Raw genomic sequence first — 72,089 nt, forward strand, 5'->3', positions numbered from 1 at the left:
TGTGTTTCCAACTGATCTTCCGGGCATGCCGCCTGATAGAGATATTGATTTTGGCATTGATCTATTGTCAGGCACTCAGCCCATTTCTATTCCTCTGTATTGTATGGCTCCTCCTAAGTTGAAGGAGTTGAAGGAGTTGAAGGATCAGTTACAGGAATTACTTGATAATGGTTTTATTCGGCCCAGTGTATCACCTTGGGGTGCTCCTGTCTTGTTTGTGAGGAAAAAGGATGGTTCTATGAGTATGTGTATTGATTATCGCCAGTTGAACAAGGTTACAGTGAAGAACCGTTATCCTTTGCCTCGTATTGATGATATATTTGACCAGCTTCAAGGCGCACAAGAGTTTTCTAAGATTGACTTGCGCTCAGGTTACCATCAGTTGAAGATTTGGGAGCCATATATCCCGAAGATTGCTTTCAGGACTCGATATGGTCATTACGAGTTCCTTGTTATGTCATTTGGGCTGACCAATGCCCCAGCAGCCTTTATGCATTTGATGCACAGTGTGTTCCGGCTCTATCTTGACTCATTCGTCATTGTCTTTATTGATGATATTCTGGTGTATTCCCGGAGTCGGGAAGATCATGAGCAACACTTGAGGAATGTGCTTCAGACTCTGATAGAGAAGAAGTTATATGCTAAGTTCTCGAAATGTGAGTTTTGGTTGGATTCAGTGGCATTCCTAGCCCACGTGGTATCGAGTGAGGGTATTCAGGCAGATTTGAAGAAAATAGAGGTTGTGCAGAGTTGGCCCAGACCATCCTCACCTACCGAGATCCGTAGTTTCCTTGGCTTGGCGGGTTACTACCATCATTTTGTGGAGGGGTTTTCATCGATTACAGGCCCTATGACTAGACTGACCTAGAAGGATGTTCCATTCTAGTGGAAGGGAGAGTGTGAGGCAAGCTTTTAGAAGCTCAAGACAGCTTTGACTACAACCCAAATTTTTATACTGTCTACAGGTTCAGGGTCTTATACGGTTTATTATGATGCCTCGAGGATTGGCCTCGGAGCAGTCTTGATGCAGGACGGTAGGGTGATTGCCTACGCGTCCAGATAGTTGAAGGTATATGAGAAGAATTATCCGGTCCATGACCTTGAGTTAGCTGGCATTGTCCATGTCCTAAAGATTTCGCGCCATTATTTGTACGGGGTTCCCTGTAAGATTTATACTAACCATCGGAGCTTGCAGCACCTGTTCAAGTAAAAGGATCAAAATTTGTGCCAGAGGAGGTAGTTAGAGTTGCTGGAGGACTATGATATCACTATTTTGTATCACCCGGGCAAGGCCAATGTGGTGGCCGAAGCTTTGAGTCACCGGGCAGAGAGTTCGGGGAGTTTGTCTTATTTACCAGCATCAGAGAGGCCTATGGCGATAGATGTTCAGGCCTTAGCCAGCCAGTTTGTGAGATTGGATCTTTCGGAGCCCAGTCGGGTTCTAACTTGCGTGGTTTCTCGGTCTTCCTTATTTGATCGTATCAGGAAGCGGTAGTATGATTACCCCTACTTGCTCGTCTTTAAGGACAAGGTTCAACATGGTGATGCTAGAGATGTGACTATTGGTGATGAAGGGGTATTGAGGATGTAGGGTCGTATTTGTGTACCCAATGCTGATGGGCTTTAGGAGTTGATTCTAGAGGAGGCCTATAGTTTGCGGTATTCCATTCATCCGAGTGTCGCGAAGATGTATCAGGATTTGAGACAGCACTATTGGTGGAGGCGGATGAAGGAAGATATAGTTGGGTTTGTAGCTAGGTACCTCAACTGTCAGCAAGCGAAGTATGGGCACCAGAGACCGGGTGGGTTGCTTCAGCAGATAGAGATTCCATAGTGGATGTGGGAGCAAATCACCATGGACTTTGTAGTTGGGCTCCTATGGATTTTTAGAAGGTTTGATGCTATTTGGGTGATTGTGGATCGGCTGACAAAGTCCGCTCACTTCATTCTTGTGTATACTACCTATTCTTCCGAGCGGTTGGCGGAGATTTATACCCGGGAGGTTGTTCATCTGCATGGTATTCAAGTTTCCATCATTTCAGATAGAGGTACTCAGTTCACTTCACGATTCTGGAGAGTTTTTCAGCATGAGTTGGGTACTCGGGTGGAGTTGAATACAACATTCCACCCTCAGACGAATGGATAATCCGAGTGCACTATTCAGATTCTTGAGGATATGCTCTGTACGTGTGTGATTGAGTTTGGAGGGTCTTGGGATCAGTTCTTGCCATTGGCGAAGTTCATATACAACAACAATTATCAGTCCAACATTTAGATGGCGCCGTATGAGGCTCTATATGGCAGGCTGTGTAGATCTCCAATGGGTTTGTTTAAGCCAGGTGAGGCTAGATTATTGGGTACATACTTGGTTCAACATGCTTTGGAGAAGGTTAATGTGATTCAGGATATACTCTGTACAGCCTAGTCCAAACCAAAGAGTTACCCGGACCAGAAGGTTTGTGATATTTCCTATATGGTTGGCGAGCGGATTCTACTTCGGGATTCGCCTATGAAGGGCGTTATGAGATTTGGGAAGAAAGGAAAGTTGAGTCAGAGGTTTATTGGCCCTTTTAAGATATTGAGGCGTATTGGGAGGTTGCTTATGAGCTGGCCTTACCTCCCAGCTTGGCAGGAGTTCATCTGGTATTTCATGTTTCGATGATTCAGAGGTATCACGATGATCCGTCGCACATGTTGGATTTCATTCAGTCCAGTTGGACAAACATCTATCCTAAGTCGAGGAGCCAGTGGCAATATTGGACAGGAAGGTTAGAAAGGTGAGGTCAAAGAACATTGTTGCAATAAAGGTTCAGTGGTGGGGTCAACCCATCGAGGAGGCGACCTGGGAGACCGAGCAGGATATGTGCAGTCGTTACCCTCATCTTTTCACTACTTCAGGTATGTCTCTATGCTCGTTTGAGGACAAACGAATGTTTAAGTGTAGGAGGATGTGACGACTCGGCTGATCGTCTTAAGAAGTAACGCCCCTATCCCCTATTAACTGCTTTACCCAAGTTTATTTCTGCTATTTTAATTTGCCGGGACGTTTGGTTTTGAGTTTCAGGGAGTTTTGGGACACTTAGTCCCTAAATGAGAGCTTAAGTGTTGGAAAGTTGATCGTAGTCGGAACAGTGTGAAGACAACCTTGGAATGGAAATTTGATGGTTCCATTAGCTTCGTTAGGTGATTTTGGGATTAGAGGCATGTTCGGATTGTGTTTTGGAGGTCCGTAGCTAATTTAGGCTCGAAGTGCCGAAAGTTAAATTTTTTGAGTTTCTGGTCCGATAGTGAGATTTTGATCCAAGAGTCGGAATGGAATTCCGGAAGTTAGAGTAGCTCCATAGTGTTGAATGTGACATGAGTGCAAAATTTCAGGTCATTCGTATGAGGTTTGATAGACTTTTTGATCGAAAGCGTGGTTTTAGAGTTTTGGAATTCTTAGGCTTGAATCTGATAAAAAATAGGTGTTTTGATGTTGTTTTGAGCATTCTGAAGGTTGGAGCAGTTTGAATTAAGTTATGGGATATGTTGGTAGGTTTGGTTGAGATCCCGGGGGCCTCAGGTGTGTTTCAGATGCTCAACGGACCATTTTTGGACATGGAAAGATTGCAGATTTTCTACTGTTGTGTTGCAGAGAAAACATTCATCGCGTTCGCGAGAGGGTCTCGCGTTCGCATAGAGCATATGGGTGAATCATCTGAATCGTGCTTCGCATTCGCGATGATGTCACGCGTTCGCGAAGGTATGGACCCGTTGGTCTTCGCGTTCGCGACATGGTCCTCGCATTCGCGTAGGGTCTTCCAGTGTAAGCTACGTGTTCGTGAGTGGACCTCGCGTTCGCGAAAGAGGAAATTGGCCATTAGGATTTTGTGCATCGCATTCGCGATAGTAGTCTCGCGTTCACGAAGAAGAACCTCGACAGATATAAAATTTCAACGTAGAGGGTTTGACCATTTTTATCAAAACTTAAGCTTGGGAGCTCGGATTTGCGCGAGGTTTTGAGGGATTCAGAGATATCGATTGGGTAACAATTCTTAACTCCTTTTTGCTTTAACCCATTAATCTAAACATGAATTCATCATTTAATTTCGGAATTTGTAGGAAAATTGGAGGAAAGTTCTTAGACCAAGAATTTGATTTTTGATTAGGGATTTGACATTAGATTAGGATAATTTTGGTATGGTTAGACTCGTGGGAGTGTGATGATTATGGAAATGTAAATTTTACCGGATTCCGAGACGTGGGTTCGAGGGGCGTTTTGGTCATTTTATCTAATTTTGCGTATTAGCTTAGAATTTCTTTGTAGAATCAGTTATTTGAAGTGTTATTTACATTAATAAATTTAATTGAATAGATTTGGGCCATTTAGAGTCGAGTACTCGTGGCAAGAGCGTGGTTTCAGATTGATTTTGAGCCGGTTCGAGGTAAGTGGCTTGTCTAACCTTATGTGGGGGACCTTTCCCTTATGATTGGTATATTTGATAATTAAAATGCCTTGTACGTGAGGTGACGTGTGCGTACTTGTGCTAATTGTTGGAAATCCGATTTTCTTTAAGTAATTACTAGTATGTTTCCTTTCTTGTTTCGATTACTTGCACTATTAAGCCTATTGTTAGCTTAGGAAAGCATTTCCAAGTGACTTAATTGCTTTATTTGCTCAACCTGGCTTACCTGAATTCTATGCAGCATGCTAGGCTAGAATCACTTGTTGCCCTAATATGAAATTTTACCATTTCTGTATATTCTCCTGTTGCTGCTGTGTATTTATTTTGGGACTACGGATGTGGGATTCCAGCAGATCCCCCTGCACAGTTATATGGAACTATGGGAATGCACCCGGTAGATTCACCCAGTACTTGGTATTTACATTAGGGACTACGGAATGGGATTCTGGTAGATCCCCGCGCACTATGAGTTGGACTACGGGACGGGATCTGGGGAGATCCATTGGATATGTACATATGGGACTACAGGACGGTATCCTGGGAGATCCCCGATGGTTATTATTGGTGCTGAGCTGTATTTCTTTTCCGTGTTTACCTTGCTTCTATATAGCTGTTGTTGTCCTATACATCTTGTGTTATTTTACTGCTATATTTATTCATATTGTTCTGTTCTATACTGTTGATCTTTATATTTTATTTAATCTCAGTAGGGCCCTGACCTTCCTCATCACTACCCAACCGAGGATAGGCTTGGCACTTACTGAGTACCGTTGTGGTGTACTCATGCCCCTTCTACGCATGTTTTCATGTGCAGATCCAGGTACCGCTACCCAGGCCTACCATCCTTGAGGGAGGCGACTGCTCTATAGACTTTGAGGTACATTTGCCGCGTCCGCAGACCGAGAAGTCCCTTTCTGTTCTAGCTATTAAATATTGCCCTTGTGTATTTGTATTTCTTGTTAGATATTTTGGATTTAGATTGTTAGATATACCAAAGGCTTGTGTTTTCGTGAGTTTCCGGGTTTTGGGATAGTGTACTTGGTTTTGAGAATGTTGTGTTGTATATGATGAGCGGCATTATAACTATTGTTTCCATTCAATTATTTTGGTTTTTGATTATTTCTTCCACAAGTTTCGTTTATGTTCTGCATTTGTTAGGCTTACCTAGTCGTAGAGACTAGGTGCCGTCACGATAGTTCACGGAGGGCGAACTGGGGTCGTGACACGCGGCAAGGCAGTGCAGTAGGGCCATAATCCCATGATCACCGTACTAGCTACTGTACACACCGTCCAGCCTGCCAGATGCGGAGGACAGGTGAGTAGGGGTCACCCTAGAGGTGGAGGCTAGTCGGGCGGCACTCCAGCTAGGTTCTATGCTTTTCCAGCCAGACCATATGCAGTAGCCTCATCTGCCGTGATCATAGGTATTATTTTTGTCTGCGGTAGAGATGCTTCAATACTATTTTATCCAAGGTCCACATATTCATGTGTTTCTTCTCTATTTTCTCATTATCTGGATTTGTCTTGCGAGTCCTTGGTTTCTCCTGTATATGTGTCCATGCCAGTAGGTGATTCTATAATTGTGGATCGAGTTTACTGGTTCCGTATTGTAGCTTTTTGTAGCTTTGAGACCAGAGAGTATCTTCTGTTGCTCAACATGACCAACTTTAAGGTCATCCTGGGCATGGACTGGTTGTCTCCGTATCATGCCGTCCTCCATTACCATGCCAAGCATGTTACCTTGGTGATGCCAGAGTTTCCTAGATTGGAGTGGAGGGGTTCATCTACTAGTGTATATAGTCGGGTTATCACTTTCTTGAAGGCTTGACATATGGTTGAGAAGGGTTGTTTGGCTTATCTGGCTTATGTTTGGGATACTGCTGTAGAGACGCTCGCGATTGATTCACTGCCCGTGGTGCAGGAATTCTCTGATGTGTTTGTTGATACCCAATTTTTCACTATAATATTTTTAAAGTGCATACCTTCAAAACTATGCATTAACATCAATTGATATTTTTTCATAATTTTTGTATTTTAAATTAATTTATTCTAGTATTTTATAATTACAAAATTGCATCACAAATGTATCTATAACATCTCATTGATTTAATTTTGCTATTCATAGTTATATTAAGTTCAAATTATTTCACAAACGGCCAGATTTATACCTTTTGGCTACAATTGCAATAATTTTGCAATTATAGCCCATGTATACATTATCACATTATTTTACCAGAAAATAGCTCATTGTATTTTCTAAATATGTAGTAATTGTTTTAAAACATTTCTATGCATGAAAATTATTTTTATAATCTGTTAATTATTTTATAAAATATTTTTTTATAAATATTTGGGGTATTTAACAAATAGCCTATTTGATCCTTAATATTTTTCGGACCTAACTCCTCAAACCAACCCAAATAACCCTCCAAAATTGGCCCAATCCCCTTAAGCCCAATACATATCCGCCCAACCCAATACCCCTATCTAATCTTGACCGTTGATCGTTTTGATCAACGGTCCACAATCCCCTTACCATAATTAAACCTAAAGACCCCTCCCCCAAACCCTCTCATTTCTCTCCATCACTCATCGTCTTCATCTCCCTTTCTCTCTCAACTCTCTCCACTAAACCCTAGCTCTCAAGCGCCATCACCGGCGTACATCTCAGTCTATTGATGTTTCCTTGTCTTCTCCAGCTAGCCTTGACCTTCCACACGCCACGACTCCTTGCTTTTGTGGATCTTGAGAAGATCTCAAAGAATCTAGTTGGTTCTGGCTCGAAATATCTCAGGCCATTTGTTTGACTGTGAGTGAGAACTTCTCTTTATTTTGTTACGGATCTTTGGGTTATAGACCTATTCTCTTATCTCTGCTATATTCTTCTAAAAACCCTAGTTCATTGCTATCAACTCTTCTCCAATCTTCATAGATCTGAGATGATTTGGGTATTATCAAATGTTTTTCTCCAAAAACCCCTTACTTTACTTGAATATCTTGCTTCTTAATCGCTTTTCTCAAACTAGGGTTCATCCAAAATTGCTTTTTTTTTTTAAAAAAAAAATCTAAGTTATTAATGTTTAGTGAGTCATTTCTCCTTCACATTGACTGATTTTTTCGCATGAGTGTTCAAACCCTAACTGATTCTATGTGTATACTGGTTTGTCCAATTTTTGCTTCAATTTTGAGTCTTTCAGTATTATCAGTCGTATTAACTCATCCTGTATTTTTGACTTACACGATTTTCCTTTGTCAAATCCAGTGTTCTGTAATTTTACCCTAACTGAACCACATTAGGGTTCTAACCTAATTTTTTCCGACTAAGTTCTATGTTTCTGTAAAATTTTACTCAGTTTATTTTCTATTTATAGGAATTGATATATTCTTTCCAAAAATTTGTATTACTTTGAAATTTTGGCGATTGATTACTCCGTTAGAGATTTGTATGCATACACTTTATTTCTTTCCTTGTTTATAACTTTAATTGGTCATCTCTGCCTTAATTGCTTGCCCGTAGAGCTTTGGGATTCTTACTGATTCTTTATTTGGTATGGTTTGGTCTTTTTTGCCTTAATTAAACCCCTATTGTTACCGTTTGGTTAAATTACCCTAATTAAAGGAGTCTATTCTTATGTGATTGGATTCTGATTGTCCTTAATAGCCGATTTCTGATTCTTTTAGCTTATTGGCTCTACTCTCGAACTGCTATATAAGCACTCTCATTCTGCTACTTCAACACACGAACACACAGTTCAGAATACACACACATACATTCAAACTCTCTCTTTGCAACTTGTGCTAACTGTTGGTCTAGCCGGCCGAAAGCCAAGGCTAGATAGTGGAATTGCACCTATTTTTTACATTCTGCATTGTCTTCTTTAACTGGTATGTCTCTAGTTAAATTTTGAAACTCAACCTTATGTCTTCAATGTCTATATATCCATGCTTGTTCGTGTACTAGTTACTCAATTTGTTTCCATGTTTACTGCTTTAGTCAGCATGTTTAAATTCTGCCTTCTCTTGTTAAATGTGCAGTCAACATGCCTAAGTCTCACTTGATTGTTTGATATTTTACCAGCATATTTATTCAGCCCCTGTTTACTCTCTTTAATTGGTGTAATCATGTTGATAATTTAGTTGTCTAGTGTACTTGGTTGATCCTAATGAACATACACTTTGTCTTCAACATGACTATGTGCTTAATTGCTTCTTATCATGACTAGTTTTTTAAGTCTCTGAACTATTAGACTCCTGTTCGTTTTGTACAGTTGTTGCTCCATATGCTTCCCTAGGCCCTGTTGTCTATTTGAACTCTCTATGTCCCAACCCCCCTTGACCCCTATTTGCAAAGCTGATTGCTGAATGATTGTGATTCTAAGCATTCTAAGTCTGTGTGATTGCTCTTCTCAGAATTGATCTCAAACTATTTTTCACTCTTAGTATTTTCTCTAAACTGTGTCTATTCCTAAAACCCTTTTTTCACTCCTGAATTTTATCTCAACACTGTTTTTATGTCAAGCACTCTCACTTCTATTTTAGATTATTTATGTTCTTCCCATCTAGTGTGTGTACTGCTTAGGGATCCTTGAGATCCCTCTGAACTGTGGCATACCAGGGCTGGCCCTTCCACACTGCACATAATCAATCCTCTACTTGAGATAGGTCTTAGTGTGAGCATTGCCCAGGATCCCTGAGGTCCCTAGGGAACTCTAACATACCCAGATACACTATTGGCTGTGAGATCTTTGGCTTCTGAGACTGTATTGAAGGCCTGGCACCCCCAGGTTTACTTTGGGACTTATTTAGGCTCGCTATAGTATAGTTTCATTTACTTATGTAATTCATTTTATTCTGGTCTGTAATAATATTATTTGTAAACAGATATTGGGGCAATTAGTAAAAAGGGTGGGGTTCATACATGATTTTTGTGGGAACTAGGTAGAAATCATGCTTTTAGGTTCATATATGTGATCTGCAGTAGAAATCATGCTCTTAGGTTTATATATATGAATCTCCTACTTTGAGTTGATATTGTGATTGAAATCATGCTTTAGGTCTATATGCTATGAAACATGTCATAGGTCTATGTTCTTTGCATTAGAAATCCTGCCTTGGGATGTTCACGTTTACTGCCTTTGCAGATTAGAAAACATGTTATAGTTCATCATTTCATTTCTGATTCTGCATAAGTTGTTATCACCTGGAAATCATGTCATTAAACTACTGCTGTAATCACGCTTGATAAAATGACCATCTAGAAATCCTGCTTTAGGACTCTGTTTGCATTGGCTCTAAATCATGTCTACGCCGCCTAAACGAATAACTGTCTATGTAAAGGTTCTAAAAATAGCCCAATACATATATCATGTTCGAGTACAAATATGCATGAAACCAGCCTTTTATAACATTAATTGCCTAGATCGGATTGGATAACTTCAAGTTATTCTCAGAATTATGATCGCACACGATCTATGCCTAGGCAAGCCTTAGGTAGTTAATGGTCTAAAGTTGTAAAGTTGTATTCTGCTTATTTGTAAAATTGCTCAGGTTTAACAAATTCTAAATCAGTAGGCAATTGATCAGGTTATATTACTTCGTTTTAAGAAATGTTGCATATTTTGTGATACTCATCTAGACACCATGTTCTAAGGCCTTCCGAGTTTCTTTAAAATCAGTTGTTTGAGACGTACTATGTATCTGTTTATGTGTGGAGGCAAACATGAGCCCCTAATTGCTTCTCTATTTTACAGTCCTACATGTTCTTTGTTGTCTCTTAGATTTTACCTTTTAAATACCTTAGGAGTGTTCTAAAACTCCCTAAGTATAGAGGTCCTAAATGTCTCCGGGACCACAAGGAAAGGACGGGTAAAGCATACTTGGAGTTCGTTAACTAAACTCGCTTATATAACCACAAAAGGAAAGGTAATGGGTAGTAAAAAGATATGATGACCTTTGCACTAATATCACGTGTAGCCCCTCTAGTTGAGGAGGATTACCGGGCATTGCAAGGATTGATCCTATAGGCTAACCAATTTAGGACTTCCCTTCTTTTATTTGCATATATGTGTTTAAACTACCTAAACTTCTTTTATTTACATATATGTGTTTAAACTGCCTAATCTTCTTTTATTTACATATATGTGTTTAAACTGCCTAAATTTCTTTTATTTACATATATTGTGTTTAAATTGCCTAAACTTCTTTTACTTACATATATGTGCTTAAACTGCCTAAACTTCCTTTATTTGCAAATGCGTGCTTAGACTGCTTACTTGTTAAATGACTAATTCACATAACTAAGTTCGGTCGAGACCCACCATTGTAGACCACGAGGGGTGCCTAACACCGTCCCCTCCATGTTATTTTGAGCCATTACCCTAATCTGGTAATGCAAACTGGTTAAATGAGTTAATTGCTCTAGGTGCCCTAACGCACCTTAATTGTGAATTAGTCTTAAGTATGCTTTATTCCGTGCACCCTCCCCTTTATTTGGATTTAACTACATATTTTCAAGCATTTATGATTTCCTTTATTTCCTGAAACTGACTTGTCTCTTTGTTTCTTTTTCTGTAACTGTCTTTCAATTATTTAAATACTGCATTTATTATCTTTTTTTTAATGTGCAAATACTTGACAACGTGCTATTTATTGTTGCATAAATCATGCTCAATATCATATTCCACTTGTGCGTAATAAATCCTATAGCAACGTTTGATGAGTGTTTGTGCTCTTCCTATATGCCACCCTTTAAATTCGGAAAGGCGAATTTGCGGTAAAACTAGTCGATCAGCGGTGCGTTCAACGGTTCCATGCCTTTCCCCCTCAAGTTGTCTGCTTGAGGGTCCCAGTCTAGACCTCTATAGCAGCCTTACTCTAATTAATTGTACGTGCATCATAGTCAAACCTAGTCGGGTTAATATGTTGTCCGCATAATAACCCTTTAAGACAAGCCTCGTCCAAAAGTCCATCGGGTTTTCCACAATCCCAACGGACGTAACCACGATTGTGTATTTAGGAGAAATAAGTGCTAATATACTAATCATTATTGTATAATAGATGAACTTGGAGGGGGAAAGGGCCTAACCATCTTTTGTTTTGCAGAAAAAATGAGGCATGGAGTCCCCAGATTCGGTATGGTCGGTAACATACCTCCACTTTTGCTAGATTGGTGGAGGGATCTTCCCTCAAGTGACCAAAATCATGTGAAATGAGTCTTAGGAAATTTGCCTTCCCTATTGGATCTTCAGCCAAACAAAATGTTGATCGAGGCTGCCACTATATTTTGGGACATAGAAAGGGCTATGTTCCGCTTTGGGGACATAGAAATGACTCCCCTTCTAGAAGAAATAGGAGGATTTGCTGGGATGCCTTGGGATAGCCCTGGTCTTTTAGCACCTGAAAATCACACCACTAGAGGATTCCTTAAAATGATGGAGCTGAAGAAAATTGATGATTTGGAGTGCGTGAAGAACTCCTACATACCTTTTGACTTCATCTATGAAAGATACGGTCATAGTAGCTCTTACCGTATTTTTTATGATGAGTTCTCAATCACCTCCTTGGGTTGGGTTCATCGTAGGATCGTCGTGTTCATTGTGTGTTTCATGGGCATACTGGTTTTCCCAATCCAAGGGGAAAGAATCCATACTAGGCTGGCCATGGTGGCCAAAATTTTGATGGACGGGATCGAGGGGAAGACATATACCATTGTCCCTATGATCATTGCAGATATGTACCGGCCTTGGAACGCTGTCAGAAGGGGTCCAAATTCATCGAGGGTTGTAATTTTCTTCTATAAGTTTGGTTGTTAGAGCATCTCCAAAGGGTTCAATATCGACAAGAGTTTCCACGAAGGTCATGGAATGACCACATAGCTTTCCATCACCCTAAGAGAATGACTTACATTCCTGACATGTTTGCTAAACCTAAGGATGCTATAGGATGGGTGTAGTTTTTCAACAAGTTAACTGAGGACCAGGTTTAGTGGATGTTTGAGTGGTTCCCCACCGGTGAGTTCATTATCAGATCCAGAGACGTCCCATACTTGGTGTTGATTGGGTTAAAAGGGATATACCCTTATGCTCCCTTAGGGTTATGAGACAGGCAGGCAGGAGACAAGTCATACCACGGGTTGCTAAGATGAGTCACTTCAGAGTCGATTTTTAGGGGGACGCCATCCCATATAAGAATTAAGCACAACATATGTGGACTTTGAAAATTATTGTGGAGAAGGATACCATCGAGCTGGACCAATATCATGCGGGCCATTCATACTTTTACCCCTCATGGTTGGATGATAATCTATCAGGAATCTTCGAGCCAAGGGTTGGTCCAGGAAATAAATAGGGTCATAGATGAGTTCGCTGAAGCAGAGGTGAAGTATAACAAGCTGCGCAAAAGAGTTTGAGAGTTTGAAGCTGAGCATGTGGCGCAACATAAGGCCGATAAATGATTAATGAGTGGAAAGAGAGAGTTGTTAAATCCAGCGAAAGGCTAGAATATCTGGAGTACAGTTTAATGGAATTAGAAGGGAAGATAAGAAAGATGGTCACCGACTGCCAGAACGCTGACGGAAATGAATGAGGGCATTTGGAAAGGGCATTCTTACTGTTGAACCTGCGCGAGCTGATTGACAATAGCATCCGGTCTGGAGAAGGTCCTTCTGGGACCAAATAGATTAAGTTTACTTGTTTTTCTTTTAAATGTAATAAGACCAAGTGCCATTAGTAACATTATTTAGTGTCGTTTTGGGTCGTTTATTTTTACATTAATGAAATGAGGCAATTATTGGAACTGAATTTTTCCAAATCTATTTGTCGCTAGGCCTACCTCGGGAACAATGAGGCTCCCAAATTAGGACACGAATTTACATTACCACAATACGTGTTTAAATACTACAAATATTTCAGAACCCTTACTAACTTGTTTACCTTTTGTTTTTTTCTTTATTCTTTATTCCCATCACTTAAGGTTGGTTCGCACATACTGGCATCATTAGTGTATCACACCAAATCTAGAGGCCCTCCACCTCCTCCTCCTCCAAATAATACAAAGAGAAAAGGGAAAGATAAAATTGATGAATTAAGTGGTATTTGAAAGGAAAATGCGTAGAATGCAGAAACTTCAGATGGTCGGAGTACTTCGACACCAAATGATTTGGTTTTGCGGTTGTAACAAAAGATACTAGAGCCACAGGGAGAATTTGAGTAGGTCCACAACTTGGCAAACCTATCCCTCACCCTGAATGTCCCCGATGTCAACCAACAAAACACCAAAAACCTAGCACCTCCCTAAAATACACTGAACCAACATGAACAAAACCCTTCTATGCCGTATCAATATGAAACTCCACCTCAAAATCTCAATCCCTTATCGATACCAACTCCACCACAACACCACCATCAACCAATCCAGTACCAACCAATCGGTACTTATCACACTCCCCAGAACACACCAGAACCCATTTTCGATCCTCAAAACTCAACCAATGACCGCCACTATACCAGGTTCCTGGCACTCACCAAAACAACCCTATATATGTGGAAACCGTACCTCACTCTACTCAACCAACCTCCTATACACCAGAATCCACTGAGAAGGATCTGTTCATCAAGAACATGGCTGAAGAACTCAAGAAATTGATAAGTCGAGTTCAGGGTGTCAAAGGAGTCAAAGGGATAAATGGATTGAATTATGAAGACCTATGCATACAGCCGGATGTAGAACTGCCAGAGGGTAGAAAACCTCCCAAGTTCGAGATGTTTGATGGTATAAGTGATCCAAGGGTTCATCTAAGGACCAATTGTGACAAACTTGTTGGGGTCAGAAAGGATGAAAAGATCTGGATGAAGCTTTTCATGAGGAGTCTTACGGGAGATGCTTTGTCTTGGTACATCAGCTAGGATCCTAAGAAATGGTCCAACAGGGTGAGTATGGCGTCTAATTTCATGGACCGATTTAGGTTCAACACAGAAAATGCATCGGATGTTTTCTACATTCAGAACCTCAAGAAGAAGCCCACTGAGACTTTTTGCAAGTATGTTACTCGATGTAGGTCGGAAGCGTCCAAGGTCAGGCCATCATTGGACGAATAATAGATGAACAAGTTCTTCGTCAGAGCACATGATCCGCAATACTATGAAAGGTTCATGGTTATTGAAAACCGTAAATTCTCTGATATCATCAAACTTGGTAAAAGGATCTAAGAAGGCATCAAGAGCGGGATGGTAACAAACTTTGAGGTAGTACAGGCCACAAACAAAGCACTACAATCAGGCAGCATATCAAAGAAGAAAGACGTCGAGGAAGTAATGGTGTCTCAAGGCCCAAAATCTCCACTCACATACCAAACACCTCCACCCATATACCAAGCATCTCCGCCCACTTACCAAACACATTCACCTACATATCAACCCTCACCTCCCAAATATTCCCAACCAGCCACTGTCTATCACACCTATAACTTCCAACCATCTCATATCCAGTCACCTCTAACTTGTCAAAATTACCTAAGACCACAACCCAATTTCGACCGCAAACTACCCAGACAATACACCGCTATTGCTGAACCCATCGACCAACTATATGAAAGGTTGAAGGCCACTGGTTACAGCACTCCTATTCTTGCTGTGGCAGTGGAGAATCTATCTCAATGGGTCAACCCAAACAAAACCTGTGCATACCATTCTGATATAAAGGGGCACACCATTGACGAGTGTCGAACATTGAAAGATAAAATCGAGACACTGATTGACAACAAGGTCATACAGGCAAAGGAAGTTGCACCCAATGTCCGTAACAATCCTCTCCCGGATCATAGGGGTACTGGAATACATGTGATAAATATGGATGAAAATGGGATCCTGAGGGGTCAATCAGGCTTATTTGAGAAGGCGATGACTTTAAACCTGCAGTCACACTTACTCCTATTGTAGTACAGACAGAGTCTCCAGTTGAGGTTGAGGTAGCCACATTGGTTCCATTTGAGGTTGAGGTAGCTCCACCCGTGACCACCCCTATTCCATTTAAAGTATAAGTAGCCACACCTTTCACAGTGATAGTATCAACCACACCTCCTATTGATTCAAAAGCAATACCCTAGGATTATGTTGCCAAAGCTAGGCAAAAAGGAAAGGCAAAGATGGAAGAGTCTGATGCTGCACAAGGAATGACCAGAACCGGAAGGGTCTATACACCTGAACACTTGGGAGGACCAAGTAAGGATGCCACTACCAAGCAGCCAGTCATTGAAACAGGGCTAGATGACCTTTGGAGGAAAGTACATGCGAGGGAATACTCCGTCGTTGATTGTTTGAACAAAAACCCCACCCAAATCTCTATTTTGTCGCTATTGCAAAATTCAAAGGCGTAGAAGAATGCTTTGATGAAGGTGTTAAGTGAAGCTTAAGTACCCAACAATATCACCTTGAAGATATGGCCAACATGGTAGGGTAGGTGCTAGAAAGTCATAAGATAATCCTCCACGAGGATGAACTACTGCCTGAAAGGTTGAATCATAACCGAGCATTGCATATCACGGTACAATTTGAAGACAAATTCATTGCCAGAGTTCTGATCAATGGAGGTTCAAGGCTCAACATTTGTCCGTTGGATACTCTGAAAAGATTGGGCAAAGGTTTCCATGAAATACGGGCAGGAAGTATAAACGTGAAAGCCTTTGACGGGTCTCAAAGGGCCACGATTGGAGAAATTAATCTTTGTCTGTAGATGGGGACAACTTGGTTCGACGTCGAATTCCAAGTGCTTGACATATTAGATTCATACTATCTTCTATTGCGCCGACCTTGGATACATGCCGCTGGGGCTGTGGCCTCCACACTACACCAGGCCGTGAAGTTTGAATGGAACCATCAGGAGGTGATTATTCATGGAGACGGGCGTAACCCTATTTACACCTGTCAAACCATCCCGGTTATCGGGAATAGAAGAAGTCTAGGAGGGGAAACTTATCATCACATTGAATGTGTCAATGCCATTGAGAAAGACAAATAGTGGAGTAACAAGATAGAAACCATACTAGCATGGTCTGGGTATGAACCCGACAAAGGGTTTGGGAAGAATCTCCAAGGTATTACCAAACCAATATATCTAAAACGTCATGGTACTACCTTCAGGCTTGGATACCAGTAAACATGGCAAGAGTATGATGATTGGTCGCCTCCACGACGTAGACCTTATTAGCCTGTCGAGCAACCAGTGCCACATCTGGGTCAGACTTTTCACCAAGCTGATACAATATGGGAACTACAGAAGAAGAAGCATTAGCTGGGCTAAGGAATATGTTCCTCGGGATGAGGATATGGATTGCAGTGCAATAATTGAGGAGGAGGAAGAGGAAGGCCTTACCATTCAAATTGTGGAGAAAGGAGTTGTTCTCAGGAACTGGACTGCCACACCATCCCGGGCTCGCTGAGTCTCTTAGTAGCTTGCCAATCAGCTTAATTTTATTTCTATAGCCATGCTAGGAATCTAAGATATTTTCAGTAATTTTGTTTTAAAGACCCACTTGTTTCAAAATAATTGCTCTATTCATCAAGTCGTACTTGTTTTGGATGTTTTCAGTTTTAATCAATGCATTGCTATTTACTATTCATTATTATCTTCCACAATTTCTTTCTACATCACTATTGTTACTTTTATTGATGAACTGGTGACTGTGACATGTAATGAGGCAACGCAATATAAGGATAGCGACTCAGACGAAGAAGATGAAATACCTGAGGAGATTGTCAGAGAGGTTGAGAACTTTGAGAATAAGCCTAAGTCAGACCTGGATGAAACTGAAGCAGTAAATTTGGGAGACGCTGAAACCGTCAAGGAAACTCGCATAAGCATTCACTTATCGCTGCTAAAGAAAGAGGAGTACATCCGTTTCTTGAAGAAGTATGAGGATATATTTGTATGGTCATATGATGACATAACCGGTTTGAGCACATCCATAATGGCTCACAAGTTGCTGCCCAATCCAATGTGCCCCGCCAGTAAAGCAGAAACTCAGGAAATTCAAACCAGATATGAGACTGAAAATCAAGGAGGAAGTTACTAAGCAGATCAAAGCCAAAGTCCTCAAAGTGGTTGAGTACCCAACTTGGTTAGCCAACATTGTACCTGTTCCGAAGAAAGATGGGAAAGTCAGATTATGCGTTGACTATCGAGACTTAAATAGAGAAAGTCCCAAGGACGACTTCCCACTGCCAAATATACACATACTGATCAATAATTGCGCAAAGTATGAGCTCCAGTCCTTTGTAGATTGCTTCGCGGGTTATCACCATATGTGGATGGATGAAGAAGACGTATAGAAAATGATTTTTATTACAGCGTGGGGGTGTACTTCTACAAGATGATGTCATTTGGTCTAAAGAACGTTGGGGCTATTTATATGAGAGCCATGACCACCATCTTCCATGATATGATACACAAAGAAATAGAGGTATATTTCCATGACATCATCATCAAATCCAAGAGGGCCACAGATCACATAGCAGACTTGAGAAAGTTCTTTGACAGGTTAAAGAGGTACAACATAAAATTGAAACCCGCAAAATATGCATTCGGGGTTCCTGTAGGAAAGCTATTGGGATTCATCGTCAGCCGCTGAGGAATTGAGTTGGACCCGTCCAAAGTTAAGGCTATTCAAGAGTTACCGCCACCAAGGAGCAAGAAGGATGAGCTTCCTAGTGTGTCTCAACTATATCAGTCGCTTCATAGCACACTCCACAGTTATATGTGAACCCATCTTCAAGATGTTTAGGAAAGATGCCGAAACAAGTTGGACCGAGATTGTCAGAAAGCTTTCGACAAAATCAAGGAGTACCTGTCCACACCACCAGTCTTGGTCCCCCCGGAACCAGGGCGGGTTTTGCTACTCTATCTTTCTATATTATATGGAGCCTTCGGATGTGTTTTGGGATAACATGACGAGACAGGGAGAAAGGATTAAGCCATATACTACTTGAGTTTGAAGTTCACACCTTATGAGGCATGATACTCTCTGTTAGAACGCACTTGTTGTGCTTTAACCTGGACGGCCCAGAAATTGAGGCATTACTTCTGTGACTATACCACGTATCTCATATATAGGATGGACCCCCTAAAGTACATCTTTCAGAAGCCCATGCCGACAGGAAAATTAGCCAAGTGGCAGATACTATTAAGCGAGTTTGACATTGTCTATGTAACTCTGAAGGCAGTCAAAGGACAAGCATTGGCAGACCAACTTGCTGAAAATCCTGTAGGGGGAGAATACGAACCCTTGAAAACATATTTTCCTGATGAAGAAGTAACATTCGTAGGAGAGGATATTACTAAAGCGTATGACCATTGGATGATATTCTTTGATGGAGCTGCAAATTTCAAAGGAGTGGGCAATGGAGCCGTCTTGGTATTGGAGACTGGCCAACATTACCCGGTGTCTGCTAAACTCAGATTTCCCTGCACCAACAACATGGCAGAGTATGAAGCCTGCATACTAGGCTTCAACATGGAAATCGACATGAATATTCAGGAGCTGCTGGTAATCGGTGATTCAGATCTACTTGTGCACCAGGTACAAGGAGAATGGGCACCAAGAATTTCAAGATATTGCCATATCTGCACCATGTGCATGAATTGAGAAAGAGGTTCACAAATATAAAGTTTTGGCATGTTCCCAGAATTCAGAATGAGTTTGCTGATGCTCTGGCCACCTTGTCATCCATGATACAGCACCTAGATAAGAATTTCATTGATCCCATCCCGATGAGAATTTATAATCAACTGGCGTATTGTGCCCATATTGAAGAAGAAACAGATGGGAAGCCTTGGTTTCTCGATATCAAAGAATATTTGGCGAAAGGAGAATACCCGGAGCATGCAAACCATACTCAGAAACGCACACTTCGGAGATTGTCCAATCACTTCTTCCACAGCGGAGGAAACTTGTATAGAAGAACTCTTGATATGGGATTGCTAAGATGTGTCGACGCAAAAGATACCTCTAAGCTACTTGAGGAGATACATGCTGGGACCTGCGGCCCACATATGAATGGTTTTGTCTTGGCCAAGAAAATACTTAGGGATGGTTATATTTGGATGACCATGAAGACAGACTGCGTCAAGTATGTCCGAAAATGCCACCAATATCAAGTTCATGCCGACATCATAAAAGTGCCGCCAAATGAGCTCAGTGCAACAACCTCACCTTGGTCATTCACCACCTGGGGAATGGTTGTCATCGGTCCGATTGAGCCCACTGCTTCAAACGGGCACATGTTATTATAGTGTCCATTCTCTACTTCATAAAATGGGTGGAGGCCGCATCCTACAAAGCTGTAACCAAGAAAGTTGTCGCAGACTTTGTCAAGGACCATATTGTTTGTCGATTCGGAGTTCCCGAGTCCATTGTCACTGATAATACCGCCAATCTCAATAGTGATCTGATGAAAGCCACGTGCGAAACATTCAAAATCAAGAACAAGAACTCTACAACATACAAACCGCAGATGAATGGAGTCGTAGAAGTTGCCAACAAGAATATCAAGAAGATATTAAGGAAGATGGTAGAAAATCACAAATAATGGCACGAGAAGTTACCCTTTGCCCTGTTAGGGTACCGCACTATAGTCCGCATATAAACCGGAGGAACTCCCTACATGCTGGTTTATGGTACTGAAGTTGTCATCCTAGCCGAGGTAGAGGTTCCTTCTTTAAGGATCATACAGGAAGCCGAACTCAGTGATGTAGAATGGATAAAGAGCCACTATGAGCAATTGGCCCTTATAGATGGAAAAAGAATGAACGTAGTATGTCACGGTCAGCTTTATCATAATAGAATGTCCAAAGCTTTCAACAAAAGGGTCAAACCGAGACAGTTTGCACCCGGACAACTGGTGCTGAAAATGATCTTCCCATATCAAAATGAAGCCAAAAGGAAATTCTCTCCCAACTGGAAAGGTTCATACATGGTTCACAGGGTTCTAATAGGAGGAGTGCTTATACTTGCAGACATGGACGGAGAAATCTGGCCAAAACCAATCAATTCAAGCACAATCAAAAGATACTATGTTTAGACTATTTAAATTTCTTCATCTGATGTAATTAAACTACACTTGACCTGATTCCCGTTTAAGATGGGATATGTTGGCAGCCTTGTAGGTTCGGTCATATCATAATAAAATTTTCATTTCCCCAGAATCTTAAACTAGGGCAGAATTTTGATGAGGATCCTCAAAATTCTGGAGTAAGTCCAGCCGACGCCATCACATTCCAGAGAGTCAGAAATTTGTTATGAAACTGGGGCAGAATTTTAAGAAAGATTCTAAAAATTTCGAAAAAGGTTCAATGAGTTTTGTCACCTGCAAAGGGCCGAAGAATCACCTACAAAACTGGGGCAGAACTTTGAGGAGGACCCTCAAAATTCTAACACGAGAAAGCTGCAATGTCTCTGAAATGTGTTACAATCACTAGATCATCTAAAACTACTTGATAATTCACTATGCATTCTAAAATAACACTATTTTTATCAACAATTGCATATTTTCAAAAACTCTATTTTCGTAACATCCAAGTGTTACCCAGGGAAACTCAAACAATGCCTACAGAACAGAGGAGCCAAGCCAGCAGACGAAGGCATAAACCAACCTCCCCATACAAAACTTACAATTTTTTTTAGCACAGGCACATCTGACATAACCGTAGCACTCTCAAATATATACACGCAGCAAAATCACTATCAATCGGGCCACCAGACACTGAATATATCCCCAGCTAAGAAATATTCTACTCTTGTTTGCTACTCGTTCTTTGCATGAGATTAAGCTCTGTCCCGCATCTTGCATGAGGCTATGCCTTGCCTCCATTTTGCATAAAGCTAAACACTACCTTCTCTTTGCATGGGACTAAGCCATAATCCGTATCTTGCATAAGACTAAGCCTTGTCTCCACGTTGCATGAGGCTAAGCCCTGCCTCAATATTTGCATAAGGCTAAGCTCTGCCTTCCATTTGCATGGGACTAAGCCCTATCCCAAACCTTGAATGAGGCTAAGCCCTGCCTCCATATCTGCATGAGGCTAAGCCCTTCCTCCATATCTGCATAAGGCTAAGCTCTGCCTTCCATTTGCATGGGACTAAGCCCTGTCCCGAACCTTGCATGAGGCTAAGCTCTGCCTCTATATCTGCATAAGGCTAAGCCCTGCCTTCTATTTGCACGGGACTAAGCCCTGTCGTGTATCATGCATGAGACCAAGATATGTCTCCAATTTTGCATAAGGCTAAGCCCTGCCTTCCATTTGCATGGGACTAAGCCCTGTCCGGAACCCTGCATGAGGCTAAGCCCTGCCTCTATATTTGCATAAGGCTAAGTCTGCCTTCTATTTGCATAGGACTAAGCCCTGTCTCGAACATTGCATGAGGCTAAGCCCTTCCTCCATATTTGGATAAGGCTAAGCTCTACCTTTCATTTGCATGGGACTAAACCCTGTCCTGCACCTCGCACGAGGCTAAGCTCTGCCTTCCATGGGACTAAGCATTGTCCCTCCTTATATAAATGTTGCTCTATTCCAGCACTATCTGTTTGCTCCTCTTTCGGACTAAGCTCACCCCTCAACCTCACAAGATTAAGCCTTGTCTTGATAATTTTCGCATCATATTGTTACATCTCATGGGCTGAAATATCACCATCTTGTCCAAAGGCGTCATTGTCTCAAGGCATCATCCTCATAGCCATAAGACACCATGCCATGGCCTGAGGATCTCTCAAAGTCGCATATTATTATTCAAAGGCGTCATGGTTCGGAGGCACCATTTTTATGGCTCGAGAACATCATTTCATCGGCGGAAAATCTCCTACCTCACAATTCATGGCCCAGGACATCATAGTCTAAGGGCATCATCTGCACCGTCCAAAGGCAATCTTTCATAGTCCAAAGGGAATTTGCATCACGTTTAAAATGTCACAGTAATCTACGTACTTGCATGCATCATGTTTTGAGTTTGCAGGTTATCTCGGAGGTAACTGTTTTTCAAACAGGGGAAACCATTCGCTCCTGTTTCCGCTCATACCATTTTCACTTTGCCATTCATAATCGATTCTCATCAGCTACCCATCTTACCTCGTGATATCCAGCTATTTGCGCTATAATACATCTGATACACTCTAGACTCATAATCATAACTCCATATAACATTACCCTTCATAAAAGAGCCTTTGCCAAAATTGGCTACCATTCCTACAATAAATCCATCAGCTTCGTTCACCGGTGGATCCGGAACTACACATGGCCTGATTCTTGTAAAACCAGGGATATGTAGGCAGCTCAAAGACCAGAGTTCGGCCTCTATTTTTAAAAAAAAAATCTCATTCGGTGAAAATTGGCCATCATTTCTTTACTCGAAAATTCTTTCATCCTTCCTGGGTAAAGAGGGGCAGTTGTTGATACCCAATTTTTTCCTATAATAATTTTTAAAATACATATATACCTTCAAAACTATGCATTAACATCGATTGATATTTTTCCATAATTTCTATATTTATAAACTAATTTATTCTAGTATTTTATAATTACAAAATTTCATCACAAATGGCTCTATAACATCTCATTGATTTAATTTTTCTATTCATAGTTATATTAAGTTCAAATTATTTCACAAATGGCCAGATTTATACCTTTTGGCTACAATTGCAATAATTTTGTAATTATAGACCATGTGTACATTATAATATTATTTTAACAGAAAATAGCATATTGTATTTTTTAATTATGTAGTAATTGTTTTAAAACATTTCTATGCATGAAAGTTATTTTTATAATCTGTTAATTATTTTATAAAATATGTTTTTATAAATTTTTGGGGTATTTAACAAATAGCCTATTTGATCCTTAATATTTTTCGGACCTAACTCCTCAAACCAGCCCAAATAACCCTCCAAAATTGGCCCAATCCCCTTAAGCCCAGTACATATCCGCCCAACCCAATACCTCTATCTAATCCTGACCATTGATCATTTTGATCAACAGTCCACAATCCCCTTACCATAATTAAACCTAAAGAATCCGCCCCAAAGCCTCTCATTTCTCTCCATCACTCGCCGTTATTATCTCCCTTTCTCTCTCAACTCTCTCCACTAAACCCTAGCTCTCAAGTGCCGTCACCGGCGTACATCTCAGTCTGATGATGTTTTCTTGTCTTCTCCGGCTAGCCTTGAACTTCCACACACCATGGGTCCTTGATTTTGTGGATATTGAGAAGATCTCGAAGAACCTGGTTGGTTCTGGTTTGAACCCTTGCTTGTTGGTCTATCTCAGGCCATTTGTTCGACTGTGAGTGAGAACTTCTCTTTATTTTGTTATAGATCTTTGAGTTCTCGACCTATTCTCTCATCTCTGCTATTTTCTTTTGAAAACCCTAGTTCATTGCTGTCAACTCTTCTCAAATCTTAATAGATTTGAGATGATTTGGGTATTATCAAATGTTTTTCTCTAAAAACCCCTTACTTTACTTGATTATCTCGCTTTTTAATCACTCTTCTCAAACTAGGGTTCATCTGAAACTGCTTTTTTGAAAGATTTTTCTAAGTTATTAATTTTTAGTAAGTCATTTCTCCTTCACCTTGACTGATTTTTCGCATGAGTGTTCAAACCCTAACTGATTCTATGTGATATATTGGTTTATCCAATTTTTTGCTTCAATTTTGAGTCTTTCATTGTTATCAGTCATATTAAAGCATCATGTATTTTTGACTTATACGATTTTCCTTTGTCAAATCCAGTGTTCTAGAATTTTACCCTAACTGAGCCCTATTAGGGTTCTAACCTAATTTTTTCTGACTAAGTTGTATGTATTTGTGAAATTTTACTCAATTTATTTTCCATTTATGGAAATTGATATATTCTTTATAGAAATCAATACTACTTTGAAATTCAGGCTGATTGATTACTCCCTTAAAGATTTGTATGCATAGCGTTTACCGTGAAAATGGTAATAACAATTAAATTTGATTATGAGGTTCTAAAAATACGTAATCTATTTTTATGCTAGTTGTACAGCAATGGATGCTGGGTAAAAGGTTAGAAATCAAGATTAAAGTTTAGAAATGGTATGACAATCGAACCGAATAGTTGGAGATCGGGGCCTTGAGCCGTCGATTATAATGCCTTGAGGTCGAGTTGGGTAACTAGCTTAGAGCGATCGAGGGAAGACTAACACTTTATGAGAGCTACGACGATGGCTCTTAGTGATCAATGATAGGGAATAAATGAAGAACAATAAATAGAACACAATAAATATAAGCAATAAATAAAGTAATGAGATTAAGAGAGTATGTTCTTGCGTATTTAGTATTAAGCAGCAGATGACTACAAAATGACAATGATCCCCTTTTTATATGAGGGGAAATCTCAACATAGTACAAATACATTAATTACAAAGATATGGGGATGGTACAACTAGTAAATGCCTTGATTCGTTTTTGGGCTAGTCCACTAGACTTTGTCGGCCCTATTTATGCGCCTTGGGAACTCCCCACTTTCTCTCTGTAACCGTTGGTCCTTACTTCAACGAGGTCAAGCGTCGATGGCCCTCGAGGGATGAAATTCTACCGTAGTCTCGAGCCTTCGAGACATGCTTACGAGGCGTCGTAACGACGGAAAATTGGACCCTCCGATTTTAACGTACACAGATAGTCCCCCCGTTTCTTAGAGTAGAACAATAAGAAATGACTTTGATATAAATCTCCTCAAACTTCCCCCGATGATGTTATATTGATGATATCATACTTATGACATAAGCCCTTATGACAACTGAGGCGTTTCGTCGATCCATTTTTCCAAAATTATTCAATGCACTGCTGACTCTTATTCTTCAAAGCGATAATATCGCTACCAGTCTAATTCTCAAAAACATATTGATTGCGTCTGCTGATATGTCTTTCAAAGACATTGATGGCGCAGTCGGTTACGTTTTCAAAGAGTATTGATTGCGCCTGTTGGTTATGCTACCCTTTCCTTATAAATGGGAGCTTTCTAGAACCAATTCTTTATTCAAGTATTCTCTAATAGCCTTTCATCCCTTTCTTCTCTTCATCCTCATCCATTGTTATTTCCTACATTTGGTGCCCACGGCCTTAAGGTTACATGGCGGTGTTTTCATCAGTCGTGCCATAGCCTTTTTCCAGGGCTTTCCTTTACCGAGCGAGATTGCACTAACTTGTTGTTGTTGTTGTTGTTGTTGGCTCGAAGTGATGAGATAGGGGGACGATTTTTTCCGATTCCGGAAAATGTTTGGACTCTACACCGCTTCTCAGCAGGGTGTTCGGATTTTACACACCTGTTCACCTCCCTACCCCGGCCTAATATGGCACTTCATCCCTTTTTCTTTACGTGGGGTGAAGTGGCACTTCTGACCGGTAACTTGCATGGAACAATGTCCCAAGAAGTGGACTTAAAGTATCCGTGCAAGTAAGGTTGACGCTCACCATGTCTTCTATCGGGTTGTGATCTTCTTGGCCTAGTAAAAGCTTTTGCTCTTTGGCGAGCTATGGCTTTTTCTTCATCTTTTTCTGCTTCTTCACTTTCCTCTTCTCCATCTTCTCACTTTCCTCTTCTTCATCTTCTCCCTCGGAGAAACCATTTTGGAAGACCGAGATGAGACCCCCGAGGAGATGGCGCTTGAAGATACTACCACCGAGGGTGCACCCCCGAGAATAGATTAGGCTCTTAACTTTTACTTTATGTATACTTTTTTGCTTCTTTGTTTCTGGGTATGGATCCCTCGTGGGCTTTTGTAATCATATGCAAAGACCCTTTGTGGGCTTTTGTAATCGTGTGCTTATGAATACAAAGATGTTTCTTCAAGTTACCTCTAATTTATGTTATATTTCCTTTTTATCTGTGTTTGTGGAGAACCTGAATGCACGACTCCACCAATTGGTGCAAGTAATGAGCCAGGGTACAAGTATTTCTTCTAGACCTTGATTGATCAAAATGATTCCTCGTAGAACTATTTGTCATTCCTTGGACCGAGCCCAGATCGGTTTGATAAACTCTAATCGTCGGGATCCCCGACTCTGAGTTGAATGAGAGTAGGACTTCGAACTTTCAGTATGAGACTTAGCCTTTTAGACCCCACGATAGTCCTTGATGGGGGGATTTGCTCGGATGCCTAAGAACAAAGATAGCCTTTGGGCTTTCGGGAGCAGTCCTAGAGTGGGGGTTCACTCAAGCTCGGGCTACCTCGAGACTTGCTTTGAACTTAGTGTAGATAGGATGAAGGCTTTGTAGATAGATCCCGGATGAGGGCTTACCCGGGTTTTAATAGTATATCGAGGCCAAGCCTGTATGAGTAGGTGCTTAGAGTTTATCCTCTTTTTGAGAGAGGAGCCCTCGAGATCGGGTACCTTCTTGAGTGTCGCAATGATATTAATGGCCCCTTAGAGCATATCTTCTTCTGGGTGGAGGACCTTGAGATCAGGTACCATCTCGAGGCCTGTAATGATGCTAATGGCTTCCTAGAGCTGATCTTCTTCTTGGTGCAGGTCCTCAACATCGGGTACCATCTTGAGGCCTGTAATGATGCCAATGGCTTTATGGAGCCTATCTTCTTTTTGGTGAAGGTCCTAGAGATTGGGTACCATCTCGAGGCTTGGTTGATGCAGGGTCTCCAACCCCGAAACGTCATATGGCGGCGTCAAGTGTATGACACGGTTACGAAATGACCGAGGCGGTTCCGCCGGCATATCTTTCCAAAGCAATAAAAGCTTTAGCTAGTATTTTTAATCGGCCTTTGAGGCAGGCGGGTGGTCGCCGCTTTTTCCATATATAGGGTTTGTTTGCCCTTTTAGAGATTCTGCTATTCTGAGTAGTTATCCTCTTTTATAGAGTTATTCTTTCATTCGTTAGGTCCTTCCTCATTTCAATTTTGAAGCCTTTGCTCAAGTTCCTGCTCCAATTCTCTAGTCATACCATAGTCATGGCTGCTACATTAATGTCTGCTCGGCAAGGAGAAGGGAGCTTCGCCTCTAGGCACTTTGTTTCGGAAGGGAATCTTCAGTCAGAAAAGTCTCCCAACGTTCGAGGTTATTGGGACTATGCCTCGAAGTTCATTTCTTTAATATGAAAGGAGCACCTTGAGTTTAGAGGAAGGACTATGGACAGGGAGAAAAGGTAGTATTGCGAGTACCTTCCCCGGAGGAGAGCATCATGGATCATGCCGAGGATTTTTAAATGTGTACACATACCCCTTTACGCTGGGCCCCCTTGATAGGGTTGTGCTCGACTTCTATCGAAAGTACCAGATTACCTTGGCGCAGATTCACCCGTCATTTTGGTGGATATTATTGATGAGGCGGTTCTTTGCAGAAGAAGCAGGTCTGGAATTCACTCTTAGTCATCTCATCAGGCTGTATCGGCCCTTTCACCATCAAGGCATGTTGACCCTACGATGCCGACCCACCACGCCTTTCGTTGTTGACGACGGAGAAGATATAAGGGATGGATGAGCCGATTCATCCGATTACAGACTGTCGATATCATTCCAGTGGAGTTTCTGCCATTTCCTGAGGAATAGAATTTGACATGTAAGTGGTACACTCGTGTCTTCATAGTTTTATTTATGGCGAAGGTGGGCTCCGTGAATGCACCTTCTTTTCCTTTTTTGTAGCGATTTCATGGATGCCGGGCGAGGTTCCCGATCTGTCAGATTGGGTTCAGAAGTTGGCGACCCACTCGACTTACAATGAGCGTAAGTGGAGAGCTTTATCTAAGGATAGGTGGTAGGCAAAACACCACGGTACCTGCTATGTGATTTGCTCCCCCATTCTCTCAGAAGGCGCTTTGTCTTTCTGCGTACTAACTCTGTCACTGTAGGCATTAGGAAGTCCTTTAAAGCGAGGTTGTGCCCTTTAGGAGAGGGCGGAAGACCGTCGTCTTCAGGACTGAGGGATGATGATAATAATAATAATAATAATAAGCAGTAGAGGCCTTTTCAAGACGACAGTGATTGTAGCAAGACGAGTCCCGCCCGGAGGCTTAGAGAGGGTGTATCAGCCGAACCTGCAGCACCTGAGGTCTTTGGGAATAGAGAAACGGTCCCTCCTCCACTGCCATCTTTCTTTACCGTCAGAAATGCTTCGAGGAGCGAAGGTTCTCTGCCGCTGGCTTCTTCTCCTATCGAAGGCACTTTGAGGGATGTTCGACGCTAAGGGGCGCATATATCGGATGACCGTGTCCCAAACTGGGCGGTTTTATCGGGGTAGATGGAGCCAAACCAGTAGTTGTACGCTCAACTCTTGAGGAAGCTCAACGACTTTACTCGGAGGTAGGTTCAGGACGTTCATACTGGTTTTATAGTTTTGTAATTTTCACTTTCTTACCATGTTTCTCTACCACAGGCTTTTAATAAGCTCAAATCTGAGCTGCTTCGCCGTGAGGCCAGATTGCGAAAAGCCGTTGATGGGAGAAATCCCTTAGGCTTCGTTGCGGTGAAATGGAAGATGAGTTGGCGCGTTTACGGTATGAGGCGAGTCAAAGCTCGAATTATGAGAGCTTCCTGACGGGGCAGGTAGTTTTGTTCCGGGGGAGTGTATGTTCCTTCTTCTATCCCCTAAGGCTAATGTTTTGTTTATTTCAGTTGCAAAAAAAAAAACAGAGGACCTGGAGAGCCTTCTAAATGAAGCTGGCCGAGCCAAGCACGAGTACGATGAGTTAAAGGCTCAAGCGGACGTTCAGGCTTCAGCAGGGAAGGGTGCTCTGGCTAAAGCCTCCGCCTTTGAGGTTCAACTTTGCATAGCTCGTGATAATATCTTGGTTCGAATAGATATGATTACAAAGCTCGAGTCTGAGTTTTTGATGATAAAGGCCGAGGTTGTGGATGCCCGGGCTAAAACCATAATTAGCCGAACTAAGGCTGACAAGAAATTGAAGGTCTATTTGAAGGTTGTTGCCGATGCTCAAGCTGAGCTGAGAAAGACTCTTGACCGCGAGGGCAGGAGCAAGGAATATGCTCGGTGTAACTCTCGATGGAAAACCCTCGAGGAGATCCATACTAGGGGTTTTGACCTCTCGGAAGAGGTGAAGCAGGCGAAGGCAGACGAATATGGCGCTAAGTCACTTAGTCCGATGAAAAGGATAGTGAGGAGGAGGCCAATGGGCCATAGCCCCCAAGGGGGATGTACATTTCCTTTTCTGTATACATACAAGTACTTTCAAAGTATGTTATAAATGGAGCTTGTATTTTCTTGCATATATGTATAAAAGGATAACCTCGCGGTTTCATTTCTCCGGCATTTCTTTTTGCCTTGATTTTAGCCAGATGAACTGGTCTTTGAGTTAAAAGGAATCCTTAGATTCGTGGTATGGCCCTAGGGCTCATTAGGCTGGCCCGTAGACTCTTACGCGCTTGGTCGATACGACCTTTTAGTATAAGCCGGCATTTGAGCTCTTATGCTTGTCCTCTTAGGCATCTTTGGTCAACTATTTTAGGTTCAGTCTCTGCGTCGGGTATCGACTTGAACTCATTCGACCCTCAAGTTTTTGAATTTCAAGCTGGACCTTAGGCTCTTACGTATTGGGTCGGTACGACCTTTTGTGTGGGCTTGCGATAGTGGCTCTTACGCTTTGGATCGTGCGACCTTTTATGTGGGCTGGCGATAGTGGCTCTTATGCTTTGGGTCGATACGACCTTTTATTTGAGCTGGCATCAGTGGCTCTTATGCTTTGGGTCTATGCGACCTCTAATATAGGCTTTATTTTTCACTCGATTAGGATTTTTTGAAATAATGTTTGCCTAACTCTTCGACGGTTTGATAAAAACCTTGATTCTGAGTCGTTATATGGAGATGATCGAGCACCTCAGGAAGTTTGGCTCAGTGGCTGAGTATCTCGAAGCCTGTATTTAAGAGCTGACATGGTCGAAGCTCTTTTTCCTATGTCGAGGGTAGCCAGTTTAATCGGTTCTTTTCGAAGTATATTCGAAGTAATTGAAGGCTTGTGATTTTATAGCAATGGTCGGGCTTCCCCGAGTCATGTTAATTTGGCTAGTACAACCTTGTGACCGTACTCATTTGTGTTTGGCCAAAGCCTTTCAGTCCCGAGTGAAGTAGTTTCGGCGTCTATATCGAGGGTATGCCTTATTAGGGGTCTTACAAGTTTGATATATAGCCTTAACTTTGAGATCGGGTTTATGACTTTATTAAGGTCTTACAAATTTTACATGCCTTTGAGGTCTTACCGTTTTTGATACTTTGTACAGGTATGGTTCATGCCTTGCTTGAGGTCTTACAGATATTGTTGTTTCCTTATATATGTCTTACGAGAACGAGGTTGCCCGCATGTGGTCTTATGGCCTCAGATTTGAATAAGTCGATGGGGGTGGCGATTGGCGGCAGTCCGCGAGTCATCGAGGGTTTCTTGGCTTGGGAGCCATTACTTGTAAACTTGGTATTGCCTCATTGAGGGCTTGCGATTTTGGAGTTCCTGACCCGGAGGTCATGTGGCCTTGAGTTTTTGATGCCAGTCCCCGAGTGTTTGGGATGTTTTTGGCTCTGGAGCTGTTTTGTGATCTTGATGTTGCCTCATTGAGGGCTTATGAGTTAGGAGATCCAACCCGGGGGTGCATTGTTTTGAGTTGTTGACACCAGTCCCCGAGTGTTCTGGACGCTTTTTGACAAAGGAGCCATTTTTGCAAAAATACCAAGTTTCTTTGATTACATGGTACAAGTATAAACGTTTTTGCTGTTATGGGCTCGGTTGTTCTATGCGGACATGATTTGTTCGACCGTTTGGCCCAGTACATTATTTTCCTATCAAGACCCCACTTAGCACATCTTGGCTTCTCCGAGTAGGTGACCATCCGGGGGGATGCCCCCCAGTATTTGAGGTTGATTGCAAAAGAAGCCTTGAATACTTGTTAGGTCTTCCTTAGGTAGCATATAGATGTTTCCTCGTTAAAAACTTTGCCGGTAAAACCCTTTTCAGGATAAAAGCTCGGTCGAAGAAAAAGAGTGCAACATATGCTTTAAAACCTTAAGATCTTTGAGATAGGTTAGCGCTTTGATTGTTTCGGTCGGACACCTGCATAAAGGTTAGTACGAGGTGTAAATTGAAAGGGAGATGGTTATACCTTAGTGACGATGGCGCTTTGAGCCTCGGTAGGCCTTCGGTATTTGATCGAAGGACTCGGTAGTCTCGGTGGTCATTCGGATACAACTGATAATATGCCTTGTGGTTGCTATTTCACTATTTGTTTATCCTTAAGCCCCTTTGACGGTGGAGATATCGGTGTTTTGGGTTGTGCCAGCCACATTGACTGGTATGGTAGTTTCCCCTTTCATTGTTTTGTTCTCCGTGTTGAGTCCGTTGAGGATTTTGAAAGGCAGCCATAATTTTGTCAATAGTCTGAGATGCTCTGTCCCCTTCTATCTGATAATATTGGCCGAGCTACCTGAATCCACAAGTACATATTTAATCTGAAATGTGTTCACAAGAAAAGAAGTTACTAGTGTGCCATTATGGGGCTGAGATAGAACCTCGAGTTTGCTTTTCTCTATTGAGGGATGTTTTTGTTCTCCTGGCCGTGGATTGCTGTAGGGCGCCGACACCTCAAAAGATCATATGGATTACATGTTGCGGCTCATCTACTTCGCTCTTCTTGGTCCCTCTGTGTCCCGGAACTGGTTTTTGGCCCGGTCGCTGAGGAATTCTTGGAGGTGACCTTTACTGAGTAGTCGGGCTACTTCTTCTTGAAGCTGGTGGCAATCCTTGGTCCTGTGGATGTGCGTGTTGTGAAATTCACATACTAAGTTATGATTTCTTTGCGAAGGATCTGATTGCACAGGCCTGGGCCACCTGGCATCTCTGATTTTACTGATAGCGAACACGATGTCTGATACATCAACATTGAAGCTGTATTCCAACAAGCGAGGTGCCTCCGTTGGCCCTGTGTGCCTATCTAATCCAGCTCTGTTGGCGAGTCCCCAGGGATTCTGGCCTCGGTCCATCCTTCGATCATTGCGGGGTATGTTTCACCTAGGGGTGTTTCTCCTATCTTCGTTGTATGGCTGGTACCTTTCTTTGTTTGGCTTTAGCTCCTTCGCCAGAAGCCTGCTTGGGTATACCAAGCCCGAGGGGGCTCCTAGTTGGTCATCCTCGACCCTGATTTTCAGTTGATATTAGTTGTGAACGTTTGACTAAGTCACGACGGGATATTCAACCAGATTTTGTTTCAGTTGCTTCGAAGCCACCGAGCTTTATTCATTCATACCTTGAGCGAAGGCCTACTCTGCCCAGTCGTTGGAGACTAATGGTAGTTCCATTCGTTCCATTTGAAAGCGAGATACAAACTCTCGTAGTATCTCATTCTCCCTCTGCTTGATCTTAAAGACGTCAGATTTCCTTGTTGCTACTTTGATGGCACCGCCATGTGACTTTATGAAAGAATCTGCCAGCATGGCAAATGAGTCTATAAGGTTAGGAGCTAGGTTGTGATACCGCATCATGGCCCCTTTCAAGAGTGTTTCCCCAAACTTCTTTAGCAAGAAGGACTCGATCTCATCGTCCTTTAGGTCGTTGCCCTTTACTGGACAAGTGTAGGTAGTGACGTGCTCGTTGGGGTCTGAGGTTCCATTGTACTTCGGAAGCTTGGGCATTCTGAACTTCTTCGGAATGGGTTTTGGGGCCACTTCCTGCGGGAAAGGATTTTGCACGAACTTCTTCGAGTCTACCCCTTTTTGAATTGGGGGTGCACCCGAAATTTGATCGACCCTGGAATTGTAGGTCTCTACCTTCTTGTCATTGGCTTCTATCTTCTTCTCGCCCGACTCGATCCTCTTCATGAGGTCCTCGAGTATCTTTACGATGGCGGGGTCGGCTGCAGACCTATTGTTGCTTGATCTCTCTGGTACCTGCTCGGTTGGGGGTCCATCCCCGGTGCTACCGTGCTGGGAGTTTTCTGGTGACTTTGCAGCTGAGCAATCGCCAGCTGTTGTGCCTGTAACATTTCAAAAATAATGTGAAGGCTAACCTCCCATTCTTTCCTAGTTGGGGTTTTCTGAGCTTCTTGTTAGTCTCCTTGGTGCACTCTCTTGTTAGTGTGGTAGCTTGTATGTCGGTGTTGGATGTTGCATAAGACCGCGTCCATGGTAATTTGTTCTAGTGTGTTCTCAGGGTTTCGTGGTGGTACACCAGCACCTGGAGCATCCATACCATTCTCTCCATGGTTCTCAAGATTGTTATTCACTGAGTCAGACATTTTGACCTGAAATTTAAGATCTTGGGAAAGAAAAAGTGTGAAAGATAACTTGCGTTATGTAGTAAAACTAGCAAAAAACTAATCAATATCATTTATAGCCCCACGGTGGGCGCCAAACTGTTTACCGTGAAAATCGTAATAACAATTAAATTTGATTATGATGTTCTAAAAATATGTGATCTATTTTTATGCTAGTTGTAAAGCAATGGATGCTGGGTAAAAGGTTAGAAATCAAGATTACAACTTAGGAACGGTATGACAATCGAATCGAATAGTTAGAGATCAGGGCCTCGAGCCGTCGATTATAATGCCTCGAGGTCGAGTTGGGTAACGGAATTTGAGCGATCGAGGGAGGACTAACACTTTATGAGAGCTACGTCGATGGCTCTTAGTGATCAATGATAGGAAATAAATGATGAACAATAAATAGAACACACTAAATATAAGCAATAAATGAAGTAGTGAGATCAAGAGAGTATGTTCTTGCGTATTTAGTATTTAGCAGCAGATGACTACAAAATGAAAAGGATTCCCTTTCTATATGAGGGGAAATCTCAACATAGTACAAATTAAAAAAGATATGGGGATGGTACAACTAGTAAATGCCTTGATTCATTTTTGGGCTAGTCCACTTAACTTTGTCAGCCCTATTTATGCGCCATGGGAACTCCCCACTTTGTCTCCATAACCGTCAGTCTGTACTTCCTTGAGGTCGAGCATCGATGGTACTCGTGGGATGAAATTCGATCGTAGTCTTGAGCCTTTGAGACGTGCTTACAAGGCATCGTAACGACGGAAAATTGGACCCTTCGATTTTACCGTATACGCATAGACTTTATTTGTTTCCTTGTTTAGAACTTTAATTGGTCATCTCTGCCTTGATTGCTTTCCCGTGAAACTTTGGGATTCTTACTGATTCTTTGTTTTGTATGGTTTGGCCTTTTTTCCTTAATTAAACCCCTATTGTTACCGTTTGGCTAATTGCCCCTAATTAATGGAGTCTATTCTGAACTCCTTATATGATTGGATTCTGATTACCCTTAATTGCAGATTTTTAATTTTTTTTACCTTATTGGCTCTACTCTTGAACTTCTATATAAGCACTCTCATTCTGCTCCTTCAACACACGAACACACTGTTCAGAATACACACACATACATTCAAACTCTCCCTTCTACTTGTGCTAACTACTGGTCTAGCCGACTGAAAGCTAAGGCTAGATAGTGGAATTGCACCTGTTTTTTACATTCTGCATTATCTTCTTTAACTGGTATGTCTCTAGTTAAATTTTGAAACTCAACCTTATGTATTCCATGTCTATATATCCATGCTTGTTCTTGTACTAGTTACTCAATTTGTTTCCATGTTTACTGCTTTAGTCAGCATGTTTAGATTCTGCCTTCTCTTGTTAAACGTGTAGTCAGCATGTTTAAATTCTGCCTTCTCTTGTTAAATGTGTAGTCAACATGCCTAATTCTCACTTGACTATTCGATATTCTACTAGCATGGTTATTCAACCCCTGTGTACTCTCTTTAATTGGTGTAATCATGTTGATAATTTAGTTGTCTAATGTACCTGGTTAATCCTAATGAGCACACACTTTGTCTTCAACATGACTTTGTCTTAATTGCTTCTTATCATGACTAGTTTGTTACGTCTCTGAACTATTAGACTCCTGTTTGTTCCGTATAGTTGTTGCTCCATATGCTCCCCTAGCCCCTGTTGTATGTTTGAACTCTATATGTCCTAAACCCCATTGACCCCAATTTGCAAAGCTGATTGCTGAATGATTGTGATTCTAAGCATTCTAAGTTCGTGTGATTGCTCTTCTCAGAATTGATCTCAAACTATTTTTCACTCTTAGTATTTTCTCTAAACTGTGTCTATTCCTGAAAACCTTTTTCACTCATGAAAGTTTATTTCAACACTGTTTTATGTCAAGCACTCTCACTTCTACTCTTAGATTATTCAAGTTCTGCCCCTCTGGTGTGTGTATTGCTTAGGGATCCTTGAGATCTCTCTGAACTCTGGTATACGGGGGTTGGCCCTTCCACACTACACATAATCAATCCTCTACTTGAGATAGGTCTTGGTGTGAGTACTGCCCGGGATCCCTGAGGTCCTTAGGGAACTCTGACATACCAAGACACACTATTGGTTGTGAGATATTTGGCTTCTAAGACTGTATTGAAGGCCTGGCACCCCTAGGTTTACTTTGGGCCTAATTTAGGCTCCATATAGTATAATTTCATTTACTTATGTAATTCATTTGATCCTGGTTTATAATAATATTATTTGTAAACAGATATTGGGGCAATTAGTAAAAAGGCTGGGGTTCATACATGATTTTTGTGGGAATCGGGTAGAAATCATGCTTTTAGGTTCATATATGTGATCTGTATTAGAAATCATGCTCTTAGGTTTATACATACGAATTTCCTGCTTTGGGTTGATATTGTGATAGAAATCATGATTTAGGTCTATATTTTATGAAACATGTCATAGGTCTATATTCTTTGCATTAGAAATCTTGTCTTAGGATGTTCACGTTTACTGCCTTTTCATATTAGAAAACATGTTATAGTTCATCAATTCGTTTCTGATTCTGCATAAGTTGTTATCACCTAGAAATCATGTCATTAAACTATTGTCGTAATCATGCTTGATAAAATGACCATCTAGAAATCCTGCTTTAGGACTCTGTTTGCATTGGCTCTAAATCATGTCTACGCTGCCTAAACAAATAACTGCCTCTATAAAGGTTCTAAAAATAGCCCCAACACATATATCATGTTCTAGTACAAATATGCATGAAACCAGCCATTTGTAATAATCGCCTAAATCAGCATGCCTATAAGATTGGATAACTTCAAGTTGTTCTCTGAATTATGATCGCACACAATCTATGCCTAGTCAAGCCTAAGTTAATTAATGGTATACAACTGTAAAGTTATATTCTGCTTATTTGTAAAATTGCTCAAGTTTAACAGATTCAAAATCAGTAGGCAATTGATCAGGTTATATCACTTCGTTTTAAGCAATGTTGCATATTTTGTGATACTCATCTAGACACCATGTTCTAGGGCCTTCCAAGTTTCTTTAAAATCAGTTGTTTGAGATGTGTTATGTATCTGTTTATGTGTGAAGGAAAACATGAGCCCCTAATTGCTTCCATATTTGACAGTCCTACATGTTCTTTGTTGTCTCTTAGATTTTACCTTTTAAATACCTTAGGAGTGTCTAGAACTGCCTAAGTGTAGACGTTACACCTCTGGGACCACAAAGAAAGGACAGGTAAAGCACGCCTATAGTTCGTTAACTAAACTCCCTTATATAACCACTAAGGGGAGGGTAATGGGTAGTAAAAGGATATGATGACCTGTGCGCTAATATCACGTGTAGCCCTTCTAGGTTGGGAGGATTACCGGGTATTGCACAAATTGATCCTATTGGCTAACCAACTTAGGACTTCCCTTCTTTTATTTACATATATGTGTTTAAACTGCCTAAACTTCTTTTATTTACATATATGTGTTTAAACTGCGTAAACTTCTTTTACTTACACATAAGTGGTTAAACTGCCTAAACTTCCTTTATTTGCAAATATGTGCTTAGACTGCTTATTTGTTAAATGACTAATTCACATAACTATGTTCGGCCGGGACCCACCATTGTAGACCGCGAGGGGTGCCTAACACCGTCCCCTCAAGGTTATTTCGAGCCCTTACCCTAATCTCTGGTAATGCAAACTGGTTACATGAGCTAATTGCTCTAGGTGCTCTAACACACCTTAATCCATTAGGTGGCGACTCATCCAATAACGAATTCCCAAAAGGAAACGAATTGTTCCAAATGAATGTCGAAACCTGGACTCCGCGAAGGAAAAAGGGTGAGCGACAGTGTTTCCTCCTTATTTACCGGACATGCCACCAGATCGTGTCAATGATTTAAATATTGATTTGGCACCAGGTACCCAGCTTATCTCTATTCCACCGTACTACATGGCTCCGAAAGAGTTGAAGGAACAAGTTGAGGAGTTTCTAGCGAAGGTATTCATTAGGCCGAATATGTTGCCTTGGGGCGCACCAGTATTCTTGTGAAAAAAGAAAGATAGGGGTATGCAGATATGTGTTGATTATCGGTAGTTCAATAAAGTTACCATTAAGAACAAGTAAATGTTGCTGCGTATTGATGATTTGTTTGACCACTTGTAGGGTTCCAGGGTGTTCTCTACGATCGACTTGAGATCTGGGTATCATCAGTTGAAGATTCGTGCTTCAGATGTTCCGAAGACGACTTTCCGGACTAGATATGGCCACTATGAGTTTCTAATGATATCTTTCGGCTTTACCAAATCTTCGACGACATTTATGGATTTGATGGGCCGAGTGGTCAGGACATATCTTGACTCAGACCTTGCGGAAACACGAGCAAGATTAGATAGTTGTACTTCAGACCTTGCGGAAATAGAATCTTTATTCTAAGTTCTCCAAGTGCGAGTTCTGGTTAGATTTAGTTGCATTCTTGGGACATGTTTTATCAAGTGAGAGTATTAAGGTGGATCCCAAGAAGATTGAGGTAGTCCAAAAGAGGCCTCGTCCTACCACAACAATCGAGATCAGGATTTGCTTTGGGTTAGCAGGTTATTATCGTCAGTTTGTGGAGGGCTTCTCATTTATTGCGACACCTTTGACTAGATTGACCCAGAAAGGTGCTCCTGTCACGACCCTGACCCCGAACCCGGTCATGATGGCGCCTCTCGTGAAGACAAGACCAGCCAGACCAAAAAAGAACACCTCATTTAAACAATTAAATACCATAAATAGTTCTAAAACATGATATAATAGCCATAATTTGCGGAAATAACGATAACAACAGTAGAAACCATCCCGACACAGCCCAAACCAGGGTGTCACAAGTCATGAGCAACTAATAAATCCGGATACCAGTCTACTAGATACAAAATCCGATATAAAAGTTCAAGAACATAAAATAGTAAGATAAGGGAGGCATGGGGGCTGCAGACTCCATTAGCTACCTCATAGTCTCCAAAAAACACTGCCTGGACTGGGAGGATCAGCACTCAGGAGAGGACTTTGTGATGCCTGAATCTGCACACACGGTACATGGAGTAATGTGAGTACTCCGACTTAGTGAGTAATAATCATAAATAATGACTGAAAGCAAGAAAACACGTAAAGGCACAAAGCAATTCTATATCAAGAAGTAAGATAACTTAAAGCAGTAAATCCATGAAGAAGTCAAATGAAATTCCTTTAATCTAAGCAAAACAAGTAATTTAGCAGGTAAATAACAAGCTGAAATCTGCCCCTCGGGCACAGTAACAATCACTCAGAACAGTATCAGCCCCTCGGGCTCACTCTCAGTACAATATCAGCCCCTCGGGCTCACTCTCAAATCATGATGGGTACCCGCGCTCACTATGGGAGTGCAGACTCCGGAGGGGCCCCATATGGCCCAAGCGCTATATCAAGCCACCTCGTGGCATCATCTCTCGGCACTCGGCCTCACATCACTCGGCAGTCGGCCTCACATCACTCAAGCCACCTTGAGGCATATAAAGTATCTCATACCCTCAGCCTCATATCACTCAACATATCCTCACATATGTCCCTCAGCATCACTCAGTCCGAAAATCATCACAAGCCCCTCGGGCATTTGTAAAACAATAGTTCTCAGCCCAAAACATCATTTAGAAATATCATTTAAGTTTCAAATCTGAGTAAAAGTGGCTGAGTTCGTAAAATTGTAGATACCAATAGGACTGAGTTCAAATAATAAGTCAAAACAGTGAGGAAATAGTGATAAAAATCCTCGAAGGATTCAAATAGTTGGCACGAAGCCCAAATATGGTAATCAGCCCAAATCATAATGATAACCAAATAAGTTTTAGTCAAATACGCGGTAAAATCATCGATCGGAACAGACCAAGTCGCAATCCCCAGGAGTAAAAGACCCCACTCTCATCATCCAGCGCGTGTCTCACCTCAATATTGCACTACGATGTGCAATCCAGGGTTTCAAACCCTCACAACATCATTTACAATTATTACTCACCTCGAACCGGCTACAACTCTAGCTCGTGACGCCTTTGCCCCTCGAATCGGCCTCCACGCGCGTCAAATCTATCCAAAATTGGAACGAATACATCACAATATGCTAAGGGAAAAAAACCCAAGGGAAAACAATCAAAAAATATCGAATCCCGAAATTAGCAAAACCCGAGCCCCGGACCCACTTCTCGAAACTCAGAAATTTTCAAATCATTAGATTCCTTATCACCCCACGAGTTCATACATACCAAAAGTTCTCAATTCCGACCTCAAATGGTCCTTCAAATCCCAATTCAAAAGTTAAAAATCTCAAGCCCTAGTTCTTCCAGTTTTAGCTTAAGTTCCAAGAATTTCAAGTTTAATTTCACAATAGATTCAAGTTTTAGGTTCGAAAATCTTACCTCCAATCAATTCTCCTTGAATCCCTCTTTAATCACCTTCAAAAAGCTCTCAAAATACTCACCTATGGAGGAAAAATGGCTCAAAATCGCGAATAAAATGACTTATAAACTTAATGCCCAGGGGTTTTCACATCTGCGATCCCACCACTGCTCCTGCGGTACCGCTTCTGCGATAATTCCTCCGCATCTGCGGAAATCACTTAGGGGGGCCAGGTTCCGCATCTGCTGTCCACGAGCTGCATCTGCAACTCCGCAGGTGCGGTTCATATGCCGCATCTGCAGTCCCTGGCTATTCTTCCCAAACCACTTCTGCGGCTTTTGTTCCGCATGTGCGGCACCGCACCTGCGGTCCCCAATCCGCATGTGCAGAAATACAAGAAACAGCAACTTCTGAGATCTCTTAAGTTCAAAATCTTCCCGTTAACCATCCGAATTCACCTCGAGGCCGCCGGGACCTCAACCAAAAGCACCAACATGACCCAATACCTTATTCAAACTTGTTCCAATCATCAAAGCACCTCAAACAACATCAAATTACCCGAAACACATCGGATTCAAGCCTAGTTTTTGAGAAATCTTCCAAAATATGTTTTCGATCAAAAACCCAACCAAACCACGTGGGAATGACCTGAAATTTTACACATACATCTCAAATGACACCACGAAGCTACTGCAACTCTCGGAATTCCATTCCGACCCTCGGATCAAAATCTCACTTACCAACCGGAAATCGATAAAATACTAACTTCGCCAATTCAAGTCTAATTCTACACCGGACCTCCAAAACCAATTCCGATCACACTCCTATGTCATAAATAACCTCCCAAAGCTAAACGAACCATCAGAACTCACATCCGAGCCCTTTAACTTAGAAGTCAACATCCGGTTGACTTTTCCAACTTAAACCTTCTTAAAAGAGACTAAGTGCCTCATTTCTTACCAAATCCACTCCGAACGCAAACTACTCAACTCGATCACATAAAATGCGGATAACGAAGCATAATGAAGCAGAAATGGGGGAAACCGGAGTGGTAACTCATAAGACAACTGGCCGGGTCGTCACATCCTCCCCAACTTAAACAAACGTTTGTCCTCGAACGAGTCAAGAAACATACCTGAAGCCTCGAATAGGTGAGGATAACTGCTCTGCATATCCCGCTCAGTCTCCCAGGTAGCTTCCTCTACGGGCTGACCTTTCCACTGCACTTTCATTGAAACTATATCGTTTGACCTCACCTTTTGAACCTAACGACCTAAAATAGCTACTGGCTCCACATCATAGGTCAAATCATCATCCAACTGAACCGTGATGAAGTTCAAAACATGAGACGGGTCCCCAATGTACCTCCGGAGCATAGAAACATGAAATACCAGATGCACGCTAGACAAGTTGGGTGGCAAGGCAAACTCATAAGCCACCTATCCAATCCTCTGAAGCACCTCAAAAGGCCTAATGAACCACAAACTCAACTTTCCTTTCTTCCCAACTCTCATAACACCCTTCATGGGCGAAACCTTCTCACCAACCATGTAGGACACATCTCGAACCTTCCGGTCCGCATAACTCTTCTGTCACGACTGCGCTGTACAAAGGCTCTCCTGAAACACCTTCATCTTCTCTAAGAAATCCTAAACCAAATCTATCCCCAATAGCCTAGCCTTGCCTGGCTCGAACCAACCAACTGGAGTTCTACACCGCCTCTCGTACAAAGCCTCATACAGAGCCATCTAAATACTCGACTGGTAGCTATTCTAGTAAGCAAACTCTTCAAGCGGTAGAAACTCATCCCATGATCCTCTGAAATCAATAACACAAGCACGCAACATGTCCTCCAATATCTGAATAGTATGCTCGGACTGCCCGTCTGTCTGAGGATGAAAAGCCGTGCTCAACTCCACCTAAGTACCTAACTCTCACAGAACAGACTTCCAAAACTAGGAAGTAAACTGAGTACCCTGATCTGAAATAATAGAAACTGGAACACCATGCAACCGAACAATCTCCCGAATGTATAACTTTGCTAACCGCTTTGAAGAATAGGTACTACACACAGGAATGAAATGCGCGGACTTGGTCAGCCGATCAACAATCACCCAAACATCATCGAACTTCTTCAAAGTCCGTGGAAGTCCAACAACAAAGTCCATAGTGATCCTCTTCCTCTTCCACTCAGGAATAATCATCTGCTGAAGCAAGCCACCCGGTCTCTGATGCTCATATTTCACTTGCTAACAATTGAGGCACCGAGCTACAAATCCCACAATATCTTCCTTCATTCTTCTCCACCAATAGTGCTGCCTCAAATCCTGATACATCTTCACGTCACCCGGATGAATGGAATACCACGAGATATGGGCCTCCTCTAGAATCAACTCCCGAAGCCCATCCACATTTGGCACACAAATACGGCCCTGCATCCTCAACACACCATTATCACCAATGGTCACGTCTCTAGCATCATCATGTTGCACTCTGTCCTTAAGGACAAGAAATGCGGATTACCATACTGGCGCTCTCTGATGCGATCATATAAGGAAGACCTAGAAACGACACAGGTCAACACCCGACAGGGCTCCAAAATATCCAACCTCACGAACCGATTGGCCAAGGCCTGAACATCAACTATAAGAGGTCTCTCCCCAACTGGAATATATGCCAAACTCGCCACACTCACTACCTTTCGGCTTAAAGCATTGGCCACCACATTGGCCTTTCCCGGATAGTATAACATAGTGATATCATAATCCTTAAGAAACTCCAACCACCTCCGCTGCCTCAAATTAAGGTCCTTTTGCTTGAACAAATACTGAAGACTCGATGATCGGTGAATACCTCACAAGATACACCATACAAATAATGCCTCCAAATCTTCAATGCATGAACTATGCCATTCAAATTCAAATCATGAATGGGGTAGTTCTTCTCAAGGGGCTTCAACTGTCGAGAAGCATAATAATAACTCTACCCTCCTGCATCAATACACAACCAATCCCAACTCTCGAAGCATCACAATATATGGTATATGAACCTGAAGCTGATGGCAAAACCAATGTTGGAGCTGTGGTCAAAGCTGTTTTGAGCTTCTAAAAGATCTCTTCACACTCGTCTGACCATACAAATAAAACGCCCTTCAGAGTCAACTTGGTCAAGGACGATGCGATAGATGAGAATCCCTAAATAAACCGGCGATAATAACCTGCCAGCCCAAGAAAGCTACGAATCTATGTGGCTGAGGACGGTCTGGGCCAACTCTAAACCGCCTCTATCTTCTTCGGATCAACCTGAATACCCTCGCTGGACACCACATGCCCCAAGAAAGTCACTGAACTGAGCCAAAACTCACACTTGGAGAACTTTGCATAAAGCTTCTCCTCCCTAAATTTCTGCAACACAACTCTCAAATGCTCTGCGTGCTCCTCCTGACTCCGCGAGTACACCAGGATATCATCAATGAATACTATAACGAAGGAGAATACTATAAGGTTGGAACACGCTGTTCATCAAATGCATGAATGCTACTGGGGCATTAGTTAGCCCGAAAGACATCACAAGGAACTCATAATGACCATATCTGGTCCTGAAAGCAGTCTTAAGAATATCTGAATCCCTGATCTTCAACTGGTGATAACTCGAACAGAGATCAAAATTGGAGAACACTCTCGCTCCCTAAAGCTGGTCAAATAAATCATCAATGCGAGGCAAAGGATACTTGTTCTTAATTGTTACTTTGTTCAATTGCCTATAATCAATGCACATTCTCATGGTGCCATCCTTCTTCTTCACAAATAGAACGGGCGCACCCCAAGGTGACACACTAGGCCGAATGAACCCCTTATCTAGGAGTTCGTGAAGCTGCTCCTTCAATTCTTTCAACTCTGTTGGTGCCATACGATACAGAGGAATAGAAATGGGCTGAGTACCCAACACCAGGTCAATACCAAAATCAATATCCCTGTCCGGTGGTATGCCCGGCAGGTCTGCAGGAAATACATCGGGAAATTCCCTCACAACTGGGACAGAATCAATACTAGGAGTCCCAGCTCCAACATCTCTCACAAATGCTAGATATGATAGGCAACCCTTCTCAACCATACGCTGGGCCTTCAAGAAAGATATCACTCTCCTAGGAACATAATCAGTCACACCACGCCACTCGATCTGCGGTACACCCGGCATAGCCAAAGTGACTGTCTTAGCATGGAAGTCCAGAATAGCACGACATAGAGATAACCAATCTATGCCTAAAATGACATCAAAATCCACTATGCTCAATAGCAATAGATCCACTCGGGTCTTCAGAACCCTAATAGTCACCACATATGACCGGTACACACGGTCTACACAAAATATTATCGCCCACCGGGGTAAATACATGAACAAGTAAAGTAAAAAACTCACGGGGCATACCCAAATAACGAGCAAAGTATGATGACACATAAGAAAAGGTGGAACCGAGATCAAATAACATAGAGGCATCTTTATGGAAGATTGAAACAATACCTATAATGATAGCATCTGAAGTAATGGCGTCTAGCCTACCTGGAAGTGCATAGAAACGGGCCTGACCACCCCCTGATCGACCTCCACCTCTGGGGCGACCCCTAGCTGCCTGACCTCCACCTCTAATTGGTTGGGCGGGTGGTGAAGTAACTGAAGAAGAAGTCAAGGGATGACCCCTCTGCTGGGACGAATTGGCAACACGACGAGGACACTGCCTCCACACATGCCCAAACTCTCCACACTCTAAAAAACTCCCAGGTGCTGGAGAAGGGGACTGAAGGGAACCCCTCGCACTGGAGTGACTAGCTGATGCACTCGGCATAGAAGAACCCTGATCCGACGGGACACGAGATGAAATCTAAGTTGGGAGGGCGCTGAGTTAAGGCTGGCCCTGCTGATACCCATGATAACCACGACCTAAAGAAGCCCCGCAATACTCTGGACGAGCCGACTAAGCAGGCCTGAAAGAACGACCTCTACCATGCTAGAACTGGCCCCTCGAAGGAGCACCACTGTAACTGCCCGATCCTCGAGGCCTCTTGGCCTCCCTCTCCTCTCGATACTGGCAGTGAACCGTCTCAATCTTGCGAGTGATATAAACCACCTTCTCAAATGTAGCACCCAACACTCTCTCTCTCTGGTCATAAGAATATAGAGATAATAGTTAAGGCCATCAACAAATCTCCTGATCCTCTCACGATCTGTCGGAACCATCCAATGGTATGATGAGCCAACTCAGAAAACCTCGACTCATACTGTGACACAGTCATATCCCCCTATCGCAACCACTCAAACTATAGCTCCTCTCTACGAGACTACGTTACATACTTCTACAAAAAGAGAGTGGAAAACTCCTGCCAAGTGAGGGGCGCTGCTATGACAGGCCTACGCCTCTCATACGCCTCCCACCAAGTGAAGGCAGCCCCAGAAAACTAAAAGGTAGTAAATGCCATACCACTGGACTCAAGAATCCCCGATGTACGGTGCATCTGCTGGCACTTATCTAGAAACCCCTGGGCATCCTCTCCCTCTACTCCGCTGAATGTCGGAGGGTGGAGTCTACTAAACCTCTCAAGATGATGCTACTCATCATTTGGCATAACTGGCATAACAAACTCCTGAGCTGGTGCAACTGGCTGGGCTGGAGGTGCCCCCGGTGTCTGAAGTCCCTGCACTACCTGCTCAGGGGTGCGAGTAGTAGGGGTCTGATTGCCTCCCCCGGCCTGTGAATTAGTTGCTTCTATAGTGGTTGAAACTGCCTGAGCCAGGCCAGTGCGAATTGATAAAATCTATGCCAAGGCCTCCTGAAGACCCAGAATCATGATGGGCACAATTGGTGCCTGATCTGGTGGTGTTGGAGCATCTATTGCTGGAGTCTGATCCGGAGCTAGGGCGGCTGGTGGATTTAAAGTGTTGCCCTCACTGCTCTGCCTCTGCCGCAACCACGACCGCGTCCACGGCCTCTAGTGGGCTCAGCTGGTGGCACTGGTGGTCGTCCACCTTGTCCGGTAGCTCGCGTCCTCACCATCTGTGAGAGAATGGAATATTAGAAGTTTAGTACTCGGACCAACAAGTTTGCACGACAAGAATTTAAAGAATATGAAGTTTTTCCTAAGGGTTCTGCAGCCTCTCGAGGATAAATACAGACATCTCCATACCTATCTGCGAGACTCTACTAAAACTGCTCATGACTTGTGAAACCTATGTAACCTAGGCTATGATACCAACTTGTCACGACCCTGACCCCGAACCTGGTCGTGATGGCGCCTTTCGTGAAGAAAAGGCCAGTCAGACCAAAAGAGAACACCTCATTTAAACAATTAAATACCATAAATAAATCTAAAACATGATATAATAGCCATAATTTGCGGAAATAACGATAACAACAGTACAAACCATCCCGATATAGTCCAAACCATGGTGTCACAAGTCATGAGCAACTAATAAATCTGGATACCAATCTAATAGATACAAAATCCTATATAAAAGTTCAAGAACATAAAATAGTAAGATAAGGGAGGCACGGGGGTTGCAGACGCCATTAGCTACCTCATAGTCTCCAAAGAACACTGCCTGGACTGGGAGGATCAGCACTCAGGAGCGGACTCTGCGATGCCTGAATCTGCACACACGGTACAGGGAGTAATGTGAGTACTCCGACTTAGTGAGTAAAAATCATAAATAATGACTGAAAGCAAGAAAACACGTAAAGGCACAAAGCAATTCTATATCAAGCAGTAAGATCACTTAAAGCAGTAAATCCATGAAGAAGTCAAATGAAATTCCTTTAAACCAAGTAAAACAGGTAATTTAGCAGGTAAATAACAAGTAGAAATCAGCCCCTCGGGAACAGTAACAATCACTCAGAACAGTATCAGCCCCTCGGGCTCACTCTTAGTACAATATCAACCCTTCGGGCTCATTCTCCGTACAATATCAGCCCCTTGGGCCCACTCTCAAATCATGATGGGTACCCGCGCTCACTATTGGGGTGCAGACTCCGGAGAGACCCCTTACGGCCCAAGCGCTATATCAAGCCACCTTGTTGCATCATCTCTGGGCACTCGGCCTCACATCACTCAAGCCACCTCGTGGCATATAAAGTATCTCAGGTCCTCGGCCTTATATCACTCAGCATATCCTCACATATGGCCCTCAGCCTCACTCAGTCCGAAAATCATCACAAGCCCCTCGGGCATTCGTAAAACAGTAGTTTTCAGCCCAAAACATCATTTAGAAATATCATTTAAGTTTCAAATCTGAGTAAAAGTGGCTGAGTTCGTAAAATAGTAAATATCAACAGGACTGAGTTCAAAAACTAAGTCAAAACAAAGATAAAAATCCCCGAAGGATTCAAATAGTTGGCACAAAGCCCAAATATGGCAATCAGCCCAAATCATGATGATAACAAATAAGTTTCAGTCAAATACACGGTAAAATCATCGATCGGGATGGACCAAGTCGCAATCCCTAATAGTAAAAGACCTCACGCTCGTCATCCAGCGCGTGTCTCACCTTAATATAGCACTACGATGTGCAATCCGGGGTTTCAAACCCTCAAGATATCATTTATAATCATTACTCACCTCGAACCAGCTACAACTCTAGCTCGCGACGCCTTTTCCCCTTGACTCGGCCTCCACGCGCATCAAATCTATCCAAAATCAGAACGAATACATCACAATATGCTAAGGGAACAAAACCCAAGCAAAAACAACCGAAAAATATCGAAAATCCCGAAATTAGCAAAACCCGAGCCCCAGGACCAATTCTCGAAACTCAGAAATTTTCACATCATTAGATTCATTATCACTCCACGAGTTCATACATACCAAAAGTTCTCAATTCCAACCTCAAATGGTCCTTCAAATCCCAATTCAAAAGTTCAAAATCCCAAGCCCTATTTCTTCTATTTTTAGCTTAAGTTCCAAGAATTTCAAGGTTAATTTCACAATAGATTCGAGTTTTAGGTTCAAAAATATTACCACCAATCAATTCTTCTTGAATCCTTCTTTAATCACCTTCAAAAAGATCTCAAAATACTCAGCTATGGAGGGAAAATGGCTCAAAATCGCGGATAAAATGACTTATAAACTTTCTGCCCAGGGGTTTTTGCATCTGCGATACCCCCACCACTCCTGCGGTACCTCTTCTGCGGTAATTCCTCCGCATATGCGGAAATCACTTAGGGGGGCAGGTTCCTCATCTGCGGTCCACGAGCCGCATCTGCGACTCCGCAGGTGCGGTCCATATGCCGCATCTGCGACTCCGCAAGTGCGGTCCATATGCCGCAATTGAAGTCCCTGGATATTCTTCCCAAACCGCTTCTTCTACTCTTCTTCCACATGTGCGGCACCGCACTTGCTGTCCCCAATCCGCAGGTGCGGAAATACCAGAAGCAGCAACTTCTGAGATCTCTTAAGTCCAAAATCTTCCCGTTAACCATCCGAATTCACCCCGAGGCCCCCGGGACCTCAACCAAAAGCACCAACATGACCCAATACCTTATTCAAACTTGTTCCAATCATCAAAGCACCTCAAACAACATCAAATTACCATAAACACATCAGATTCAAGCCTAGTTTTTGAGAAATCTTCCGAAATACGTTTTCGATCAAAAACCCAACCAAACCACGTCCGAATGACCTGAAATTTTGAACACACATCTCAAATGACACCACGAAGATACTGAAACTCTCATAATTCCATTCCGACCCTCGGATCAAAATCTCACCTACCAATCGGAAATCGCCAAAATACTAACTTCGCCAATTCAAGCCTAATTCTACATCGAACCTCCAAAACCAATTCCGATCACACTCCTAAGTCATAAATCACCTCCCGAAGCTAAACGAACCATTGGAACTCACATTCAAGCCCTCTAACTCAAAAGTCAACATCCGGTTGACTTTTCCAACTTAAACCTTCTTAAAAGAGACTAAGTGTCTCATTTCTTACCAAATCCACTCCGAACGCAAATTACTCAACTCGATCACATAAAACACGGATAATGAAGCATAATAAAGTCGAAATGGGGGAAAACAGAGCGGTAACTCATGAGATGACTAGCCGGTTTGTCACAGCTCCGTTCTGATGGTCCAATGATTGTGAGGTGAGCTTTTAGAAGCTCACCACCACATTGAATACAACACCCGTATTACTGTTACTTTTCGGTTTAGGGATATATACTGTGTATTGTGATGCTTCACATGTTGGCCTGGGTTGTGTATTGATGCAGGAGGGATGAGTTACTACATATGCTTCACGTCAGCTGAAGCCCCACGAGAAGAATTACCCCATACATGATTTGGAGTTGGCCATGATAGTTCATGCTCTCAAGATCTGGAGGCATTATATTTATGCGGTGTCCTATGAGATTTACACCGATTATCGTAGCTTGCAGCATTTGTTCAAATAGAGGGATCTTAATTTGAGCAGCATAGGTGGCTTGAGTTACTGAAGGACTATGATGTTACCATCCTTTACCATCCGGGCAAGGCAAATGTGGTTGCGGATACCTTGAGCAGAAAGGCCAGGAGTATGGGTAGTTTGGCATTTATTTCAGCAGAGGAAAGGCTATTGGCTTTGGACATGCCGTCCTTAGCTAACACACTTGTGAGGTTGGATATTTCAAAGCCCAGTCAAGTTCTTGCATGTTTTGTGGCTCCGTCTTCATTATTTGAGCGGATCAAGGCTCGTCAGTACGATGATCTGCACTTGTTAGCTCTTAGAGAGATGGTACTAGGGGCGGTGCCAAGGAGGTTACTATCAGCGAGGATAGTGTTATGCGACTCTAGTGTCGCCTATATGTTCCTAATATTGATGGCCTAAGGGAGAAGATTCTAGAGAAGGCACACAGTTCTTGATATTCTATTCATCCAGGTGCTACGAAGATGTATCGAACTGAGGCAGCATTTTGGTGGCGGCAGAAAAAGAAGGACATAGTTGAGTATGTAGTGAGGTGTCTAAATTGCCAGCAGGTTAAGTATGAGCACCAGAGGCCCTGTGGCCTACTCCAGCATATGGTTATACCGGAGTAGAAATGGGAGTTGATCACTACAGACTTCGTAGTTGGGTTGTCGTGAATGTTAAGGAAGTTTGATGCCATTTGGATCATTGCCAACAGGCTGACCAAGTCGACAAACTTTATTTCGGTTATGACTATGTATTCTTGAGAGAGAGATTGGTCCAGATTTACATTCAAGAGATTGTTCGGTTGCATGGTGTATCTGTATCTATCATTGCAGATAGAGGCCCTCAATTCACTTTGCATTTCTAGAGAGCGGTTTAGAGCGAGTAGGATACCGGGTAGAGCTCTGCACAGCCTTTCATCCATAGACTGACGGGTAGTCGGAGTAGACAATTCAGATTCTAGAGGATATGCTCAGAGTGTGTGTGATTGACTTTAGAGGGCAGTGGAATCGATTCTTGCCATTGGCCAAGTTTGATTATAACAATAGTTATCAGTCCAGCATCGAGATGGCTCCATTTAAGGTTTTATATGGTCGACGATGTTGTTCACCCATCAGATGGTTTGATCCCGGTGAGGCTAGGTTATATGGCACCGATTTAGTGAAGGATGCCTTGGAGAAGGTAAAGTTGATTCAGGAGCAGCCTCGCACAACACAGTTCTAACAGAAGAGTTCCGAATCAAAAGGCGCGTGATTTATAATTTATGGTGGGCGAGAAGATTCACTTGAAAGTCTCACTGATGAAGGGTATCATGAGGTTCGGGAAGAAGGGCAAGCTGAGCCCAAGGTTTATTGGCCCATTTGAGGTGTTAAGGCGAGTTGGGGAGGTTCTTTTGAGCTTGCTTTGCCTCCCACTCTATCTTGGAGTTCATCCAGTCTTCCATGTATATGCTTTGGAAGTACCATGCCGATAGGCTGCATGTGTTAGATTACAATATGGTTCAGCTAGATGAGAGCTTGTATTATGAGGAGGAGCCAGTTGCTATTGTTGAAAGGTAGGTTTTCCAGTTGAGGTCCAAGAAGATTTCTGCTGGTAAAGGTCTAGTGGAGGGGTCAACTAGTTGAGGAAGCGACTTGGGAGACCGAGGAGGACATGAGGAGCAGATATCCGTACTTATTCAACACTCTAGGTATGATTCTAGACTCGTTCGAGGACGAACGTTTGCTTAAAAGGTGAAGAATGAAATGACCCGACCGGTCATTTTACTTTCTAGGTCTCTGTATGTGCTTTTACTATTTTATGACATGAGGGATGGTTGGTTTGGGTTTGGAAAGGTTCGAGTTAAAATCGGAACATTTACTTCTTTAGTAGTGGTCTAAGATGGACAAGTTTGACTTGAGTCAACATTTTGAGTAAATGACCTCAAAACTAGGATTTGATGGTTCCAATAGGTTCTTATGATGATTTTGGACTTAAGCGTGTGTTCGGATCGAGTTTTGGGTGATCCGGGGTGCTTAATGTCGAAAGTTGGTTCATTGAAGGTTTTCTAGTTCTTTAAATTTGGTTTGGAGTATACTTTGGTGTTATCGAGTTTCGTTTGGGATTTCGAGCTAGGGAATAGTTTCATATGGTGATTTATGTCTTGTACGCAAAATCTGGTATCATTCCGAGTAGTCTATGTATGATTCGGCGCGTTTGGAGCTCGTTGAGAAGTTTTAGGGTCCGATTCTTAGTTTCGTTGTTGTTTCATATGTTCTGAGGGTTCGAGCAGGTCTGTATTATGGTTATGGACTTGTTGGGGCATTTGGACGAGGTCCCGAGGGGCTCAGGTGCGTTTCGGATGCCCAGAGCTAAGTCCAGAACTGCTGGTGTGCTGGTTCTAGTTTCCTTCTTTGCGAACATGGAAGGACCCTTGCATTCAGGATCAAGGATTTGGGGACAGGGTGGTTTTACTCCTTCGCGTTCGCAAAGGAAGAATCGTGTTTGTAAAGTCTTGGAACTAATGGCCTTCGCGCTTGTGGTAGCCTACTCGCGTTCATGTAGAAGACCTGGGCCTCAGCCTGGCAACTCAGTTGCCTTTTGTGTTTTCGAGTAGAGGCCTGCATTTGCGAGGAGAGGGCGGCTTAGTGCATCTCGTTCGTGAGAGTCTTCTCGCGATCGAGAAGAAGACTTTTCCTGGGCCTGGGAGTTTTGCCTTCGCGATCGCGAAGAAAGCTCATCTGGGCAATTACTTCAATAAAATGGGGACTTAGGCCATTTTCTCTCATTTTCATTTTCCTTGGCCTAATTTGAAGCTTCTTAGAGAGAGGTTTTGACCTAGCTATTGAAGGCAAGTGATTTCTATACAATGTAAGTTAAATACATAGATTATGGGTAGACTTTAACATGTAAAAATGTGAAAATTTTAGGAGTTGTTGAAAAACCTAGATATTTATAAAAATGAGATTAGACCACGAAAATGATTATGGAATTGGGTAAAAATTGTATATTTGTGTTAGTGAGGTTGTGGGTAACAATTATTTAAAATATTTCCGTAATCCAGGGCACGTGGGCCCGGAGGTGAATTTTAGGAACCTTCCAAATTGGGTTGGGTAATTACTCTAATAGTTAAATTATGAACTTTTGAGCAATTATTGATTAGTTTGTACAACCTTTGGCTAGTTTCGGATTGTTCGGCATCGACTTGAGGCTTTGAGTATGATTTGTGGACCGGAAAGTGAACTTGGCAAAGAGGTAAGTCTCATGCCTAACCTTGTAAGAGGGAATTAACCTCATAGGTGTTTAAATTGTTATTTGCTACTAATTATGGGTTCTACGTACGCACAAAGTGACGAGAGTCCATGCGTAGCTAAAATGCATGTTATATCCGGGTAGATATAGGCCTTTATTATGCAATCACTTTCAATATATGAACTCCACTTTCTAGTTTAGTTGCTTGTGTTGATGAGTAAAATTTGGTTAAAGATTATGTTAAGTTGAGCTTCATTACTTAGAGATTTGATTAAATATTTATTTATTGGTGGAAATCTATATTCTTTCATGGGCCTACCTTGGAGTTGTAAATAAGTAATTCATAGTCTGTAGAGTTTCCCTATTCCTATGGATTGGGCAAAACGCCTCAAAAATATTTATATATATTATGGGATGCATCCTTGATCAGGTCGTACGACATCGATAGTGTATGTACACGATATTTATGGATCGGGTCGTACGACCTCAGCATAACTCGTGTGTGTTGTCGCTAGGAGTCCGATTATACTCGATAAATCTTTCATGACTTAGGAATTTGTAAGTACATGGTAGCCTTCACTTGTTGAGATTAGTATGTGATATTTGGGGATTTTTAATTTGCTATTCTTCTTATAGAATCATTTAATTATTGCCTTTTATTCCATTATTGTTGTTGTATTTCATGCCTATTTATAATTCTTGTGCATTATGTATATTGACCACCAGTAAGTGTCAATGTCAACCCATCGTCACCACTTCTTCAAGGTTAGACTAGATACTTACTAGGTACACATTGTTTGTGTACTCATGCTACACTTCTGCACATAATGTGCAGGTTCTGAGGTAGGTACATCTGGAGTTCGTCCAGACTCGCATCTGCGTTACCCGGAGGCGTAGTGGTGAGTTGCTTCTCATGCTCTATTCTGCAGCACCCTGATCCTTCTGTTGTTATGTTTATCATTTTTGTCTATTCTATTTCAGACAGTAGTTTTAGGGAGTTTTGTATATTCTACTAGATGTTCGTGCCCTTATGACACCGGATTTTTGGGAATTCTAGTAGACACTCATGTTTTTTGATTATTTAATTCACTATCTTACTTTCACGTTTAATTTGTGCTTTACATTACTATGATCACTTACTATTTGTTTCCTTATTAAATAAAAATCAAAGACTTTAAAAATATTAAAATAATCAATTAAATGGATAGTTCACCGTTGACTTGCCTAGCGGCAACGTTGGGTACCATCACGGCCTACAGTTGAAATTGGGTCGTGGTAGTATTGGTAGTATTTTGGGTCATGACAAGTTGGTATCAGAGCTCTAGTTTCTCAGGTTCTGTGAGTCATGAACAAGTGTATAGTTGAGTCATGTGGATCAGTATAATGACGTCCATACCTATCTTCGAGAGGCTACAAGGCATCTAGGAAACATTCCTATCTTTCTTTCCTTATCATGCGACACTGTTTCCGCTTGAAGCCTATATCTTTGATTTTTTCTCGCTCATCCGTATGTGATGTTGAGTACTCGATATCAGTGTGCACTGACAACTAATGATGTTGCAGATAGGCTGAGAAGGGCTATGGATACTTGATCATCGTCTCGATGTGTTGTACAATTTTGAGATATGGATGTGTTGGATCTTTCATTTGTTTTTTTTTGTGGGATGAAATGAATTGTTATATCTTGTTAACGAGTGTAGATTCGAAAGGATTAACTGATTCCATAGTGGTTATGACCATGGTAGGGTCATAGAGATATGTCGGTTAGAGGCTAAGCATGTGGGTTATCTCCTACGAGAAGGTTTGAGGCTGTGTGGTTCTTATAAGGGATTATATGAAGAGGTTTTTCTTCTATCCAGTGGTATGTATGTGCTAAGACTGAAGTTTAGATCTCTTAAGTATGTCGTCTTGACTATCACGAGGATAATGGTGCACTCGATAGATGATTTGATGTGTTTTATGACTAGTGTTACATGAGTTTAAGAAGTATTCAGCTGATTAACAGTACGAGAGTAGGGAAGCTACGAATGGAGGGTATTGTGGGCTACAAGGGGTGTTCTCTATGGCTTTAAGATAAGTGGGGGAGTCTGCTATCGACAATCAGATTGCATGGTCATGTGTTATATCAGCCTTTGGACTAAGGATTATTCAGGTTTGTTGTTTGTTGTGGATGTAGTTTGCAAGGTAGATGAATCACTTGGTTGCTTCTTTTTGGTTATTATGTAATGGGGGAGCACAAGACGTTCGGTGCGTATTGGCTGTGCATTGGAGGTTAGAGAAGGTGAATGACTTTTGAGAAGGTTCCAATGGGATCAAGATTCATATGTGGTATTTAAGGATTTTTCGGATTTGTTATGGCTAGAACTTGAGATCTGCATTAGATGGTGCCGAGATTTGTAGTATTTCTATACATAGGCGGAACAAGATGTGAAGGTGGCTGGTGCAATAATTTCTTTTAACGCATGCTTTGTAAAGACTAATACAGATTTTGTTAACAACGTTTATTCGATTTTTTTTGTTGACTCGGGTCAACTTAATAGGTGCTTTTATTTGTAAATATGAAAATTACATCTCATATATCAATAAACAAAATTGATTAGCATTTAAAAATAAGGAATTACACCTTTATTGTAACAACACAACTAAAATTAACATTTTCACCAGGGAATTACATCTTTTTCTATATATGAAAAATAAATTTATACAAGTAAGATAACATCTTTAATAAGGAATTACATAAATCAGAATAAGACAATTTTAAAAAAAAAGTTCTTCAATAGATAAATTATACCCTATAAGTATAGAATTAAATAAACTAAAAGTTCCCAAAAATCAAAATCATAAATGTCATTTTTAAGCAACGCTTACAAAATTTTCATCATAATTTAATAGTAAAGAGATTTAAATTATATTCAATAACCATAGAATAACACAAATTTTTCCGATATAATTAAAAAAAATAAGAAAACTCATATATTTGAGATTAAGAGGAGAGCTTATTTTATGTAATTTTAATGTTTTGGAGTCTCTTTTTAAATGTTCTTGCTAGTGACAACATATAAAATAATAGAATATAGGAAACAGAAATATAAAAAACAAAAAAATATAAAATATAAAATTGGGAGGTAGCTGGAAAGGGAGATGACTGGGACAAAAAAATTAAAAAGCACAAAGAAAAAGGGAAGACGGAGAAAGTTCAAGATAAATTCCAACTTGAATTTTACATACAAGAAAAACTTTCAAGAAGGTCTATCAGCCATGACACTTTTGTCTAGTTCACGACTGTTAGTGGCAAGATCAAATATTTAACCTAGTTTAAGAAATTTAATATAGATATATGATAATTTATCATCCAAGCGAGTGCCATGCCACCCCATCCTAACGGGGTAGATCCGCCCATGTTTCTATATCATTATTGATTCTACATGGCAATATTAGAGAGGTGAAAGAAATAGGTTATTCGCAGGCAGTTGAGGTGCTTTTGGCTTTAGAAATCCACATGACTTGTTTGATTTAGAGGGATTCGGATTTGATGGTTTGGCTATATACTAATGGGTTTCGAAGGGTTCATGATGTGTTTGACCACGACTTGAGGTTGATGTTATGTTATCCTAGATTGAATTAAATGGAAGGTTCTTGGTTAATGGAGCATCTATCCTACTTGAGATTCAAAGTTGATTATGAGATTTTTATTTTTTCACATGTTAGCATGATAGATGCGGTGTGTCATGCGGGATTGAGATTTCATGGTCAAAGTTGCGATTTAGTTCCGAAAGGAAGGTCATGAAGGCACAATGGGAGATTTCAAATATTCAAGAGAATGTTGGCGCAATCTGGTATCGCCTGAGGAGGATCTGTATTTTAGAAGACGCATTGTGTTTTGACTTGTTGATGCTTGACTAGTACTACAAAGATTGCTTTGTTGTTGACTGCTAATGTTTAGGTTATACTACATGATGTTGAAGGCTTATGGAAGTATTTCTCATGAGGTCATTATGTATGAGTGATGTGTTAGTCCTTTGAGTGGGAGAGTCGAGATCAAATATTTGAGATTCCTTTATTCTTGAGGTTTAGAGACTGGATGTTCTCAGAGGCAGACTATTCCTTGGTTGCGGACTGTGAAGGTATGTTAAGGTTTAGACAGCTGATTCTATATGTTATGGATATATTACTGTGGACTTTGAAAGGTTATTTACCAATTCTAGGATGATCAGAATTGATTTGGAGGTCCGTTGGTAAGCCTAGTGGAGATGTGCATTCTACATCGGATCGGGTTTTCTTACTCTTGCACAACAATTACTATGGATGTGTCATTTAGTAGAATGGATGTTATGCACGCCACGTTACTCTCCTATGCTACGATGGGTTGTGAGAGTGCTTGACTATTACATACATGATGTGGTTTTGTTTAGGCTTTGTGGTGAGATTCGAGCGAGATGACTCTTGGGGTGTTGAATTATTTATTGCCTTGATTGTGTTTTTATTCCTATTTGTGGTATATTGTGCTATCCGTTTCTCCACATTTATGGTCAGGTATTTTGCATGCTGGATGTTGATACATATGTATTTTTGGATTGTGAGCATTATGACTCGATAGGTACTCCATATGGACCTATATGTTTGGATCGGGCTACCCACCGCAATGAAGTTATATTGGGATACGATTATCTGTGCTTATTCCGTGTGTTCTCTCTTGTGGGATGGAGTCATAGCATGGTGCCGTTAGGGTTGTACCTGTTGGAATTGTTGGATAGTTCTCTAATTTGGTTCTCCCTACGTCTTTGGTCATATCTGAGTTGTTACTTGTTGGGCACATGGATTGCGTCATATGTGGCTCTAGGTGGCATTTAGTGTGGCCCATCAGTCGAGCAGCTTGTACTGGGTGAGATGAGGTTTTTTATCCTAGAATTTGTGCAATTGAATTTGGATAAGGTATTAATTTTTGGATAAGAATGTCATTATTCAGCTTAAAATTTGGCAAAAGTTCTTGTCGGGCGAGAGAGCTCCATGACTTGTTGGTTTGGTGGGTGGTTAAGAGTTCCTACATATTCCTTTCATCTCTAGGAGTGTTGTGTAGGTTTGGAACGAGGTTCTATTTGATATAAGGTATATTGCCAGTACTAGGTTTCGTAATAAGCAACTAATGTGGTCGGAAGGTATTACTATGAGTATATGAATAATCCGGTAGATCGTCTGGTTATAGATTAGGAGTATATTTATGGCTTGGTGCAGTTTGCGGGAGTTAATATAGTGTCTATGTACAAGAATTAGAACTCAGAGGGAGTTTCAGATGTTAATATTTGATTCTAAGAATTGTAAGCTAGGTTTGAAGGAAGAATCTTTAGTCTGATCGTGTTAATGGACCCATATGGATTGAGGTGGCATGTGATTTCATGGATTTGGAACGATCTTGGTACATTCGAGGATGAACATATGTCTTAGTGAGGAAGAATATAACGACCCGACCGATCATTTTGAGCTTCAGCATTCCTTTCGGCGGTGAGAACTTGAGTAGCTTCACATGATGTATTATGGCTTGCATGTATGGTTGGTTTTGATTTTCGGGAAGTTTGGGAATCATTTGGAAGAGTAATAGTCAATTTGGAAGCTTTGAGTTGGAAGAGTTGACCAATGTTTGACTTGTGAGTAAATGACCCCCTGATTCATATTTTGATGGTTCCAATAGGTTCATATGGTGATTTTGGACATAGGCATATGTCTAGATTTATAATTGGAGGTTCCTACGATGATTTATCTCTTTTTTAAAAAAATTGGCAATTTGAAGGTTTAGAAATTCAGTGACAGGCCGCCCTAGAGGTGGAGGCCAGGTTGGTAGGGCTCAGCCTCAATGTTATGCATTTCTAGGTAGGCCTAAGTCAGCGTCATCTGATGCAGTCATTATAGGTATTATCTCAGTCTATCACAGGGATGCTTCGGTGTTGTTAGATCCAGGCTCTACATAATCCTATATGTCCTCATATATAACACCGCACTTTAGTATGCCTCGTAATTCTCTTGATATTCCTGTTTTTGCGTCTACACTGGTTGTGGATTCCATAGTAGTTGATCGGGTGTACCGGTCTTGTGTTGTTATTATTAATGGTTTTGATATTGTAGTTGATCTCTTATTGTTGGATATGGTGGATTTCGAGGTTTTTCTCAGTATGGATTGGTCCCAATACCACACTATTTTGGATTTTCATGCCAAGACTATGACTTTAGCTATGTAGGGGTTGCGTAGAATAAAGTGGAGAGGGACCCTCGATCATTCTGCTAGTAGGGTGGTTTCATTTTTTAAGGCTCTGCATATGACTGAGAAGTGTGTTTAGCATATTTGTCTTACATTTGGGATTCTAGTGCGGAGGTTCCTTCTACGGATTTAGTGCCGGTTGTGAGAAAGTTTTCGGAGAGATTTTCGAAGGATTTACCTGAGATGCCGCCTGATAGGGATATTAAATTTTGCATTGATTTGGTTCCAGGCACCCATCCCATTTATATCCCACCGTACCATATGCTCCAGCCGAGTTGAAAGAATTGAAGGATTAGTTGCAAGATTTTCTTGATAAAGTACTCATTAGACCAAGTGTTTCACCTTCAAGCGTGCCGATGTAGTTTGTAAGGAAGAAGGATGGATCAATGAGATTGTGCATTGAGTATCCACTGCCTGGGATTGATGACTTATTTGATCAGCTTCAGGGTACCAAAGTATTTTTCAAGATTGACTTGAGATCGGGCTATTATCAGGAGAAGATTAGGGCATCAAATGTCCCTACGACATCTTTTAGGAACCCCATGGTTATTACGAGCTCTTGCTGATGTCATTTGATTTGACTAGTGCTCTAGTGGACTTCATGGATTTGATGAACTGAGTGTTCAAGACTTACTTGGATTCCTCTGTGATTGTTTTCATTGATAATATTATAGTTTACTCTCGTAGTAAAGAGGAGCATGAGCAGCACCTGTGGATTGTACATCAGACTTTGAAGGATCACCAACTTTATGCCAAGTTTTCGAAGTGTGAGTCCTGGTTGGACTCAGTTACCTTCTTGGGTCGTGTTGTGTCTTGTGATGGCATCAAGGTAGATCCTAAGAAGATTGAAGAAGTTTAGAATTTGCCTATACCTACTTCAGTTGTAGAGATTCAGAGCTTCTTGGGTTTGGCGGACTACTATCACCGCTTTGTGGAGGGGTTTTCATCAATTGCAGCCCCATTGACCAAGTTGACTCAGAAGAGCTCTCTTTCAGATGGTCAAATGAGTGTGAGGAGAGCTTTTAGAAGCTTAGGACTACTTTAACAATAGTTCCAGTGTTGGTATTGCCCACATGTATGGGGCCTTATACAATGTGTTGTGATGCTTCGCGTATTGGACTTGCGCAGTATTGATGTAGGAGGTAGGGTGATTGCCTATGCATCTCGTCAGTTGAAGATCCATGAGAAGAACTATTCCGTGCACAATATGGAGTTAGCAGCTATTGTACATGCGTTCAAGATCCGGAGGCTACTTATTCGACGTGTCATGTGAGGTTTACACTGATCATCAGAGTCTCTAGCATTTGTTCAAACAGAAGGATTTGAATTTAAGGCAGCAGAGATGGTTGGAGTTGTTGAAAGACTCTGATATCACTATTTTGTATCATCCGGGCAAGGCAATTGTGATAGCTGATGCCTTGAGTAGAAAGGCAGAGAGCATGGGTAGTTTGGAATTTATACCAGTAGTGGAGAGGCCATTGGCTATGGATGTTCAAGCCTTGGCTAACTGATTCGTGAAGTTGGATATTTCAGAGCCAGTTGGGGTTCTTGCTTGCATTTTTGCGCAGTTGTCCTTGTTGGAGCACATCAAGGCTTGCTATTTTGATGATCCTCACTTGTTGGTGTTGAAAGAGATTGTGCAGCAGGGCAGTACTAAGAAGATTGTGATTGGAGATGATGGTGTTATGCGACTTCAGCACCGGATTTGTGATCCGAATGTTGATGGTTTGAGATAGTTGATTCTTGAGGATGTTCACAGCTCACGATATTCTATTTATCCAGGTGTCACAAAGATGTATCGTGACTTGAAGCAGCATTACTGGTGGAGGAAGATGAATAAAGACATTGTTGGGCATGTCTCACGGTGTTTAATTGTCAGTAGGTGAAGTATGAATATCAGAAACCCGGTGGTTTGACTCAAAGGTTAGTGATAAGGTGTTACACCTCGTAAGTTTAACAAACCTTGATACCGTTATATATATATATATTTGATATGGTATTTTGATTGCAACATTTTTGTAAAAAAAAATCGTTTGAAAAATATTAATATATATAGTTATTAATATTACTACTTTCGAATATGTTTTAAATTATAAACATAATATGAGAAAGTTTACGAGATTTTCTTTATTGTAAAGTTAGAAAGTATTTTCTCACAAGGAAAAAAGATTATCTTTTTACCATTTTAAGAATTTAGTGTGCGAAAATTTTTACTCTTTATATGAAATTAGGAAATTAGAAATTGAGAAAATATATGTATTTTTACATGGATGTTTTAATGAAATAATAGTGTATGTATTGATTTTATACGGTACCACATGACCATGATAGTAAAGTATATTATTGTAAGGTGTATAAAATGTATTAAAAGTGAGTAGTATTTTAAGTAATTTGAGACAATTCTTAATTATGCGGGTAATTGATTAATTATCGAGTAACGGGGCATTACCTAATTAATTGGGGATATATTAGATAGTATTAAAGAGCATGAGGTGGCGCCCCTCCATTCAAATCAAATGACTCATAACTTGGAATGGTTAGGTGGAAACCTAATACATTAAGGGCAAAACACTTCAGTATACACAAGAGTTATAATTATATAGTTAAATTCTTCACTTAGGTTTATTTCTGTTTTTATGATTAATGGAACAAAAGCTGCCTTTTTGGGCAGGGGAGTAGGATTATCTCTCCATGTTACTGTCCCATTTCGTCATGGGAGTCTTTGAGTAAACTAGTGAGAAGAAAAGAGTAGCTGCATCAGTGGATTTAGGTCGGCTAGTAGGTTGGGAAACCTTTTGTAGGTTCGCAAACCATGCATCGATAGCATATTTATTAGTTGCAAATGTACGCTCATTTTCTTGTACTATGTTCCAGACAGTTTCATTTCCTCCTCAGAGTCTTGAGTGTTTTGAAGCAGTATAAGTATAGCATATTGACATGAAAAAGTTAGAGTTCATCCTAGTTGGGCTGGTTCATGATGTTTGTAGTTTGGCTCAGAAGCTCAAGTGCAATCTTTCTCAAGAACATCATACGGATTTTGCCCTACTCTAGGTATGTTAAGGATAATCCTTCTTTCTTTTAGCATGATCCAAGTAATGATACGTAAACGTAATGATACTCCATAAGTGGTTCTACTCTTAGCACTTAAGGATGTCTATGATATTAGTTCCTGTAAACTGGTATTCAAGCATGTCTAAGTATGTATCTAGTTCCCTATTGAGGTATTAGATAAAGATGCTAATGTTCATAATATAGTAATACATGCATCTTCATGCATATGCATTTACCGCCGAGCTACAGCAGGTCGGGCAGTCATGCATTTACCACCGAGCTACGGCCAGTTAGGCAGTTACATATTTACCACCGTGCTACGACCAGTTGGGAAGTCATGCATATTTATTTACCACCGTGCTACGGCCGGTCGGGCAGTCATGCATTTACCAACGGTCTACGGCCAGTTGGGCAGTTACCACTGGTTTGGCAGTTATGTAACATTATTTACCACCGGTTGGGTAGCCATCCATTTACCATCGTGCGACGGCCGGTTGGGCATTTACCACTGACCAGTTAGGCAGTCATGCATCATAAGATATGGATAATAGTCTCAAAGAGAAGCATTGTATACATATGAGTATAATAAGTACTCATATACAGTGATACTTCAAAGATTCAGATTGATTCTTATATGTCTTTAATTAACGTCTACTTACTGTTATGTTTCAGTTCTGCCTTACATACTTAGTACATTATTCGTACTGATGTCCTTTTGTTGGGGACGCTGCATTCATGCCTGCATGTATAGATAATAGTTTGACGAGCCCTCATACTAGACGAGATTGGCATTCAGCGAAGGATCAATAAGACTCCACCTCATTCAAAGTACAACCGAGTCTAAGAGTCAACGTTTCAGAGTTTTGCTACAGACTTATGGGTAGGTCGGTACCCTGTCCCATTTGATATCAAATAATCTTAGAGGCTTTGTAGATAGAGGTTCATTTTGTACAGTATGTCAGAGGCCTTGATGGCCCATATGTATTCATGTTTTAAGAAAATGGTTCAGTGATATAGTATTTTTCCACTTATAGTTGTACATTATGAGTTGTGGCCATGTTGGCCCATGATAGTTACAAAAGGAATGAGTTCAGCCAACTCGACCTATGTATGTTCTAGTTTTGGTCGAAAAATCATGAGTTACAGAGTGGTTCGCTCGGGCCAGTACGGCACCGGGTGCTAGCCATGCCTCCTAAGGTTTGGGGCGCGACAAAGTGGTGTTAGAGTGGGCCGTGTCCTAGGAAGTCTACAAAGCTATTCTTAGTAGAGTCTCACTTATGGGTGTTGCACGCCACATTTGTAATTGAGAAGCTATAGGGCATTTAGGAAATGTTACCCTTCTTTTGTATCCAGATTATTCCATAGAGTTGAGTCGTAAGAAGTCAGTATGAAGCTTTTGTCAGATTTTATATGCACCATAGGTGCAGGTATCACAGTAGAGTTTTACGGCGTAATATGGAAGGGAGGTTATGAAAGAAACGAAAGATACGATGCGAGATTGAAAAGTAAGTGTAACGACCCGGCCGGTCGTTTTAAGAATTTATGCCCCGATCCTCAATTATCTGCTTTCCCCAAGTCTATTTCTGCTATTTTGATTTGCCAGGATGTTCGATTTTGAGTTTCGGAGAGTTTTGGGACACTTAGTCCCTAAATGAGAGATTAAATGTTGGAAAGTTGACCGTAGTCGGAATAGTATGAAGACGACCTTGGAATGGAAATCTGATGGTTCCGTTAGCTCCGTTGGGTGATTTCAGGCTTAGGGGCGTGTTCGGATTGTGTTTAGGAGGTCCGTAGCTAATTTAGGCTTGAAATGCCGAAAGTTGAATTTTTGAAGTTTCCGGTTAGATAGTGAGATTTTGATCCGAGGGTCGGAATGGAATTTCGGAAGTTGGAGAAGCTCCGTAGTGTTGAATGTGACGTGTGTGGAAAATTTCAGGTCATTCGGACGAGGTTTGATAGACTTTTTGATCAAAGTGTAATTTAGAAGATTTTGAAATTCTTAGGCTTGAATCCGATGTGAAATAGGTTTTTTGATGTTTTTTTGTGAGTTCCGAAGGTTGGAGCAATTTTGAATGAGGTTATAGGATATGTTGGTATGTTTAGTTGAGGTCCCGGGAGCCTCGGGTGAGTTTCGGGTGGTCAATCAGACCATTTCATGATGTTTGAAGTTGCAGAAAACTGCTCTGTGTTCTGCAGACCAGTTGTTCTTTGCATTCGCGAGTGGACCCTCACGTTCGCGAAGGGTTAGGATGTGGATATGAAGGTTTGGCCTTCGCGTTTGCAAGGAAGGTCCCGCATTCGCGAAGGACTGGGTCTTTGAGCTACACATTCGTGGAAGGGAGCTGCATTCGCGATGGGTTGAGAAGCTGATCCTTCGCGTTCGCGAAGAAGGGGACGCGTTCGAGAAGAAGGAAAAATGGTCAACGTCAATTTGTGCTTCGCGAATGCGAGGCTTTGACCGCGTTCACGAAGAAGGATTTAAATGCCTGGGCAGAATGATTTAAAAGTATTCCGCGATTTTGAGCCTAAGTTCCTCCATTTTGGGCGACTTTGAAGCTTTTTGAAGAGGATTGAAGAGGGATTCAAGGGGAATCACTTGGAGGTAATATTTTTGACTTTATAACTCGTTTATATGCGATTAAAGACCTAATTGGTGGTGAGAAATTTGGGAAAAATGGGTAATTAGGGCTTGAGATTAAGAGACCTTAACATGGGTATTTGAGGGGCCAATTGAACTCCGATTTTAGTGTTCTTATTATGTATAGACTCGTGAGAGTACGAGGTTTCTGAAAATATAAATTTTACCCGATTTCGAGATGTAGACCCGAGGGGCATTTTGGTCATTTTACCTAATTTCGCATATTAGCTTACAATTTCTTTGTAGAATCAGTTACTTGAAGTGTTATTTACGTTATGAAATTGAATTGAATAGATTTGGGCCATTTGGAGTCGAGTACTCATGGCAAGAGCGTGCCATCGGGTTGATTTTGAGCCGGTTTGAGGTAAGTGGCATTCTAACCTTGTGTGGGGGACCTTCCCCTGAGGATTCGGTATATTTGATAATTGAAATTTCTTGTACGTGAGGTGACGAGTGCGTACTTGAGCTAATTGTTGAAAATCCGGTTCTGCTTAAGTAATTTCAATTGTGTTCCTTTTCCTGTTTCATTTTACTTGCAATTTAAACCTGTTGTTATCTTAGAAAAAGCATGTCTAATTGACTTAACTGTTTATTTTCTTAAACTGCCTTAATTAAACTATGTGAAGCATGTTAGATTAGAATTACCTGTTTACTTGATACGAAATTGAGCTTAATTGAGTATTCTTGTGTTGCTGCTATGTGTTTTACTTTGGGACTACGGGACGACATCCCGAGAGATCCCCTGTACGTATTTATGATTTGAACTGAGGCGCGGGATACCGAGAGATCCCTAGCACATATTGAGGATACCAAGAGATCCCTAGCATATATATTGAGGATACCGAGAGATCCTCGGGATACCAAGAGATCCCTAGCATATATTGAGGATACCGAGAGATCCTCGGGATACCAAGAGATCCCTGGCATATATTTAGGGTACTAAGATATCCTCGGGATGCTGAGAGATCCCCGGTTATTTTCTTGTGATTGTTTTTGCCTCTATTTCAGTTATTGAATTCCTTGTTTTCCTGTATTAAATTCTTATCGTTAGTTTTCAACTGTACTGCTTATCTTATACTGTCATGTCTTATATTCTTAATTTTATCTTAGTAGGGCCCTGACCTTCCTCGTCACTACCCGATCGAGGTTAGGCTTGGCACTTACTGAGTATTGTTGTGGAGTACTCATGCCACTTCTGCACATGTTTTTCAAGTGCAGATCAGGGTACTGCGACTCAGTCCTATCACCCTTGAGGCGAGGCAACTGCTCTAGCGACTTCGAGGTAGATTTGCCGCGTCCGCAGACTGAAGAGTCCCTTTCTATTCTAGCTTTTAAATATTGCCCTTCTGTATTTCTTTTCCTTGTTAGATATTCTGGAGTTAGAGTACTGTATAGTGATCCTTAGCTTGTGATTAATGGGTTTCCGGGTCTTGGATATATGTATTGGTTTCTGAGAGTTAAATATTGTGTATGTCGAACGACACTTTTAAACACTATTTTATCACTCTTCTGTTTTAATTAGTTTTTATTCCGCACTTTGGTTATCTTCTGCAATTTAGGCTTACCTAGTCGTAGAGTACTAGTCACCGTCACGATGGTTCACGGAGGGCGAACTGGAGTCGTGAAAGTAAGTAAGGTAAAGGTGAAAAATATACGAGATACTCAAGTACAAAAGGTTGTGAATAGTCGCTACTTCAGATATAGTTTGGGGTTTCGCTTAAGTTACAGAGGAGACCCTAGTGAAAATTTTGTAAATCTCTAAGAGTTAACATTCGAGGACGAATGTTCTAAAGGGGGAAGGATGATACACCCCGTAAGTTTAACAACCTTGATATCGTTATATATATATTTGATATGGTATTTTGAGTGCAATATTTTTGTAAAAAAATAATTTGAAAAATATGAATTTATATAGTTATTAATATTACTACTTTAGAATATGTTTTAAATTATACACATAATATGAGAAAGTTTACGAGATTTTCTTTATTGTAAAGATAGAAATTATTTTCTCATAAGGAAAGAAGGTTATCTTTTTGCTATTTTAAGAATTTAGTGTACGAAAATTTTTACTCTTTATATGAGATTAGGAAAATTAGAAGTTAAAAAAATATATGTATTTTTACATGGATGTTTTAATGAAATAATAGTGTATGTATTGATTTTATACGGTACCACATGATCATGATAGTAAAGTATTTTATAGTAAGGTGTACAAAGTGTATTAAAAGTGAGTAGTATTTTAAGTAATTTGAGATAATTCTTAATTATACAGGTAATTGGTTAATTACCGGGTAACGGGATATTACCTAATTAATTGAGGATATATTAGATAGTAAAAGAGCATGAGGTGGCAGACCTTCCATTCAAATAATATGGCTCATAAACTTGGAATGATTAGGTGGAAACCTAATACATTAAGGTCAAGACACTTCAGTATACACAAGAGTTATAATTATATAGCTAAATTCTTCACTTAAGTTTATTTTCGGTGTTCATGATTAATGTAACTCAAGCTGCCTTTTTGGGCAGGGGAGTAGGATCATCTCTCCGTGTTACTGTCTCATTTCATCATAGAAGTCTTTTAGTAAACTAGTGAAAACAAAAGAGTAGCTGCATAAGTGGATTAAGGTTGCCTAATAGGTTGGGAAACCTTTTGTAGGTTCGCAAACCATGCATCGATAGTGTATTCATTAGTTGCAAATGTACGCTCATTTTCTTGTACTATGTCCCAGATAGTTTCATTTCCTCCTTAAGAGTCTTGATTGTTTTAAAGCAGCATATGGACTGCATATCGACATGCAAAAGTTAGAGTTCATCCTAGTTGGGTGTCACGCCCCAAACCTTGGGAGGCATAACTGGCACCCGGTGCCAAACTAGCCCGAGCGAACCACTCTGTAACTCATTCACTCCTTTTGTAACTATCATGGGTCAACATGGTCATAACTCATAACGTACAATTGTAAGTGAAAAAATGTTATATCAATGAACCATCGTCGTTCACAAAACATGAATACATATGGGCCGTCAAGGCCTCTGACATTGACATACTGTATATAATAAACCTGTGTCTACAAAGCCTCTATGATTTTTTTGACATAAAATGGGACAGGGTACCGGCCTACCCATAAGTTCGTAGCAACACTCTTACTCGATGACTTATAGACTCGGCTGCACTCCGAATGAGGTGGAGTCTTACCGATCCTTCGCTGAATGTTAACCTCGTCTACTATGAGGGCTCGTCAAACTATTGTCTATACCTGCAGGCATAAATGCAGCATCCCCAACAAAAGGACGTTAGGACGAATAATGTACCAAGTATGTAAGGCATGTAAATAAATATATGAAGAGCATGGAAGAAAATTTGAATCAATGCAGATTTGACTATTTGTATTCTAGTTAAGAACTTATATATATATATCGGTAAAAGGGTAAGTGTGAGTTTAGTGATAATCTAGTTTTATAGAATCCACAATTTAATTTTTTAATAGTGGAATGGAATGTCAACTATAAGCTCCAAATTAATCAAAAGTTAAAAACATCAATTAATAATAAGTTTAACCAACTATTTGGAGTTACACCCGACACCTTCTGTGTTATCACGAGTATGGCACTGTAGTGTACGTAGGAAGCAAATAATGCAGTAATCTGTCGCAAAAACACAGAATTTCCTTTTTAAAAAAAAATAAGAAATCAATAGGGAACTCTATTATATACAATATTGGGACAAGTAAATTATGAGGTTTCACCAAAGTCTGAGCTTTAATTCAACAATTACTTCTCTTTTCTTCAGAAAATTTACCAATACTATAATGCACATGTAAATTTCTTCTCTTTATCAGCCATGCATTTTCTGTTATCTTGCGACAAGGAAATTCATATATCTGAAATCACATCAACTGAAAAACCATAGAAATAAAAGAACCTGCCTGAGAACAAACTTCATTTTCAGAATTGGAATAACAATGTAAATAATGAAATACTCATAGTGTCATGCATATACGTATGTATGTCATGTCGTGCATAGGTACATGTGTTCATAACATTATCAAGCCTCTGAGGGCATCCCATCATATCATCTCAGCCACTGTGGGCAAATCATCCACGTTTACCAGTTGATCAGGTGGTGATGCGTATATAACGCCGTAACATTTTCCCATATCCCATGTACATATATTTATATATATACGCGTATATAACGTCATCTGGTGCCACTGTGGGCAAAATCATCAACGTATACCAGCTGATCAGGTGGTGGTGCGTATATAACGCCATAACCTTTTTCCCATATCCCATATAAATACATAATATATATACGCATATATAACGTCATCTGGTCATGTGTCAATGTAAATGAATGCAATGAATGATAAGTACGTCAATAAAATCTTTCGGACTGTCATAAGACCATTATGCCTCTGATTAGTATCATGAAACAAACTTTATCAACTTATGTATTTTCTGAGACTCATGAATAGACGATAGAATAATAACACATATGAAAATTCAAGAACATAGACATCTCTAATACTTCTATGAATAGAATTATTTATGAAATTGTACATTTTCTCATTTCATTTGCATAGTATGAATTATGCCAAAAAAAAAGTAGGGATAGCTTTAAGATACCTGAGCCGATAACACTGAAAGAAATGTTATATCATTAGGTTTCACTCCCGAGCTCTTCATTCTCTCGAAAATATTAATTGCCTCCACACAGTGGCCATGAGTGGCATAACCAGATATTGGCGAGTTCCAAGCATCATCATTTTTAACTGACATTCCTGAATCGCCGCTTAGTCGGAACTGGGAATGTAGGGAAACTTGTGGACTTTTTGGACACTATTCCAAAATTCGGAGAGCAACTTAACTTTCCATTTCCGTTTGCGCATTATAGGTTGCACTTGCTTCGCTACCTTTTCAAGAATTTCTCTTGCCTCATCATCCAGCAAAGCCAACTGTGCACAAGTCGATAAAACACTAACTACAGTAACCTCATCTGCTTCAAACTCCTCATCTTGCATTTTAGAAAATGCTTCTAAGGCTTCTTTGAATTTTCCTTGATATACGCAATTCTTTATGTTATAAGCCCAATTTGTTAATGGGTTTGTGATATTATTCAGTGATTACAATCGAGAACTTTTAATTTGGCAATTCTTATGGTTGTTTTTTTACAGTAAGTATCATTTCTGAGTTCCTTTTCGCGTTTTAAAAGACTTGCCAAATTCTAAGTCTTGCCACATATATCAATTAAGCCATGAGTCACAAATTTTGCTAAGGCAAAAATCAGCCACGTGGTGGTCTTATTCAAGATTTTAGATAATTATCAATTACCCGCATAATTAAGAATTATCTCAAATTACTTAAAATTCTACTTATTTTTTTAATACACTTTATACACCTTACTATAATATACTTTACTATCATGGTCATGTGGTAACATATAAAATAAATACATACACTATTATTTTATTAAAACATCTATGTAAAAATACATATATTTTCTCAACTTATAATTTTTCCAATCTCATATAAATAGTACAAATTTTCTTGCGCTTAATGTCACGCCCCGAACCTGGGGGCGAGACCGGCACCCGGTGCCTCACCTATCCTTGCGTACCAACTTGCGACTAAGGAACTCTGAACATGTGATATCATACTTTGGCCATGGGCCACATTGCAAGACAACTGTGAATGTTGACTAAATATCAATATAAAGCCAGGCCGACAAGGCGTCATAATTATTACAGCTGACAAACCAACCAAGCATACATACAAAGCCTGGAAGCCCAACATACTACACTAACTGACAAGATATGTCTACAAGCCTCTACCGATGGATATATTATGATCGGAATAGCTTCCCGACCTACTTGTAACATGTATACATATATATACAAGATGTATTTAAGGCTCTAGAATTGGAAACTCCGAAAGACATGGAGCTTACTAATCAAGCTGAGCTCGGGCAACACTTATTGAAGAGGCCTACTCGTCTGTCTGTCTGACCTGCACGCATGAAATGCAGCGCCCCCAGAAAAGGGACGTCAGTACGAAATAATGTACTGAGTATGTAAGGCAATATACTGAAAGCTGAAACTGAACTGATAATATAATAACTGCAAGTAGCTGGAAGTCAAAGATAATCTGAAGATATGCTTACCTGCTGATACTGAGTCAATTCTCTCAATATATTAAGTAAACTAGATGTCCGACCCTATAAAGCTCAGCATACATATATATATATATATATATCTGCTCTGTCATAGTAGGCTCGCTCATAAGCACTCGGCCATACTAGGCTCTGTATCTCGACCATGCCAGGCTCGCTCATACGCGCTCGGCCACAGTAGACTCGTTATATATATAACTGCTCTATCGTAGTAGGCTCGCTCATAGGTGCTCGGCCATATTAGGCTCTGTATCTCGACCAACTGGGCTCGCTCATACGTGCTTGGCCACAGTAGGTTAGTATATATATATATATATATATATATATATATATATATATATATATATATATATATATATAACTGCTCCTGCCATAGTAGGCTCGCTCATACGCGCTCGGCCATACTAGGCTCTGTATCTCGACAAACTGGGCTCGCTCATAAGCGCTCGGCCACAGTAGGATCGATATATAACTTACCATGTGATCAGAGGTTGCCCAATAGGGGCCTACCCATCGATTATAGCTCAATGGTAATGAAAATACTTTTAATACTGTATATATGTAAATTCTCTGCTCTCTTGACTGGATGAAGGAAATACTATAAACTCTCTACTCTCTTGACTGGAAGAAGAAAATACTCAACAGAATATGAATTCCCCATAAGGAGAATATGGTAATTTACAAAACTAGAAAAATATACGTAACTTGCGAGAATAGCAAAATATACGTAAATTTCGGGAATGAATTTTTCTTCATGCTTCATTATCAAACTTGTGTAATGACAAGATCATGCAAAATGAAGGAATAACTTAACCTTAACATACCTGCTATAGCATATGTGGACAAAGTTATAATTTCCCAATGAAGTTCTTATTTCTCTCATACATTTTATCAGCGAGCCTTGTTGCCTAAATATCTCAATCAGTTTGTATGAGTTTCCAGCAACAAAAGATGTTCTCTTTTCCTTCATCTTCAAAGTGTACTGGCTCTATTAAATCACATTCCATATTGCCATTCATTAGGCTTAAATCACTGAACAATTAATAATATTTGGCATGATCCAAATAATTTGACATCACTACTTTTGGTTGCAAATGTCGAACCAATATTTATCCTTATTGTTCAAACCTTACGGTTGATTATACATTAGAAGAAACCCATTAAAAATATGT

The sequence above is a fragment of the Nicotiana tabacum genome, chromosome 1 (genome assembly GCF_000715075.1).
Source record: "Nicotiana tabacum cultivar K326 chromosome 1, ASM71507v2, whole genome shotgun sequence".
Taxonomy (NCBI): domain Eukaryota; kingdom Viridiplantae; phylum Streptophyta; class Magnoliopsida; order Solanales; family Solanaceae; genus Nicotiana; species Nicotiana tabacum.